Raw genomic sequence first — 54,604 nt, forward strand, 5'->3', positions numbered from 1 at the left:
TCTTTGTGAGCTGGAGGAGCTTTTATCATTGCTCTGTTAGATCCAGGTATGCAAGGATAAAGAAAGGGGGGGGAAGATGAAGAAGGGTGGGAGTCTACATGAAATTGCATTTGGAGGAAGAAAGGTTTTTATATGGAACTTACAATATTTTCTTCAACCTGAGGTGCCAATATCAAAAACTTGCTGAACTCCCAGAGATGAAGACCTCTTAATAAAAGACATCTGTATGCAGATGAGAGGAAGAAAGAACCCAAAGCCCTTCGCTTTGCTGATGGGGCAATCGCTGCGGTTTTATCAAGATAGACTGGTTGGACTTCAGGGGAAACTGAACAGCGTGCAGTTCAGCCCCGCTGAATCTGCGGAACAAAAAGCCAGATTGGCTTTAAAAATCTGATCTGTTGCAGTCAGAAGTGGTACAGCTACAGAAGTGCCAAACCGCTCGTTTTTAAGTACGCATTCAGGCAAATGGTAGTTGTTTCTTTCAAGCTGAAACTACGGGCTTTAAATGGAGAAAAGGTCTTCAAAACTAGAAAATGCCACCTTCTTTGCAAAGGCCCTTTCTTTGCTTAGATAAATTCAGGGAAGAATAGAGCATTTCACTTACCACTCTCCTGTACTAGTTTCAAGACTTGTCAGTAGCACATCACCATTTCAGGATGTGTAGATTATTTAATGTTTGGCAGAAAAATACAGTTAAAATTAGTTTGAATACAGAGGAATCGTCATTGTGCTTTTTAGCAATCAACAGGTATGAACATATGGCAGCATGCAAAAGACTACCTTTAAGGTATTTGTACCCGTTGCAACTGCTAGGTTACCATATTTGAATTCAGGCAGCTCACGCAATAAAGTAAGACACAGCAACTGGAGGAAACTTCTACTGATCTTGCATAGTATTCAAGACCTGTCCAGAAAAATGCAGTGACTGCTGGAGATACCAAGACAGCCTTACAATACAGGCAGGAAATATTATTAAATTGTTCATTTTGCTTTCAAAATGCTGAGCTTTCTATTAGGTCTATTTTTTTTTTTGTTTTGGTTTAATGCTTGGTTGGTTGAAATTGTTATTTTTGTCAAGATTAATGAAACTGGTCCATGGGACAGTGCTCAAGAAAAGATCTTGCTCTGATGCCATTCTTTTAAAATAGTTATAAAGACCTTTCACCACTGATGAACTTGCATTACTTTGAAACTGAAAGGCAAAAAGCAGGAACTTAAAAATACACCGTATTTTCATAAGCTTAAAGAAAACAAAATATAAGCTTGACATTTGATCCATGCTGAATTAAGATGAAGTATTAATTTCCAGAGCGGAAGCAGTTTCCTCTTTAGTTACATATACTTCTATCAACTTCCCAACACAGTTTGTTGCCCAGATTTTATTTTAAGAATCTAGTTTTACTTCATGATAGCCAATGCATGTCTTCAAGATGAACCGACTAAAAGTTTGTATTTCCTTTTCACTTTGCAAGTGAGGTTCATTCCTTTCAGAGTAGGAGCTCAACGTTAAGAAGCAACATAAGAGTTCTCTACTTACCTTTGATTTCATAGTAGCATCTCACATGTGTCTTCAGTAATTACCATTGATCTTGCATGAAAACAGATGCAAAACCACAAAATCTGGGTTTGGTTAGAAAGGTGGTGAAATGCTGTCTAACAGATTGTATCAGGTCTTTCCTCATACAGGTTCTAGCAACAACTTACAAGTATTTAAAAGTGGTAATTTTAGATGCACCCATCTACGTTTGAGGCACACTGCTTATCTGCTTATAAACTAGTGCTGAATTACTCCTGCATTTGAGTGATTTCAGGTATTGGGCAAAGCAAATGCTGTTTCCCCAGCAGTATCTTCACTGGGAACCTTGAGAATTCATATTCCCTACCAGAAGGGCCATTAGCATAAACGAAAGCATCCCTTTGTTAGAGATATTTGAGCCACTGTCAGAATCTAAACTTTTCTGTACCGCCACAGCATACGCTAGTCCTACTTCAGCGATTACTCCAGGTGATTATACAAGGCCCACAAGCCCCCTTCTTCTCTGCCTTGAAAAACACATTCTTGATCTAGCTAGCAGAAATACAAGTGTACTTTCCAAGATAAATTAGTAATGTTAATAGTTACAATTTCACTTGCATTTTGTTACTGCAACTTCGGTGTTTACTTAAATGGGTGTGTTTCTTTTTTGTTTTCTTTTTAACACTAGGAAGCATCACCATTTTATGGACATATTACACGTTGATACAATCCCCAGCCCAAGCCTTCCAGTCTGCCCAGGAAGGAAATTTAAGGATTATTAAGCTGTAACAAATAGAAAAAGGAGTAATATGCACCAAGGAGAACTTGAGACACTCATCTGCATCGTTCTCTGGACAAAGTCCCTAACAATGATCCCCTCTTTGCAACCTTATCACGCAATAGCCTGGAAAGCAAGTCAGGGCCTTAGAGTAAGGTTTACATTCCCTCCTACCCTGCTGATGGTCAAAGGCCTTGGGGCCGTTTCCCCCAAGTGCAGTTTACTTACTGCAGTGTGGATCTCCCCAGTGAAGCTGGTCCACTTAAACTAAAACTTTAAAGCTCAGAATATTGGCTCCACACTCCCCTGCCATATGTTAACTAATATTACTCGCAAATGCTAAAATCCCGTTAAGGAATCAGATCCTAATTGTGGAAGTAGGCTCAGCGTTTTATGTAGCTATAATATTCAGAGACCTGCACGTTGATTCATACCATCTGGCCCAGCAGCGCTGAGGCTTTCGTTACGCTACGTGCAGCGCACCTAGCCCTCCAGCCCCGGCCAGCACAGCCCTCTAGTGGAGATGGAGGATTGAGTTGGGAGGGTATTCATCCACAGCAGCTTGCTTTTGCTCCTCTGCCTTCCAGGCTGTTCTCAACTCAGCAGTGCATTTCAATCGTACTTGGCCACAGATGGTGTCACTTCTTCATCTGTGCCCTCACGAAAGACCTTAGCAGCAAAGAACAGAGACCTACATGGACTTCAGAGCACTTCCAGCCCACCTAGAGATAACCTGCACGCCTGCTCTATCTGCCCTGCCAAGACTGCCAGGGCACAGGCAGTCTAGTCTCTCAAGGAAGAACACTCAAGCATAACCCTAAGTATAAGCTTTGGTATACCATTTATTTCTCCTCTGTTAGTGTCTCCCATTGCAAAGGAGCAGAAGCAGCTGTTTCCATCTTTTTTCTACCTCCTCTAGGGGGTGGAGGAAGTTAAAAAATAAACTTTTAACAACCAGCTAAGTTTAGACACTATCAGCATACTTCAGAAAAAGTAATGTTTAATGTTAAAGCCCATCAGAAATCTGCTAGGATTTGTCTATTGGCTGTATGCCAGCCACACTTTTTTTTTTTTATCATCATCATCAATACTTTAAGTGAAAGCTTTTGCTTTCAGGCTTTTTGGATAGTTGCCCAAGTTCAAGAGCTATTGTGCTATACTTAAACTCAGGTGTGGCCACACACGTATCAAAATACTACTGAAGGAAAGCAAAGTTGATGTCCCAAAGAATATCAATCGTATTCCAGATCTCTAGAGATTACGATGATGATTTCATCACACTTGCAGTTTCTGTTCCCAGAAATGTCAATATCCCCTTCTCAAGGGATCCTCCTACAGCTTCAAGGCTTGTATAGGCAGTGGCAAAATACAAATGATCAGGGAAATGGTTTCATCACTAGGGAGACCATCTTAAACAATAAAGACCATATCAAGATGCTCAACAGAACCCCAATAAAACCCCACTAAGAAAATCCAAAACCGCTTATACACCACAAGTCTGTCAAATCCAAAAATTGACTCTCATGTGTAAAGTCACAAAGACAAGAGTTTAATATTGACAAAAAAAGCTTAAGTTAGTGGTATTTTCTTCCTTGAAATAACGTACTGGTCATACGAAAGTCACTGAAGAGGTCTGCTTTTAGCCTGGAAGACTTTAACAGTTACAGCTGAATTCAAAAACCCTATTTCCAAATGTGTGATGTTAACACAAAAACTGGACACTTAAGACCAGGGATAAAGAACAAATTCAGTTGTTAAGATTCTAGCAGTTAAGTGAGGCGTTTCAGTGCCTTCCCCAAAACATGAAAAGTTCTTCAGTATCTTTCCTACCACCATTATTTCAAGACTCACAAGGTTTTTTTGTTTGTTTTTGCCTCTTTTTTTTTTTTTTAATACTAATGGGGTTAAATTGAAATCAAGCGCCATATGCTTGTGATGTCTTCTGTGAAGGTCTGAAGCCACCCTGTTTCAACTATTTGGTTATTCAGTGCAGAAAGTTAAAGATTCACAGAAGGTATAACAGCTTTTAATACTCCATTAATATTATAGATTAAAAATTATTGCATAGTCTTATGCATTTCCTAAAACAGCGTTCTCTGGAAATTAAACATTTTAATATAAAAGGACCAACTCTAAAACACGAATTGCGTTCACTACCTCGATCTTCTATCCTTTTTTGATTTGTCAGTACATTTGTCCATAGTTTTCTCATTATCTCCTCTGCACTTGGGGCAGTACCATTTCCCCTTTGGTTTATAGGTGAGTCCAACACACGAGAAGTGGAACCACTCGATAGGACACTGTTCGTTATCACACCCTATCATTTCGCCGTAAGACACTTGGTTGCATAAGCAATAAGTTGGTTCATTGGGGTCAATTGCAAATTCTACAGGAGAAACTTCTCTCTCTTGTTTGGCTTTGGAGCGTTTTTTCTTCTTAGAAGATTTAGATCTCTTCTCTTTAGGTGGCTGATCATCGCAGTCATCAATCCCGTTTGCTATATGGCACAGGTCACGGCTTTCGCTGGTTCGCTGGCGACGAGGTCTCCGTGAAGACCTCTCCGGTTGGCAGGACTCCATCTTGGCCTTTTCCAGAGGCTTTTCATTCTCAGACAGATCTTGAAAACACTGAGAGTGTGTTTCCATTTGCCGGGCTCTATTCTCTACCAGTTCTAGCATCTGAGTAACTATTTGAATTTTTTCATCTCCAAGTTCCTGGCTGTTGATTAACGCACGCTGAAGATGCTGCTGCAAGCGTTTCTTCTGAACGGGATCATTTTCCGACTTGTATTTTTCATAGACTTCATCTATTTCTTTTAGCGCTTCTACAAAATGAAGATAATAGAAACAATTACACGAGATTGAACACGCTCAAGAAAATATAAAAACGTATTTCTAACAGAAAAGAAATAGTACAAGTGTTAATTATAGTATACCCTAGTGGGCTAGATCCGATATTTAATTGAAGTTGCACGTGAACGTCAAATCAGTGTTTAAGATTGCCATCTGTTGCAAGAAAAGTTTCTCACGTTCTATAGAAAAGCAAGTTTATTAAAGCCATTGGAAAAAGAAAGGCGACCACTGCTGCTGAAGTGTGGATAGTCCAGATGCTGCCTCAGCACCTGACAAAGCAGGAATTTTTGTTGAGGTTCCTTTCTCCAGTAGTTCCAACGCCTACAAACCAAAGTGATAGCTTATCATATCATATGAAGAAGCTGAGAATTCATTATAATCATGTCATTCATGTAGCCATCATATATCACAGACAGCACTCCAGATATTCAGGCCTTCTTCCTTCCCCTTCTTATTCACCTAAACATCTGGTATTACATTTTCAACCACAGTTATAAAGATGTATGACGCTTCAGGTTACACATTAGCAAACGTACAATTGGGATTTAAGTCAACGTAAACCACCCAAACTGGTGCGTTCACATTACAAAGAAGCTACAGCAAGTTTCATTTTAAATAAAGGCTGAACTTTTCAGAATAGGTGACCTACAGTTTAGTGCATCACAGGATATTTTTAAGCTACTAGTAACGAGTGTTTCGGTTTCACTCCTAGGCTTTTTTCTTTCACAAATCATGCAAAATACCCGCACGGATTGCTGCGAATCTTTCACGACATTTAGTTCCTAGAAACAAGTTTAGTGAACCCAAAAAGGAGATGAACAAATGCTTCATCAGACAGCCTTTGTTCTCTACTTTTCTATTTTGCTGGATTTTAAAATAATATTTTCTAGACCAAAAGTTACACTAGATCTATTCATAAAAGAGAGGAACTGCTGCAGTGGAAGGAACTAGATCAGTAGAACTGACAGCGAGATCTGATGCAGTGTTAGATACAGCACCGGTTCCTTTGGAAACAGCTTGAAGATTTTAACAGGCAAGGGAATTTATGTACGATACTCAACTGTGTACTTCTGTGACCAGAACGCGTGTAGTACAATCCTTCTCTTTCTGCAGACCCGTGTTTTACAAACTGGCTTTCATTTTTAAAGAATATTGCCTGCTTTGTACAGCTGTAAAATAATTCAAGCTCCCACTGAATGGAAGCCACAGATATTATCACAACTTTGTTCACCGTGATTTTTTTCCCTGCTGACATCTTGAAATGGCAGCTTAAGTGCGAACAACCCCTTTTTACTATAAATTCTGCAACTTGCGTGACAGGAGAAGCCAACAGCACTTTGTTCTAACTCGAGACCTTCACAAGGGGAAGATAAAAATCAGTACTCTGCCTGTCTAATAAGTCACGCAGCCTATTTTTCCTCAGTGCTAGTATTCCGGCTATCATTAAAAGCACAAGTTCTGTTTGCCTACAAGCGCAGCCACATCTGTTGCCTTGACAGGGGAAAAGAATTTTACTCTGTTCCTGAAGAGCGCGGAGTACGGTACTCTCCCCACATTATCTCCCACCTCGCCTTCTTTTGCGAGGCAAAAAAAAAAAAAAAAAGGTGGTATAGGTGTAGTTATAGATTTCCCAGATAGGGAATGCCCTGCCTGGGAGAATGCACGAGCAATAACTGTTTGTTTTTCCATAGTGACAGGAAAAAAAAAAAAAAGCTCTGCGTTGCAGACACCTTCTTTTTAAGCCGATCGTTCCCTGGAGCAGCCTGTCCTGACCACCACGGGACCCCTTCTCCAAAGGGTAGCCGAATTTCTCCCAAGGGGAGGAAGGGACTTCAGGAACGGCAGAGATGCGAGTGCACCAAACCATCTCCGTATTCACCCCCAGGACTGGAGGAGGCACCTGTACACCCTGCCACATAGCTCTGAAACCTCTGTTTTTAAAAGAACTGAGCCACGACCCAGTGTTCCTCACAGACAACACGATTAAGCCTGGTGGAGCTAATGAAAAGCTGAAGGGTTTCAGTTTTCCAAGCCCAGGAGCGGCGTTGCTCCTCCCACACGAGCTATCACTGCCTTCCACACTAGCCAAAATCCTACGAGCAGTACTTTCAGATGATCCGCAGGCCTGGGCCTAAGATACAGATATTTTTATCGAGTTCTTAGCCTGTTTTCCTCGCTCTTTTCAAGCGGCCGAGGAGCGTGGCGGAGCACGAGCGGCTGAAGGGATTTATGGCAGCGATGCGCAGGGTAAGTAGAGGCTCGGACCCACCCCGCACAGGTTTAGGGTCACCGCGGACTGCCCAGAAGCGCCGACAGAGACCCCAGAGCACCACGGAGCCTTCACCCTCCGGCCCCGGAGACCCTGACGACTTCCAGCAGCTACCTCCCGGCGCCGTCAGGGGGACGGCCGCGGGGACCCGCCGCTCCCCCCGCCCCCTCCCCACACCCCCGCAGCCCGGGGGGCGCCGCCGCCCCCTCGGGGCACCGGGCTCCCCGCATAAAGCCCCGGCCCGGCCCGGCCTCCCCTCCCTTCCCCTCCCTGCCTCCCTCCGCCCCGCCGGGCGCATGTGCGGCGCTACCGGGCGGTTACCCCCCCCCCCCCCGGCCCGGGTTGCCGTCCCGGCGCCCACCTTGGCAGCGGGTGTCCACCTCGCGCAGCAGCGACACGTTGCGCTGGATGTCGAGCGGCAGCGACTCCACGCACTCCAGGTACTCCTGCACGTACAGCGACAGCAGCCGCGACCGCTCGCCGCCGCCCGCCGCCGGCCCCGCCACCAGCTGCGGCCCCGCCAGCATCATCCCCCCGCGGCCACCCGCTCCCGGCCCCGGCCCCGGCCCCTGTCCCCCGCCGCCGGAGCCGCAGCGAGACCCGCTCGCAGCCCCCGCCCCTCGCCGCCGGGCTGCGCGCATGCGCGACGCCCTGCCCTTATAAGGCGCGGCCGGCGGCGCCGCCAGGGGTTCGCATTCTCCCGCCTTCCCCCGCCGCGCGCTCCCATTGGCGCGGAGGGCGGAGGGGGGCGGGAGGAGAGCGGGGGCGGGGCTTCGCTTAAAGGCCCGCGGGCTCGCCCTGCCGCGCCGCGAGGGGCGGGCTGAGGGGCGGGGGGGGGGCGGGCTGAGGGGCGGGGCGGGGGATGCCCCCACGGCCGCCCCCACGGCCGCCCCCGTCAGAACCGCTTTGATTCCGTGAGGAAATAGTGGGCCGAAACCCGCAGGAATTTGGGATTTGGCGTCGCAACACCCCCCCCCTCCCCCTCCCTGGCACCCTCCGCAGCGTCCTCGCGGGGCGCTCCGGCGCCCCACACACACCCCGTCACAAATCCCCCCCCCGAGCCCCCCTCCCAGGGCTGCGTGCCCGAGCGGAGGGGACGGGTAAGTTTGGCCGCGGTAACGTCCGCGTTATATTACATCCCCTTCAAACAGTTTCGTTGCAGACGGCTCGCGTCAGCCTCCCCCGCGCCGCCCTGGGGTGAGCCTGCTTGCCGTAGCCGTTTACTTCTGAGGAGCTTCTTCATCGTGAGGTAAGGCTTGCACCGACAGCGCAGCCACAGAATACGTTTCACTGTTACAGCGGAGGGTGCCTGAAAGGCAAGCTCTTCCTCACACGTCTACTTAATTCATATCCTCGAACTGTCACAGCGGTAACTTAGGCAGCTTTTCCCGTAAGATAGAGCTGCCTTATTTAGCTCTAAAGGAGAGCAAAATGATTCACGACAAACCATTACTTAGGGAAGCGCAGTGACATTTTATCCCGAGGAATCTTTTCAGAGGATTCTAAATAGGGTGTCAAAGAAGTTTAGTCTCTTAAAACCCACTCGCCTGCCAACAAATCTCCCGATTTTGACAGAGTATCCTGTCTCCCCCAAGGCTGCTGCAGGATTTGTATCAAATGCTGGCCACAACGCCTACAGTAGGCAACAAAAGTGGAAATACATATACTTTTCAGTTATAGTACTACTGGGAGAGTGATACCAAGCACTTAGAATTATTAAAAAATACCAAGAATCGCTTCTCTTTCAGAAGTTTTCCTGTGATCTTTACTACATGAAAAAAATCATAAGCATTAGGGAAAAAAAATACCACAACTTGTGGAGTCTTGGAATATCACCAGGAGACCTGTACATCTTGCAGTATGTTGCATTTATATTTCAGGCACCTGAAAAAAAAAAAGTGGGAAAAAATATGAGATCCTGTAAACTTGGGGGAGGAAAAAAAAAGCATCAGAGATGACTGCATTCAAGAGTGAAGTAGATATTTATTATGTTACGTATTCCTACCTGTAGGTAAATGGCCAGCGCTAAAAGGGTGGCCATACTAATCCTGTAGATAACATCATTTCTGGATGGAACGATCTAGAGTGGTGGATAAGCAGCAGCATGGCTTGTGCAGAGGGGTTGCGTAGTCTCCATCCTTGGATATTTTTGGAGCCTGGCTGGATGAGGCCTGGCACGACCTGATCTGGCTGTGAAGCTGGCTCTGCTCTGAGCAGGGGCCTGAACTAGATGGCCTCCAGAGGATCCCTTACAGCCTGCTTTTTTTCCTGCAATTCGGTGAGTGTGTTGACTGCGCGAGATGGCCCCACGGCTATCCCCATGACAAAAGCAGCGTGTTGAACCTCACTGATTCATCTAACCAGCAGGGAGATCAGTTTCTTACATGATGGCAGTCTCCAAGTATCATTTCCTCAACACCCAGTTCAGGAAGGTCTTTAAACACATTCTAAACTTTCAGCTCATGTAGCTACTAAACTGGTATCCTGTCACGGTGTTTTTCTGAATCTACAGCTAAGGTGTTGAGCAATAGCTGTAGACAGATGTCTTAGCCCAAGTCATCAGTGTGCTGGCAAGTTCATAAAATAAATGAAAACAAAGTTGTAGGCAGTACTTTCAAAACATTGTGTGTTACACTGATGTCACTCTGGCCATAAAAGCAGGAAGTCTGCAGGTCAGTGAGATCCTCAGAGGACGTTGCAACGTTAAAATCCATTCACCAGTAAAACCAGCTCCTTTGTGTGTTGTGACAGCTCAGATTAACGAAGCAAAATCTCAGATCATTTTATGCCCTTTATCTCATTTTTGCACAAATAGATTTAGAAAATGAAAACAATCCAGCTACTTTCACTTCCAGTGACAGCACAGTGCTGAAACTTTATTGCGTGGTGCTCATTGCTGTCAATTCTGAGTAACTGAAATCCAAGCAATTGAATTCTTTCATATAATATTAACAAATAATGCTTACTGCGCAGGCAGAAAGCCCAACTTACACACCAGTGCAAAAGGAACAGGATCAACACCAATGATACGAAATTCTTTAGAAAGATGTCGACTGTTTTGAGGGTTCATGTTTCTGCTTGTAGTAAGCGTGAATAGCTGCATCATTCTGCTACCTCGTAAAGAAATAAAACTGAGAAATAAGAGATTTCCGCTACACAGCAGAAAAATAAAGCAAAAATGGTAATTAAAAATTAATACATTGTTTAAAAATAAATGTTAATTGCAATTAAACGTTAATGAAAAATAACATTTTGACTTCACTTTTGACGTCGGTTTTTCTGACAAATTGTATATGCAGCATCAGTAAGAAGAAAAAAGAACTGAGAAAGTCATTGTAGCGTAATTCATAAGGCATGCTACAGGTGGTTTCCGTGCTAAAAACTTGCTGTTTGTCACTGTGTGGGAGGCAGTATCTAAGGTACAGCAGAGATCAGCTAACATTCCCTGAATTTCAATGTTGTCTGCTGCTTTTGAACACTGAAGGAAATATTTAAATTTTGAGCAGTCTAGGAATGCATCAGTAATGTTAGACCAGATTTCCCTAGGAGAATGAAGCCTTAGCTTGCCACACGCTGGAAGCCCTGGGGGAAAGGAAATCCAGAACAGCAGGCTGAATTCTCCGGCTTGGTAATGCCCCGGAGTGCCGGGGAGCAAGCACTGGAGAATTTCAATGCATTGGACTATTTGCAGCTCGGTAGCTTCCGTGACCCAGCTATGTCTATAGTTTTGATGACTGTGAGAATAATCTGGAGATAAGAGGAGGCATGGTAGAGCAAAACCTTGCTATCTGTAGAGATGGTAGGGATGGACAGGCAGAAAGACCATAAATTTCACTCTAACCCTCTCCACTGAGTGGAGAATTGTCAAAGCGAGCTTGATATTCACAGTGGTATCAGAAGTACATTATTACAAAGCAGTAAATCTTCAGTGCATTTATGTCTATAAACTACCCCACTTCCCATGGAGAAAACAACATTTTTGTTCCTTTGTCATGTCCTAGTATATTTTTAAGAGTCCCAACCAGAGTATTCCTCTTCTTGTGAAAGATTATTTCATCACATTACAGATTTTGCTATGATAAAGTATTTCCAGATATTTAATCTAAATTTGATGTCCTCCATTCGTAGTTTTGCCTGTATTCCATCTTTTGTAATCCTGATTTTACGTCCATGAATCATAGCTGGTTCCTGTCCCGTTTCACCTAATAGTGCACAAGCTGTTTACATCTTTTCAGTTTTTCATTGATAGCCTAGGAAGAATTTCAGCCTGTGGAAAAAAAATAACGAAAAGCAGCATTACTGAGGAGAACAAGTGTAAAAAGGGGCAGTCATTGTGAAAGAGCTACCTCGCATTTAAGAGAAATACTCGAAGGATGATGGCAGGGTGCTTCTTTTAGGCAAATGGAGCAGCATTGATAACAGAATTGATTTTTGACTACGTGTATGTCTTGGCAGGTATGCTTATTTGGTTTCCATGGGATGAAGAAGATGAAGAATTCTACAGGATACGGAGAAAAGAAATGCAAAGAAAAGAACGAATGAGCACAAGCCAGATGGGCTTTTTTAAAAGTCAGCTGCAGAGAGCTGTAGGCTGTAGGTGGCCTCCATGTAACTGGTATTCGGGGAAGAGGATGGCTTTTCCAGGGCTACAGAGGTAGTGTGTTTGTTCAGGTAGGTTATTCTCGAACAACTTCCCTAACGCCAGGTCATCCAAAAAAAGATACTTCCATGTAATGTCAGATTTGTCGCTTTTGATTTTCCTTAAAAAATTAGGCTTGATTTGTCTGGTAGATTACAGATCATACTGAAGCAACCACTACTACTTTTTCTCTTTTGTTTATGCGAGTGTAAGACACCTAAAAATTAGATATTGACTAAACATGAGATTATTTTGATAAGGTGATAAATTAAACCAGTACATTTCTTAAAAATATTAGCATGTGTTTTTTTTTTTTTTTCCCAGCTAGCCTCATTCTCAGCTGTATCAAAGAGCTCTCTAGCACCAAGTAACAAACATCCCACACCGATCAGGAGATGTATGTGCTTCCTCATCTGAATGCAAACATCTGTTTGAAAACTGGAGAAATTCCAAGTTTTCTGCCAATATGCTCTAAAAGAAAATTTCTTCCTCAGCGCAAAGTAGTGATCAGTTGAGTTGTATTAACATGAGGAAGAAGCCAGCTGCAATATGCGGTTCCTCTTTTTGCTTTGGACCAGTGGGTTCTGTTTATTTCATGATGAGCAAAGTTAAAAATGGAGTAAAGAGTGCAACCTAAGTTTATGTCATGCTTTGCTTTGCAGTAACTGTTTGTTTATTTTTACAATTCTTCCCATTCAACTTCCATACCCTGTGGCAGCATCTGATTAAATATAGTTTGTCTCTCAGACTGCAGTTGAAATCTAGAACACCAGAGGATTTGGGAAAACCGACAAACGTGGGTTAGATCTACTTTCCTACCAGTGATAAAGTGTCCTTTGCTCAATGTGAATTCTGACAGCGGACAGTGGCATTTAAAACACGCAGTTCCGCAGCCCACTTGGGCCTAACAATTCGTGTCACTTAACCATCAATGCCAAATCAAACTTTAAAGTTCTTTAGGTGCAGATAATCAGAGGTGTACAAGTCATTTTCAGTTGCAGGAATGTTACTGGTAGAAGAAATAGTGGCAAAGGTGTCTGACTAAATATTTTCTTAAAAACACGTAGCCTCACTGATGGAAGTACCGTTGTTGGGGTTGCGGCAGCTAGTGGAACCATCTAGAAGGTGCACAACCACAAGGCAATTGTTATGTGGACAAAGAGTGCGCCATGTTATACAATATGCAAACCTTGCAGAAATGCACATTTTAGCAAAAAGAAAAGCTTAAAAGATGTATTTTACAGAGCAGCTACTGCTGTTATTTTCCCTGCAGTTTGCAACCTAGTAAATGGGAACAGATCTGTTTAGGGTAAGAGGGAGACAGTATCAAAGAAGAAGACCCACACTGACTGTAATTTACAAGCAACAGAGTAAAACGTGTTCCCACAGAGAAAAACAGCCCAAGTTGATGAGATTCTGTAGTGCGACATTTAGGGTCCAAAAATAAAAAAATAAAAAGTTGGTCACTGCTCAGGGTTCAAACGCAGGTTTGTCTGCTGCCCTTCAGGTGCCACCTCTACGGAGGGGTGCCAGCTCACGAAATGTTAGCTTTATAGCTTTAGATAGATCCTTTTTAGCAACCGAAACCGGGACACTGGGATTCCATTCCAGCCTCTCACAACAGAAACAAAGCTGTGTAGAGCTGCGCCCCAGTTCGGTTCTTTCTTGTCATGTGTGAAAGCAGCGGGTTTGCGGACGGTGCCGTACCTACAAATAGGACACGTGCCTGGGGTTTAAAAATAATGGTAAACTAAGACTCCTTGGTAGTTTAGCGGGCGCGGACCTGCCGCGGAGGACTCACAAGCACGGGCCGAAGCGAGGCGGGAGGGAGCGGCGCGCGGCCGGGCGCCCAAAAGGCTTCGGGCGCCCTGAGAGTGAGCCCCGTGCTGTTGGTGCGCATGCGCGCTGCCTGCGCACTACCTGCGTGCCTGTGGCCGTGACGAGGGCCCGCCCCGCGCCCGCCCGCTCTGCCCGGGGGCGTCTCGGCGGCGCCGCGCGGGCCGCGGGGCGGGGGCTGGCGCCGGCGGCGCCCGGCACTCTCTGCCCGCCGTCCGGGGACTTTCCCCTAGGCGGGCGCGCGGCCCTTGAGGAACGGCGTCCTCCGTGCGTGGCCTAGAGAGCAGGTCTTCAGGGCGCCCTGCCGCACCAGCGCCGCCGCCGCGCCTTTATACGGCTCCACGGCAGCGGCCGCCTCGCGCTTAGGGCGAGTGGCGCTCGCCGCCCGCTCGCCCCCTCACCGGCCCCGGGCGGCCGCGCACGGGCAGCGCAGCCGCCCCGCTGTGCCCCGGGGCCGCCTCACGCCCGCGGGTGGCCGCGGTACCGGCCCCCACCGGGGGGATGCGCCGCGGCCCCGCCCGCCGTGAATAAATTATGCAAATCGCGCCGCGAGGCCCCGCCCCCCCCCGCCTGACAGAGCCGGCCCCCGGCCCCGCGTCAGCACAGCCGGCAGCAGCCGCCCGCGCCGCGTCCCCCCGCCCGCCCACCGGGCGGTAAAAATAACGCGCTTCGACCTCCGGGTTCCGCTAAGAGGAGCTACAGGCTCGTCCTTTAACGGGGCACCACCAAACACCTCGGAGTAACATTCAAACGCTGAAGACAGGCGCCGTCAGGGCTCGTCAGGAAAAGGCATCTCGCACCCCAGCCGCTTACCGCAGCTCTCCTAACACCCCCCGGGTCAGGGAACACTGCCAGCTCCCTTTTACAGATAGCGAACAGGTTTCGGAATCCCAACACCTGCTGCAGTTCCCAACCAGAGGTCCGCAGACGCCCAAAGGAACTAACAGAAAAGCTGCACTTCGGAGAGCAAACTCCTGCCCCTCAGAAGCAGCTGCCCCTGCGTCTCCACCCGAACGGGGACCTGAGGAGACCCCACGCTTCCCGGCACCGGTACGACTCCCAGTTACACAACAAGAGCGTGAAGTTCTCAGCGCTAGAGGCACGCACCAATTCTTACGCTATTGAAGAAGCGATTTTGCGTGTTGCAAACCAAATCTTGGGTCATGCTCAAGCAACACCCGGGGGCTCCTGAGGAAGGACCAGAGTTAAGGACGATCCAAGGGGACAGGGATGAGGTGCAGGGTCTGACCCGGCCGTCCCAAAGCATGAGAAACTCACAGACTTCAGGTGCTACCACCCCGCCAGCCCCTGCTGTTCAAAATCACACCAGGAACAGCGTGCCAATGCCACTGTGGTTTCGTCCCAGAAATCACAGAAGAACTCAAAGTCTTTAAGTGGATGAATATGCTAGTGAGATCCCAGGGATTCCTACTCACTCCCACAGTACTCTATCGATGGATCTGTCAATCAAGTGCCAGGCCTCCATTAAATGATACTAACTACTGTAATTAGACAAGATTAATTCCAAACAACGCTGAAGACATCATGTTTTTACAATTACATGTCATTACCCAATATATCAGAACATGCAATTTGTGCAGGTATTTCCAGAACATCGAAAACAAGGTAATCTTCCCGCTTCCTTCGCTTCAAACCACTGTGAACACCATGTAAAAAAGTAACAAAGGGCTCGACTCGTGTGAACGCTTTACAATACGCTCGCTGTCCCTAGGAGACAACAACAGCCTGATTTTGCTCATCTACCTCTTAGTAAGTGTTAGAAAAGCAGAAATATTGTACAGGTCCACTCAGTATTACAGTATTGCAACTAGGCATCCCAAGAAAACAACTCAGCCTAGTGGGATTCCATCTTGAAACCACTCAAAGTAAAGCTTTCCTTAAGGTGTTGCAAAGTTATTGAAATGGTTGGAATAGTTAATGGCTAAAAACAAGGTACTATAAACACATATCCCAGAGGTTTTATTGTTCTAGTAGCAGTCAAAATATGCTTCGTATAGAAACCCACGTTTATTTGAAAAAACTGTAAAGGATTTTTCACAATATAAATTAGATCCACTTACGGAGTTTTGGTGGCTGAAGTAGCTGTGACTTGACTGCTGAATGGCAATTTGCTAGTCTAATGTTAAATGGGATCTAACCGCTAGTATAACATTCAATGGGATCACGATGTCATTTATATTGCAAGTATTACAAGGTCTCGTAGAAATAGTCAGCCAACTATTTTCTCTCCTAGTAAGAGGAACGGTGAACATTATGAGCAACACGTCTGAAACGGATGATTCAACTTTTTGATCGAAGTTCTTAAACAACTTTCAATCATTCAAGTATTATGGTCCCTATATACATACATCTACGTGGCTAAAAAAAACGGCATGGTAGACAATTGAGCACACCGCCATCAAATCGTAAGAATTACAAAATTGTCAGGTTTTAAACAGCAAATTGTACCTTAATCGTTTAATTAAAAATAGAAGAATTAGGTAGACTATTTTGCAAATAAAACAGCACACTAGTGTGCCATGTATTAAGGCATACCTTTAAATGCACACTTGTCATCTCTAACAAGTTTTATACAATTGCTACCAAGTGAAAGGAAGAGAATCGTCTTGCAAAACCGAGAAAGAAATACAAAATACCTGGAAGCCTACATTTTTAAAGTACAAAATTAACCTTCAGTCCTTGTACTGAAATACTATACGTGGTACAAACAGCGACTCTTGCCTACATGATCTCCCGAGGATTTCTTAAAGCTGGAGGTAAATTTGAGGGTTTTGATTCTTCATCCAGAAGTACCAAATCTTCGATTTCTCTACCTTTGTACTTCCTTTTACATATCTTCACAATAACTTTCTTCTTGAGGAACAATTTCAGAGCTTCTCTTGAAGCAACTGCTTTGGCATTTTCCATACTTTTACCACAGCCAGTACCCAAATAGACAGACTTGCACCTCAGTTCACAAACGATATTTTCTAGAGAGCTCTTGTTTTGAGGTAAGTCTGCAAGCTCCTTCAGGGGAACAAAAGCAACATCTAAGGTAGCTTTTACAGACTGAATAGACGAGTTAAGAAGTTCGGCATGATTTACACTAGGGCTGAAGCCTCCCACGGCAACCAGTTTCCAGGCTACAGCTTTGTAGAGTCTGTTGAAAAAAGGTTGTCTTTCCTTTGCATCTTCACTGGTTAACGGTTTGCACAAAGCCTTAGCAGGACTTTCACTTGCCTGCGAGCTACTCTTGGACGCAAGCTGCTGCGAACCAGCCTGCGTGCCACCCTTGGAGGGTGCCCCAGCCCGCGAGGGACCTTGCTGAGAGCCGCTCCGAGCGGCCAGCAGCGAAGCAGCTACCTGAGCACTGCTCTTGGAGGTGAGCAGCGAAGCACCCTGCTGAGTGCCGCTCCGAGCGGCCAGCAGCGAGGCAGCCACCTCCGCGCTGCTCTTGGAGGCCAGGAGCGAGGATCCCGCCTTAGCGCTGCCCTTGGAGGCCAGCAGCAGCGAGGTGCCGGCCTGGGCGCCGCTCTTGGGCGCCAGCAGCAGCGAGGTGCCCGGCTGAGCGACACTCTTAGGGGCCAGCAGCAGCGAGGCGCCCGCCTGGGCGACGCTCTTGGACACCGATGGCGTGGCACTCGCTTGGTTTTTGGAAGACAGCAAGGTAGCGCTCGTTTGCGTGGCGCTCTTGGCAGTAGTCGCTGGCACCGCTGCCGCCTGCGGGGCGCTCTTGGCAGCCGGTGGCACCGCTCCTGCCTGCGGGGCGCTCTTGGCAGCAGCGGGTGGCACTGCCGCCGCCTGTGGAGCGCTCTTGGCAGCAGCGGGTGGCACTGCTCCTGCCTGCGGGGCGCTCTTGGCAGCAGCCGGTGGGCCCGAACTTAACGTAGTTTTTTCAGGTGACGGCTCATTTTCACACTTGCCTTCCTTAGGTGGATTCTCTCCCGACTCTTTTTCGGATGAAGACGGGGTTGGACTTTGCTCAGTAGTATTTTCAGCATTAACAGGTTTTTCTTCTGCTTCTATGCTCAGTGCTGCGACTGCTGCTTGATTTGAGCTGCAAGCTGACTGGGAACTTTCTGATTCTTTGCTACTATCTTTTTCCTGCTTTTTTGGCAATGTGCTCTCTGTTTCCTCAGGAGATTCTGCCTCGGTTGTTTTCACATCCTTCTCGGTATCCTTAGCGTCTTTGCTTTTCTCAACAGCTCGTTTCTTGGAGGGCTCCTCTACCCCTTCTGCAAAACAAAGTAAGTGCGTTATCCTCTTCAATTTCTGCACCGTTAAATATCCATCTAGAAGCAATTTATCTAAAAACTTCTAACAGACATCCCTCTGAAGTTAAAGGGTATATATTAGGATTACACCTTGAACCATAATTTCAGGAATTAAGTTATTATTTCAGAATATTTTAGTAATTTTTGACAAAAAAACAGAAAGTGCAACCTACCATTTCAGAACATTTTAGTATGTGTTTGACAAAAGAAAAAAAAAAATCTAAAAGTGCCCATATGCTAGACTTCAGGTTTTGGTTTGGGATCTGAAGGCCAAGTATGTACTTGTATTCTTGCAGGCCAGAACAAAAGTGACCAAAGCACACTAAATAGATTGTCTGACCTAAAAAAAAAGAAAAAGTGCATTTTGTCTACTAATATCATAAAAAACATTTAAAATACCAATTTAGGAATTTCTTTACAAAACAAAATTCTAAGTTTCTCACAAAGCAGCAGCGTCTGAATAAAGAGCAAAGCAACAAGAATTCAGTTAAGCTGGAGAACAATCATCTACATTACATTAAAAAGTTCGCTGAAGGTGTGCACAGGCTGTAGATTTACAAACATTGTCTTCAAAACAAGAGCTCTAAATTACCAGCAGAGTAGCTATGCATTGTGTCTACTTTAAAAGCATTAACGAGGGAAAAAATAGCATAAAGAGGGGAGACGGTTAGGGATTGTGGAGAGTAAATTAATTGGATTACTTTAAACCCGAGGTAAAGCTCGAACATTCACAGGCAAGCATTGTCTAACTCCTATGTATTGTCACAGCTATGATCTGCTAACCATTGCTACTTGATATGCCTCTTTTCTTCACCTTGGCAACCAGTTCGTCTCTCGTGGTGCGGACGGGCGCGTCGCTCACTTGGATGCCTTCGGCCATTTCCAGCGCTTTCTCCATGACCTGCGGCGGGTACCTGCAGGGGCGACAGGGGGGGAGGAGGAGGAGGAGGAGGAGGAGGAGGGGGAGGAAGGCCGTCAGACGGCCTCCATCACCCCCCAGCCCGGTGCCCGCCCCGCCCGGCCCGCACTCACCGGCAGCCCAGGAAGACGTGGTTGGCCCACACCATGGAGAGCGACACGAGGCGCTGCAGCTCGGCGCTGCCGGCCGCCGGCGGCTGCCCGACGTTGCGCAGCAGGAACTCCCGCCGGTGCCGCCAGTGCTGCTCGGGCTCGCAGGCCCCGCGCAGCGCCTCCGCCCACGCCACCTCCTCCGCCGTGCGCCCCAGCGGCTCGCCGCGCGCCGCCTTGCCCGCCATGACCCGCCGCACCCCCACCCCCCCCGCCTCAGCCAGGCCCCGCAACGGCCCTAACGGCCCCGCCGCGCCGCTCCCCGCCCCGCCCCGCCCCGCGCCGCGCCGCGCCGCTCCTTCCGGCCGCCGGCGATGACCTCACGGCCGCCGCCACCGCCCGCCCCAGCCTGCCTTGCGGCGCGAGGCGGCGGCAGGCGCGAGGGGGCGCTCGCGCCGCCAACGGCCGCGGGGAGGGGCAGACCCGTGAGGGGAGGGGAATGGGGGGGGGGGTGTCCCGGCTGCTGGAGCGTTTTGGAGGGAGCGTTAATAAAGGAGACCCGCTGAGAGCGGAAAGTGCTGCCTGTGAAGGGTTCACGTATCTGCTTGTGCTCCTCTGCAGGCAGGCTTCGCGTTGGAAAAGTTCGTCCTTGGGCTTTATTCTAAAAGCGGGTGGAGAATTCTGTGTGGAAAAAGCGGTGAGCGCGCTGTGACGGTATCCCCAGCGCCAGCCTGCTGAGGTGCTGCTTGTGGAATTAACACCAGGAAAGCCAACGCTCTTTTTCTCGGTATCCGTTGGTAGAGCGGAAGGGTTTTTCCTTCCCCTATGTAGTTAACCCACCCAGTGTTCTCTCTCGCATTGGTAAGGATAACTGGGGACTGGGAGAGAGGACAGTAACAAGCATGATGGGCTCTGACAAACTCACTGCTCTGTATTTGCAACTAGGGCAAGAAAAGGGGAGAAGGTCTGTGTGCTGCCTGGCGTGGGTGTCTGGGAGCAATGGGTTTGTCCAGAAGTGGTGTCAGAGTGTTCAGAAACAGCACTGTGGTCATCACCAGGGTGGTGTCACCCATTTGTATCCAGATGGTAATCAGTGCTGTGTGTGGTTATCTGGTAATGCAGCCTGAAATATTGGAAAGATGTGATCTGTCACACGAGGTTTTCCAGGTAGAGGTGGGGCGGGCCTGTCTCCCAAACCTCTGACTCCATGATACCAGGATTCTGGACCACAGGGTCGATACAGACACTGAAAGGCAACGGTGAATGGAATCCCTGGCAAACAGGTCTGAGTTTGGGCTGGAGATGAGGTCATACGTGCTGCCAGCCTCTTTGTTCACAGCCCCAAATGAACCAGTTCTCTCCCTAACAAAGACAGCTGAGGCTTGGCCCAGACTTGGCACCTGCCCCTAAGGGCCAGCAGGAATTTGGGCAGGCCTGGATAACTGGCTGAACTGCCAGTAACCTTGTGAAGGTAGCAGAGCACACAGCACAGCCTTGAACACCTTCCTCTGCAACCACCTGAGCTGCCAAGTGAAAGTGCTAAGGACCAGCCCATGCTGAACTGGTAATTTACCAGTTAAGAGTAGGAGCTGGGCGGGGTTGGACTTGAGGGAGTGAGAGTGGCAATGCCGAATGCTCAGAGGGATCCCAGAAGTCGTATGTGCAGTGTTGAGATCTGGGTATCATCTGTGAGACCTGGGCTCCTCTAAAAGCATTGTCTTAGGGAGTGTTGATGGCTCAATACAGCTACAAAGCCTAATGCACGATCTGGAACTAGGGTGGCTCGAGAGCTGATTGCAACTTTTCCTTGCCCAGTTTTATAGGACAAATGAAGTGGGAGTCATTTCACCTCTGTCCACTGACCATATGGGTGAGTGCAAACATAGGTGACAGCTGGAGAAAGGGTCAGAGTCATCACGCTCCTGGCATGCCACACAACAGTTCTTGGCTGCGGTGAGCAACTTCTGTGGTTTGGCACCTTTCTGGCACGTTGTGCTGTTAGCTTGGGGTTATGTAGTGCTTCTTTTGAATCAACATAGCCTTTTTGTTGGGACAAAGGTGACTGTGTGCTCGCACCATACTGGAAACAGGCTCGATGCCAGCCCCAGAGCGTGTGATGTCACGCACGGGCTCGCAGACACACGTAGATGTACGCCCGCAGTGCTTGCTGAGCACTAGGGACATACTGTGTCTCAGGTTGATTAAAAAAGTGCGTTTGGTAGAAAAGAGAGAAAAACACTGCTGTTAATTTTAAAAAAGGAAACAAGTAGTGTTTTCATTCTCACCAGGAGAGGCAATTTTGAAGTTAAACACCTCATTGATGGTGCTAATACTGTGCATTTAATTTTCAAGATTGGAAGAAAAGAGATGTTTTTGTTCCCACTAGGGAAGGAACTTCTAAATACCACATTGATAGTAGTGTTGTTAGAGTCATTTGGGGCTTGATAATAGCTTCTTTTGGCAAGATACAACTAAAATCTCAAGGTGAATCATACCAGCGCCTATAATCACAGTATTGCACCTGCACTCGCTGCATAATAAAGAAAGTTTATTTCTGCCTTCGTAAACTAGTGAATTATTATTTCTCCAGACTCGAGTCCCGCTGAAACACAGAGGGCAGCAGCCCCATTGAGTTCAATTATGTTCTGTGCAGTTAAGGTTAATATATAGTGACACTCTTTATTCAGCTTAATACGAGAAGTGTGCCCTTAACATCACAGCCATGCAAAAGATAAAAGCTCGGAGTTATTGTCGCAGAAGGGTAATAGCAGTGGGATCCGACTGGCCTGGCACAGCGAATCCTCTGAGCACCATCCGTAGGTTGGTGCCTGCAATAAGTAATGAGCAAGCACTCGCGAGCCCTGGGTTGTGTTTGTTAGGAATGCAGCTTGACACTGGAAGGGAAAGAGACCTTTTGCTGTTTCCCAAGGTAATGTTCTGGTTCTGCTGGAGCAGAGCCGTGAATGAAGGTCTCCTAGCCGGGCAAGAGACAGCACTTCAGGGGGACGTGTCTGCGTGGGCCAAGGTAGCCGGTCACTGCTGTTCAGTAAACCAGAGGTGGAAATGTGCGTTTGCCTTCTGACCTCATTACCTGAGGTTGTGGAAGCGTATTAGATGCTATCATTTCTTCGAATGACAGAAAATACTTGCTGAAAGAGCATTAATGACTGCGTAAGCTTGCCAATGGAAGGAAGGTTAAAGTGAATCTGTGTTTTTATTCCACCACAGGTATGCTACTGTTATGCTACTGTAAGCAGCTCTGGATTATAAAGTCACCCACTCTCCTGAGGCTTCTCAGCTGAGGAAAACGTACTGTGTAGTTGCAGTGGATAAAACTAAAGGTAAAAATGAAGAGCTGAGTTGATAATCATTTTCATTTACTCCTGTGCTCTTACTGCTAGCTTGAAGTACGGTTTTGCATTTATTACTACGTTATACTTGAAACAATGCCTACAATAGGGTTGTCAGTTATTTCATGAGTTAAACTAAAGCATCCAACTTGCTAAACATCCGTTGTCTGGCATGAAATTTTCCATGCTACAGGTGGGAGTTTAGGATGACTTTCCTGCTACCAACTGTGATCTAAGAACAAAAGCAGGGGAGAAAAGGGCTTAGTCTAGGGTGAAATATTGTGGAGATCTTATCTTTGAAGTGCCTTTATGCTCTAGAGCTGATTTGGAATTTGCCGTGAAAACCTGAATTTGGGGCAGGTGTTTTCTGATCTTCTGACTGTACTTGGCCAAATTTATAAGCATTTGAAGAAATTAATTTTCCACACTCCTGACTTAGCATGTGTCCCGGTCCTCCCCCCCACCCCTAGCCTCCACTACTGCTGCAGTCGAGCCTACTCTGCTTATGAACTGCAGCTCTGTTTGCCACACTGGACTAGGATGGAACTGGGGACTGGAAGTGAGGTTACAGAGACCATTCCCTGTGCTCCCAAAAAGCTGCTGATTCCTGTTTTTCACTGGTGCTTGAGTATGTTTGACAGGAATAGTAAGGGGACATGTACCTGACTGAGGGGAGGGAAGCAGTAAGAATTGAGGCAGGGGACATGGTGAGACTGAAACTACTAGGCGGGGAAAATAAGTTAACCTGGGATAGGATACTGGAATTAGGTGAGGGAGGAAATTAAATTCTTGAGGAGAAATCAATGAGGTAGAGTTTAAGGCAAAAGGACGAGTACATACAGATGAGGGGGACTGTATGCCGGGAGCCTAGGACTAAGAGGAATGAGAGGATAGATCTGGAAGGCTGTTTATATTGGTACAGCAGAAAAAGTTGCACAGAATCAAGTCTCAGCCCTGAGCCAAGGGACAAGCAGTGATGGAAGGGGGAGCATTGACAGAGGAACCACTGGGATTTGAACAGGGACTTAGAGAAGGGAAAGTGAAAACTCTGTGAGCACAGAGACATTAGCATTTCAATAGATTTTTTCCTTTGCAGTAAACATCTGCTAGGGTAAGTAACACCAAGAAAAGATTCTGCCCTTCTAATTTTGTGTGAGATGTCTTCTTGTTTTTTTTTTTTGTGTGTGCCAGGAAGGAACAAAAGAGGTAGAAATCCATTTGTTTGCAGAAATCCATCTTGCAGAGCCACCTTTAAAGAGTTTTTAGGTAGGAAGCCTTAGGCCTTTGGCAGACAGCACTACCCTAGAGTTGGAGAAAGCAAGGAAACAGCATTAAGAGTCTTAATGCAAATATTGGCTTGAGTTCATTGTAATTCAAGAGGATTCGGGAAAGCACTAAAAGGGCAAGAAGACCTTATCTGAAAAAAAAGAATCTCTAATGAGGCTGTAACACACTGAACTTTTGTGTGTAGATGTGTATGCATGTCCACACACACATATCTAGTACCATATATATATGTGAATACGTTTTAAATATACTTGCATTATTGAGAGTGTAAGAACCTGTAAATCTAGATACCCGAGCTCCTTCAGTCAAACTATTCATGCCTTGGAGAAAGAGAAAAATTACAACTAATATTTTATTGGCTTGGGTTGCGGATAGCTGCATTACGCAAATGGATGCTATTAAATCTTTATATTGTGCTGTACCAGTATGAATTTTGTATGTGCTACATATTTTGCAGACACAAATAACTATTTTAGAAATGATATAAGGAGCTTTCCTGAGACTCCGGGCAACAATGTCAAATCTAATTTGAATTATTGCTATTGAAAATCATGGCTCTGTTTTTCATTATTGTTACACCAATATCCCTGACAACCTGCAATTTACCTGGTATGAACGGCACCTCCTGAAAATACAGAGCTGTTTTGTGTGCTCTGGTGTTTTTGTATATCGTCTGAGATATTTCACATTAACGCCACTGGATGGCACTGAAGGAGACAAGATCGCGTGGAAATATCTCTAGAAGTTCAGTGTAACCTCAAGAAGTGCGAATGGCTTACTTTTTCACTCCATTACTGAAATAGACAAATGCGGACTCATTTTCCATCCCGATGTAATACTTTGTCATCAAAACCAGCTCTTAAACACTCCTAGATGTACTTCTAGTTTTTGACAGTAGCAAAATTACAGTGGAGGCAAAGTCTAGGCTTCTGAATCTAAATACTTCTTCTCCCGTCAAAAAGGTGAAAATTAAAGATGCAGCTTTGGCTCATTCTGGATTCTCATGTGAAGGTTTGCAAAACATCCCAACAATTTTTGGTCTCTGTCCTCCATGGCAATGCTGTCCATATCGGCCATTTCCAATATTACAAACAGGTACACTTTCCAGTATGCTAGCTTTTAAGCTCATTTTAAAAAAATGCATAGGAATTCATTCAGAATTAAGAGCTTCCACCTGTTGAGGAACTGTTGTATAGTGTTTCAGAGATCCTCCCAACTTGAAACTCCATCTGCAGTCCCTACACAAGGAGCCCTGTTTTTTTCTGGGTAGGGACTTTGATCCTGCATGGAAGGCACACAACTGCCCACTGTCAATCAGACCTATAACTTGGGAGTCCTCTTTGACTCCAGTCTGTTTTTTTAAACCTGTTTATCTTGATGGATATGAATTTTGTTTCCTTTTCTTCTCCAAAGTCTTGTTATCTCTGTCCATATCACAGATGGGCTTTTTTAGGCTTTTATTAGCTCTCATCCTGCTTATGACATTTTTTTTTCCTATGCTTGTTGTCACCTGTCAAAGAGGTTCCTTGAAACACTATTGTTACACTTATCTCCCTGGACTCTTTTGTAGTTCCTTTCGTACTTCCCTCTCTAGCGTACCTCCATAGATTTCCCTGTGTCTGCAAGCCCTCTAGCCCTCTGAGGGCGCAGTCTGGCTATTTTTTTTGGCAGCAGTGCTGGCCTAAGACAGTCTCTGCTCACAGCCATTCACTCCTGTCCCTTTGATATCCCTGCTAGTTTGCAGGCACTGTTGTTTTGCTCGGCTGCGTGGTAATCCAGATTAGGAACCTGATTTGGCTGAAAAGCAACAGGGGGGAGGGAGGAGAGGCACCTTTTCCAGCTGCCTGTTTCTGTGGTGTGGTCTATCAAACAGCATTTTGGCTGGTGCCACGGAGGGGTTAGGTCAGGGGCAGATAGAAGCGCTGAGAGATGAGCAGCTGCAGGCTGCAGTGGCTTGTGCTGGTTTAGGTGGTACTGTTGCTAGCTGTTGAGCCGTGACCTGATTTTGACGATAGAGGTAAGCCAGCTAATAGCTAGCTGCTTCCGAAGGAGTAGTGCTGTGCCTCCTTCTTCTCCCCTCCTCCTGGATTCCTGTGACTTTCCCTGTGCCAACACCGATGCTTTCCTAGCTCCCCAGCGAGCCAGATGTGGGAGCCAGCCGACCACAGAAGTATTCGCCGCTTCTTGTAAGGGTTTGCCTGGCTGTTGTGCTGCATGCCCATGGAGCCTGCACTCTCAGCAGCAGCTGGGTGCTCTGTCAGCTCAGCTGCATTCTCAGTTGCACAAAAACACTTCACAAACTTTGTCTTTTCCTGTCATCTGCTGTCCTCTTCTCTCACGGTCTCCTTATCTAGTCCATCTGCTTTTCTTGTAATTGTGTTAATGATGTCCTTTTGGTCACCCTCAACATATGGAATATCCTCCCTGAGGCAATCGCTGCATCCTTCAAATCTCTCAAGATTTGAAGATGCCACAGTAAACTGCTAGCTGATAATGCCCAGTTCAGTTGCTTGTAGGAATTACGGATTTCATTACTGCACTTAATGTGTCCGTGTATTAGCTTGAAATAGGTATGCTCTGCCAGTTTATCTGAGAAACTAAAAGGGTTTAAACTGCTACAGAATCTTTTTTTTTTTGAAAAAAATCAAAAACACCACACAATCTCCCCCCAAAATACTCTCAAAGCTATGCCCCGAAGCAGATGTAATTCCCTAAGGTCACATATAAATAGCAGAGACTGATTTGCCGTTGCTTCGCACCTTGGATCATCATTCATGCTTGTGCAAATGGACACAGCATTGCTACTAAGCAGTTTACAGTAACATCTAACAGAATTGTAAATTGCTGCCCCAGAGACAAGATAGCAGGGAGTCAGCGCTTAAATGAGCAGCTGAGCATAGAGACCTGGGGATTTCTTTTCACCTAGCTGTTCTTAGTGTTTGGGTTCTTTTTAGACACCTGTATAAGCATACCCTAAACATATTTTATTCTAGTATTTTGGCATGGTAAGCATTTTTTTCCCATTCATTTAAACAGAAAAGGTATGGAAAAATAGCAGTGAGTGAAGTTTCACATTGCCTTGGAAACAATAAAATAAAATGACTTGAATTTGTTATTATAAAAACACTTGTCAGGGCACCTCTAAACCGTGCAACAGAGCACAGGAAGCAGCGTCTGTAGACTTGCATACGAGTGTTGCTGCACCCAAAGCACTTAACCCTGTTGGTGGGTGGTGCTAATTAGGCTGGACACAGTGCTAATTAGGTTGGACATAACACGGTGGTCATGCAAATACACCTGTGACTTTCCGGCTCAGACCTGGCTGGAGGATTCCGCACATAGTGCTGCATCAAGCCATATGTGCACGTCCAGCGAGAGAAATCGTTGGCCCATGGCCTTTTATTCATTACCCCTGTAGGGTTTAGCTGCAGCAGCAGATGCATTTTTCATGTACAGGTGTCAGAAGTGGCTTTGTGCCAGCATTTACCTCCCTCTTGATAAAAATAGAAGATGCCCTCTTAAGTGTGTATTTCAGGCTGTGTGTTGTTGCTGTGAAATAACGGACGTCCAACCTAGCTGCTGCTTGAAACAGGTCTGTTTTACCTCTTAATTAGAGCAGTAAGTATTGATGGAGAGCAGGAAAGACACCAGGATGGTAATTTTTTCAGCCACCATAACTTTATAGAAATTGTGAGTCTACTGCAAGGTCACAGTGGCAGACAGCAGTGTGGCAAAGAGCAAAGCACAGTCTCCTCCACTACATTTATCAGGAGACCTACCTTTTCCCTCCAGTGAGACAAAGCAATGTTTCAAGTTAGAGATACAATCACAACTAAAGCATAAATTCCCTGTCTGGGTGGCAACTATGCTCCCAAAGCACTGACGACTGAATTACCGTATTCTGAAATAACTGGTGAATATATCCATAAATATAATGTTCTTTCAAAATAATTTAAAGGTTCAAGTTGATGTTTGTATGAAGGCAGGTGCTTATTTGGCATCCCTGCCCATGGCAGGGGGTTGGAACTAGATGATCTTTAAGGTCCCTTCTAACCCAAGCTGTTCTATGATTCTATGATTGTTAGTAAGAAAAAGTTAAACTGAAGAAGCAAAGCAAAACATTATTCAACCGGCAGGATTCAGAATGGCCTGTGGGATGGAAGCAGTGGAACATCTCTTCTATTTTTTTTTAATGGCCTCAAGTAATCGTTTTGGCAACTTCTCTGTGTTATTTCATTTCCATTTGACAGACAGATGAAATAAAGGTTTTATTAGAATGTAGTGAGCCATCAATAATTAGCCCATGGCAAGTCAGCAAGGAACTATGCAGCATAATATGCTTGGGCATAATGGATTAAGATTTGACACCTGTGAAATTATGAAAATGATGAAAATTAATAGCTTCTTGCTATTGGAATGGTTGTTCCTGGTGTTTTGTAAATTGTTTAATGTCACAGGGAGGGATCCGGTTCCCTGAAGATTTGAGCAATCATTGCCAACTTTAAAAAGTCATCAACTTACCTTTTTTTATCCAAGCTGTGACAGTGATAGTGAACACACAATAGCAGAAACATAGAATTTTAGAAATAATATTGCTAAAAGAAAGGCATACACAGATTAAATAGTCATGGAAACAAAGTTTTTTTCCTTTTTTTATCCTTTTTGTTGCTGTCTTCAATTTTTTTTAATTTTTTTTTTCCACTGTGTCTGCCAGGAAAATTTATGCATGCACAGCTAGATATCTCTGACTTCTAAAGTCATGGCACTTAGCAAAATGCTATTAAAGAGAAACACACAAAAGCCAACATTAACTATGAAAATTTTGTAAATATTTATAGGCAGTGTATGTTTGATTTCTGATTTTTTTTCTATTTTAAAAACCCATCTGCTGCTAGCAGATGATAAATATTTAGATCAAATTGTGCCTGGGATATGAGGGCACATTTTCTTCCAGAAGGGACATTATAAATTTGATACTGTAGGCCCAGCCCCAGTTCCCCAATTCAAACTGCATAGCTGGCACTCTGGTGGGCTGTATTCATGGGATTGTATGAAAAGGTTTCTTGGCTGTAAGCAACCTTAGGGATTTTTTTGCCTAATCTCCTTCAGTTTTCCTAGAGGCTGGACTGAAGTATGTCTCTTGGGAAAATACCTAATTTTGCCTTAAAGATTCCAATCAATGGTGACTCTACCACCTCCCCTGGTAAGTTGTTCCAGTGTTAATTACCCCAGCTGCTAAGAAATTGCATCTTATTTCAATCTTGAATTTGTCTCATTTCATTTTCCAGTCATTAGATCTTGTTATGTTCTTGTCTGCAAAACTGAAAAGCCCCCCACTGTCAGGTATCTTTTAACAGATGTCTTAAACCATATACCATAAAGATTCTTTTTCAACCTCTGGATCGTTTTGCTGCCCTCTGTCTGAATTTTCTCTTGGGTTTATGCATCCTTGAGTCACAGGCACTGACTTTTCTGGTGCAGTGTTCAGAGCAAGGTGACACCCTAGCAGTTATTTCCTTTTTTCATACAGCCAATAAACAATTACTATATATTGCAGCTGTTGTTTGCTGAATATGTTGCACGTATTGATAGATTGGTAAATGTAGACCCTAGAACTACACGTGTGACGCTTGCACTCTGAATGCGTGTTGTAAATTAAAAGAACAACACTGGATCTTCTGACATACTATGTCCCTTTGTGCTACTCAGATTATCCATAAATCCCACTAATACAGCTAAATTGCAATCCCAAATTTTCTAAATAAAGGCTAGGTTGTAAAGAGAGAATTCTGCCCTGTTCATGTGAGAGGTCCTGTATTACGAAGAGAAGCAGAAGAGCTATTCTATTGCTGGGCTCAGAGTAGAAGAAACAAGGGAAGAAAAGGGCAAAAAGGCATTCAGAGAGCACATTAGCTGTCTTCTGAGGAAGCTCTGAGTGACTGCTTTCCTGGGCAGCAAGAGTGGAAATAGCAGCCAGACAGGAGTTTTCCCCAAGAAGAGCTGAAATTTAACAGAGCTGGCTGGCTTAAGTCTGGACATATGAAAACTGCTAAGAAAAACATCGTAATTAATAGCTTGTGCAGGTTTAAAATATACTTATTAGCACAGTTCATTTAGCACGTTGTACTAAAACTGCTGTGAGTACTAGGTTACAGCTTTTTGTTCCTGTAGTAAGAAAATATAAAAACACAGAAATGCAGTTTTGGAAAGGGTGTCTGGAAGTCATCGTGGCCAGCTCTGTGTGTGAAGCAGGCTGTCACCAACGCTCCTCATGGGAAAATTTTGTCAACAGCTTCTTCAGCTCCTTATCTGCTACGCATATCTACTTTTTGTTGATCTGCCAGCATGCAGGCAAATCTTTTTCGGTTCTAACAGGAACCTAACCAGGGAACTTCCCTGGCTGAAAAAAAAATGATTCTTTTTTTTCTCCAGTCTTCTTTAGTTTGATTGGGTCCTTAATCCTGTCCATCACAAGCCTTCATGACCGTGTTTGCTGGCCCACAAATATTATTATATTATTATTATTGTAGTATTATGAGCATTTGAGGGCAGAGCTACACTGCATAAGCAGTTCCAATACAACCACGTGACTCTAGCAGTTTGCCAGTCCAAAGTGAGGTGGTTCTACTTCTCCCCTCCTCCTTGGCCATGAATTTCCATTTCTCTAGTGGCCATGGTGAGCTGAACTAGAAGAAAACAAACTCCAGCTCAAAAGTGAGTAGTTGTTGAATGTTTCACTGAGCAGAACTGCCAGTTGGGGCAGAATTGCATGGAACTGCGCCGTTTGGCAGCAGCTGGTCATTCGGTTGGCGTTGCTGCTAAGAGAAATTTCATGTCCAGAGTGCAGTTCCCTAGCAGTTTATCCTCATCTAAGTCAGAGCTACCGTGGTCCCTCCTGGTATTTGTGCAGCTGAGCAGTGGGTTAGTCCAGGAAGCTTAGCAGCCAAGAGCTAAGCTTGCCAAAAAAAGAAGCTGGTCGTTCTCGACTGGTTTTAGGAAGTTGATGTGGCTGAAAATTAATCACTATTTTGTACAGCGAGTTTTCAGCCAAACCTGCAATCCGCTCTAGTGCAGCGTTCTGCTTCATGTGGTGAAAAGAAGGGAGAAAGGCTGGATCATGAATCCAAGTCCTTGGACCATGGCAGTGTCCATGATTTCACTTGTTTGTTTCCTGACGCTCGCTACCAATGTCACTTTTTGTGTTCACAGTAGGTCTTAAGATTATTGTAAGATGTTGAAAGAGGCCTGTTGTGTATGAAGGCATGTGGAGTCAATATTTTGTGGATCGTTCTGGACTCAATGATTATTGAAGGGCAGCTTGTGTTTGCAGGGACTGACTCAGCGACCCAGCTGGTGTCTTCCAGACAAATGTTTCTAGCGCTATCCTTCCCAAGAGCACCCTACTGTTAAAACTGTTGAAAACTAATTTTTTCTTTACCCTGTATTTTACTTTAGTCAGCTTCTAATTGGTGGCATTTGCTACCATTCAGTTTTATATTTCTTTAACAGCAGAGTGAGAGAGAATGAGATTTTGCTCTTAGCTATGCTAAAGATTTTCCTCAAATGCAGCCATTAGAGACCAGCTGCAGACAAAACAGCACAGGCATTTGATGTTTTCAACAATGTTACATTTTGAGCTCCTGTCTGCAGTAATTAATTAGTATCATTGTTGAGCTGACTCCCTGCGGGACTGCGTGATCATTACTGCCAGTGCAAGGAAGGGAACAGGAACTCCCAAACCCCCGAGTAGGCTACTGAAGCAATGCTGGCATCTATAGTGCATTTCAAGAACATTTCAAGTGACACTGGTGGAAAAGATTCATTTTCTCATCTCTATGAGGGGCTTGCCCAGATTTAGTTAGGCTGCTGGCTAGGATCAGACAAACTCACTTCCTGGGCAAGGTTTTGTCAAAGGCTATCTAAAACCCAAAGGGTTGCTGTCAGCTAGTTCATCTTCAGAGCCATCAGGGTACAAATCGATGATGATATACAGTACTGGGGTTGCAGTGCCAAAAGCTAGCCCAGAACCAAAATTCTGTCAGCTCAAAATCAAACCGGAGTCCAGCAGAGACACAACTGAATCCAAACAGGCCAAAATGAAGGTCTTGGCATGAAATTAAACAACTCCTTCAGGTGCAGAAAAACAGCAGACACTGAGAGTATTTACAAGGCACTTTTATGAAATATTTTTGCAGGCTTGGGCTGCAGTGTAATATAGTTTAATCTCTTCTCTCATCCCCTATGCCTGTTTCAGAAGAGAACAAGAAATTTAATCCAAACAAAGGATTAGGAAATTTCAATAACTGGACTGTTGCCATTATCCGTACAATGGGCCAGCTCTTTAAATGCTTGTTCTTGATTGAATTGAAGTCAATGGCTACATCAGAGGGAGCAGAATTGGAATGCAGGAAAGAGGAAATGAAAAGTCTAGAAGAACTACACAATTATTTCACCTATTACGCCCTCCCAGCAATGTATCCCATAAACAAAGCAGTTCTGAGTAAGGATCTCTCCTCACTGAAGAATAAGACTAGGGGCAACTTCTCAGAGATGGACAGAGGAAAGTGAAATGAGATTTAATATAGATAAATGTAAGGTAATACACCTGGGAAGAAATAATAATCATTATATATACAAAATCAGGCACTGCTGTTTAGAAAACAGTAATAGAGAAGGCCCGAGAGCAATGGTTTATAATTAATTACTGCACACAGGAACTCAAAATATAACACAGGCAAAAATCAAATTATTCTAATTCTGGGCCAGCAATAGAGGGTTTTTTTTGTGTGTTTTTTATTTGTATTTTTTTTTTCCCTACAGTGACTGCACAGAGATCATTTACACAAACAAGAGAACTGGCAACAACACAAGCAAAATACTAAGCTTATGGCTACCATGTTATTTGTTTTATTTGTAATCTAGAGCCTTGACTGCTGATACCATGAGCACAAGCTTGTGGTTTTCCGTTTGCTGAGTACAGGAAAACAGTAAGATAATGATCTCCAAGATGCAAACTTCTGATGAGTTTGTAGAAGGGTACTTTCTCTTTCCTTCTCTTCATATTTAAATGCAGAACAGTGGCTTAAAAGTGATCGGATTTAATCTTGCCAAGATTGAGGGAACAAAACCCCTTTCTTAAAGAAACACGCTGCAGCTGGAAACAGTATGGAGAGAATTAAGGCAATTCCACAGCTGAATATGAGGGAATCTGTCGGTAAGAAGCGAACGCCAAATGTAGTGCTCCGCTTTTATTTAGGTAAGAAGTGTTGCTCAATAAATGCATTTAGCACATAATGCACAAAGATATAAAAACTATCTGTATTCTACCAAATACCAGATGAAACATTACTATGCTAAGAAGACAGTGTCATGTGAAAGTCTGCCAGACAACCCAGACAGTGTGTCATAAATAACTGTCTAATTGCAAGACCTGATGGCTCTGTATTTAGAAGTTCATAGACTTGTAGATCAGAACAAAACACAAATTGGTTCCAACCCTAGAAGCGGGAAGGGGGAGAGCACTAGCAAGGCACAGGATACAGAATATTAAAAATTTACAGGACTATTTCATCTTGCTAATGCTGCGAGCTACCACCTCAGGGTAGTCATGTCTTTGATTCCTTACAGGCCATGCTGTAAAGGTGCACGTTTCTCCACTGTAAGGCAACCTCGGGGAGGTACCGCTTCTTCCCAGGCTGGATACAGCTTGGGCTCAAAACACCAGCCTGTATGCAGGCACAGAAAGAGGAATTGATTATACCAAGGCAACTTTTTCTCCTCCTAGGAAAGGGTGATAGACCATTTCTCAGAGGCATATATTTCAAACAGCATTTGTTTAGATAAGTGCAAAATTGAGTAACTATTTTTCTAAGGCAGGAAAAAGTACAGCGAGAGTGTATAACAGCCTTTGAAACTGAAATTTCTTTCAGGTTCCTCCTCAGAAGTCTCCATCTGAGAAGGCACATAAAGCTACGTAATTAGTCAGGGAAGGGTCACTCCCCTTCTCCCCACAGCCTCCGGAGGATAAACTCCAGATAAGCTTTTCAGAGACTGCAGAGCTTCAACTGCCGAGGGTTTTAGTCTGTGAGAGGAGGTTTGGAGCACATGATAATTAGCAGCTCACAGCTGAAGTTTCCTAGCTGTCAGAGTATTCCTTGCTATTGCTGCATGAAAGTACTTGTTAGACTCTCCTGAGTCTCCCTAAATGTTGTAGTCTGATTTGTCCACATGGAACTTTTTAATATAGGATTGGTCAGTGTACTGCTCTTAAAGGCTTACAACAAATCCCTTTTCCCTGACAGAATGACACCTGGCCAGAATAAGAAAAAAAAAAAGGTTTGTTTCTTGGACAAAGCAGGAATTTCATTACTGTTTATACTACACCCAGACCTTTATCATCCAGGGGAATTTAGTATGCCGGGAGAATCTCCGGGTAGCCTGCTAATCCAAATATACTTCTTTGTATCCCCAGATCAGTTCTCAAGAGCTCTGGCAGGAGACAGGCCTTTTCTTAAGGCTCTCATTTTTGCTTGCTCACAGTTTTTGGGTCTCAGTGGGAAAACTAGAGATACTGGGAGAAAGACAGTAACTGGAATGAAATTGCTTTAAGCTTAATTGAGGTTCACATCTGTTTTAAGAAAGACCAAGAACTGTCCAGCTTCCCTGAAGTTCAGCATGTGCTTACGTGTTTCAGGACTGGTACTGTTTCTGAGTTGCAGTCTTCATTATTGCTGCTTTCCAGACTGCAGTCTCATATTTATGTGAATTTCTTACAAAATACTTCTAACCTTTAATTACAGGACATGTAATGGTAGAATGCACTTGTGCTGCCTCATCTCATCCAAAGCAGCTGTTCAAGTTGTTAATCTGTAGGCTCTAGTCTGTTTTCAACAGTTGATTTCCATCCAGTTACTGCTTTTTATCTTTTTCAGGCATGTCTTGCTTACCTTCTCAGCTCTTGTGGCCTTCTACCCTCTTCTTCCCCAAAATAACCTGATGGGAGTTATGTGTGCTTAACAACACTTTCATTGTCTTTCAGTACATTCGCAAAGGTTATTTTCTTGGCTCTTTGTCCCAGTCCTGTCACTCCTCTGTTTTGCACAATGCCATTGGCTCCCTTTCCTTCACTGAATGAAATACGACCGACTTCTCTTTACTTTTCAAGCCGTCTGTTCTACAATACCAAGAAGTAGTCTGTCTCTGCCATTACATAAATCATGTCAGTCTTTTAAAGCACTGTCGTACATATACTTTCAGGCTTCCACCCATGCTGCTGATTACGCATAGCACAAAATCTCTGTAAATACCCATAAGCCCATCTTCATGTGCTTTGTCAAACATCTCTTCTCTGCCCCTAGGTTTGTCAGAGCCTAAGCGTAGCAGCACAACTGTTTTGCTAGACGCTTTCATATGAACCAGCATCACATTCTCTTACTGCTCATCTTCTCTCTGTGAGCCAGATAATAAATAATAAGCACTTCCAAGACAAAAGAGCCTCTGTAAAGTGCAAGCTACAATGTGGGTAGTTTTTAGGTGCAGGAATTTTAAATTTTAAAAATTAATAATAAAACCAAAGCAAATTAAATTGTCTTGCTTGCAAATCTGTCGATAACTTCCAAAAAGAGCTCCAACATAGGATGTTTAATTTGCCATATTGAAGTCTCTTACATCTGTTGATTCCAGGAACAAATCTGCCATAGGGGCTAAGAGAGAAAAAGGGAGGCTGGGACTGTGCCTTTTGTGGCATATGACCATTACTGACTTAGTAGTATCACCAGACTGCACCCTGAGGGCTCGCAGTCACCCCGTTTGTCTCACTCAGTGAGGATCATGCCGAGGATGGTGGGATAGGAGCACAGTGGTGGTTTTTATAGGTCCCCCAGCAGCATCACAGTTGTATTCATCCACAATGCTGACTGGACAAACAGTGGCCACATCTGCTTTTAATTTTTGTCTTCAGAATGGGGTTGCATGCTGTTCTGCATAATTCTGTTTTATGAAGAGCTAATATGAAGTGGTTGGTTGTTTCTGTTCGTTTTGGAAATGTTTCAATGTTATTATCGCTCGTGTAGGTAAAGTGAATATTGTGTTGTAAGCTATACCTTCTGAAAAGCAACTGGAAGTGATGAGACTGGAGCAGAATATAGGTTAATAACCAGGGTATGCCATTCAAGATTTTTAGAGACTTAAGTCATCACTGAGAGGTGGACAGAGAGCTAGGGAACTGGGAGATCTACGCGTTTTCAATATTTAGGAGCTAGAATATCGCATTTTCATTCATGACCATGAAATGCCTGTTTTATTCAGAAAAAGCAGGTCTTGTCAAACAACTTTCATATTGTTCTTTGGCAAGATTACGAGTACAGTTGATAAAGATGGCTCTATTGATGTAACACACTAGAGTTTATGAAGGACATTTGTTTTGTTCTGTATGGCAGCCTACATAAACGAGATGTTGTGTGGGAAACAAACAAATGAAACCTGATTTCTGTATAGTTGTTTGTTACGTCACAGCTCCCTGCAGTAAGCCTGCCTTCTTTCCATGATTTCTATGACTTTATTCCCTCCTAATGCCTTCAGCTGAAAGATATCTAGTCTTTGCATAGTACCTAACATACTGAGGTATCCATAATACCAAATATTACGAATATTATATTGGGTGCACGAACCAAAGCAGTTGGTCAAGTATCTGTCCTTTTCTAGTTACACTCCAGGATTATGTTAGATGTGCCTTTTTAATAAGTAAGTAGTCAGATTCCTACTTGAATAAAAACACACATGACTCAGTGACGCGACCATAGGATAAAGCTCACGGACTGTTAATTGAGAATGAGCCCAGTGCAGCGCCTAACTCAGTCCAGTTCACAATGAACAGCATCTGCTGGTGCCTGGGGCTGTTCCTCCCCAGGCACAGGTCTCTGCACTTCCCTTTGCTGAACTACATGAGCTTCCTGCCAGCCCACTTCTTCTGTCTGTCCAGGTCCCTCTGGATGGCAGCACGGGCTTCTGGTGTATCAGCCCCTCCTTCCAGTTACATGTTGCCTGCAGACTTACCGAGGATACACCGCCCCAACATCCAGGTCACTAACGAAGATGTTTAACGTGACTGGACCCAGTATTGACCTAGAACACACCGCCAGTTACTGGGCTCCAGCTAGACTTTGCACCACTGACCAACCACTCTGTGGTCCCATCCATTCAGAGAGATTTTGATCCCCTTCAGTGTTTGCTCATCCAGCCCATACGTCATCAGCTTCTCTGTGAGGATGTTATGGGATACGGTGTCAAAAGCCTGATTCTTAGTGATTGCAGTGCAATTCTCAGCACAATTCTCAGTACAATTGTTAATGCACTGCTAAGTGGTATCTCCACACACGTAATGAAAGGCAAAATTGTCTTTAACACCCAGGAACAAAAGTTCTGATAAAAAAAATGTCTCTTTAGTTGTCTACTAAGTTTGGCTAATTATTGTGGTAGGCCATGAAGTTTCAGGATACTTATGCTTTTAAAGGGTGGGTTATACACCCAATAAACACTACTATATATTTAGTCTTCGTTATTCAGGAAGACTTGATTTGCTAGCTGCAAACCTTGTTAATTATCCGGATCTGAAGTATTGATTCTAGTAGGTTCATAATAAAAGGGCTTTGACTTAAACCATTCAAATAATGCATGCTCTATATGAATAAACCATACACAGACAAAACCTCTCTGACTAAAGGTAAGGAAGGCTCCCTCCTTCTTTATGTGCAAAAGTCTCAGAGGCATGAATGTTTAGCAAGCTGGGGCCCTGAACAATTATCTATTGTGTGTAGAAAACAAGGCAGCACAGAAATTATTTTGCATAAAATCAGTTCAATTGTCAGCAATCAAAACATTTTGTATTCTTCAAAATTATATTTCAACCGAGACAGTGCTGTAAGGAGACAGACTGATTCTTTCTTTGGCTTTATTAAACTAAAATTTGTGCAATTTGCTATGAAAGAGAGAAAAATAATCATTTTTGTTGCTTTTAATCATCTGATCTCTCCTAAAGCAACAAGTGCAACTTGTATTGTTCTTAAGACAGTTTCTTGGGATTATAAATATGGTTCTAACAAATGACTGGTGTTATCAACAGAGATTTTGAGTGAAGACTGTGCTGTGATAGACCTGTCTGTCTGGGATAACAAATTCTTTAATATTGCAACCTGCACATCCTGAAGAGAAAGATACTGTTCTCTTAGTTTACTGGCAAACTAAAAGAGAATCTTTGTTTGCAGAGCTCCACAGAGTTAACATGGTACTAGTTAATGATTTCACCATGGTAAGTACATTGTAGGGCCTGTCAATCAAGCAATTTTTATGCATTCAGCATGGGGCACATTAATTTTGTGCAATACAGCTATTTTACCTGGTTTCAAGTCTTGGTCTATCAATTTGTTCATAACAAGTTTTGAATCTATGGACTGTTTTCAGCCAAGCTTAAGAGGAAAATTGTTTTTACATATCAAAGACACTTGAAACCCTACAAGTTTTGTGAATATTGACAGGTGGGGAGAGAAATATTGACGTGAGTGCTCCCATGGCGAAAAGGTTTTAGAACAAGCTTGGCTGTTACCATTTCCGTAAGGTGTGCTAGATGGCCAATTGGTATATGCCTAATTCAGAAGCTGCACGTCATGTGCTACCTCTTGTCAAGCTCACAGGTAGGAGATGAGATGGACTAAGGAGTACTTGCAAATGATAGATGTGTATTTTTACAGGTTCACTTGTCCACTGTGAACTGGATTGAGTCATGTCCTGCACTGGGCTCATTCTCAATTAACAGTTCGTGAGCTTTATCCTATGTTTGCATCATTGAGTTATGCATGTTTTATACAAGCAGGCATCTAATAATACCGTTGTTCTAAAATAGAGAGAGGGCAGTTCTGTTCTTATAGTTTTGGGGTATAACTAGGAAGGGACAGCTCCCTGACAAACTGCTTTGGCTCCCGTGCCTATTATTTTGGTATTCTGATTACCTCAAGGCATTCAAAATTATGCAAAGACTGGACTTTTAAAAATTTGAATTCACTGAGTATGCTTGCCAATGTTTGCAAAGGACTCTGGCACCCAGTTGGAGTGCTGACATTGGTTTCAATTAGTGTGTGATGAGTCCCTTTGTCGTTGAAAGCTTCATGTTTAATAGTATAAATAGACAGAGCAACTGGCTAATAAAATGTAAGGCGAAATAAAATCAGTTTTAATATGTTTGTAGGAGCTGGGTCGTGACTTTTTTCAGCACAACAGTTGGAGTCACAGCTTGGAGAAACTTGAGAACATCTGTTATTTCTGTTGAAAAATACAAGTACATTGAGTAACTCACACCTTTGAAATTCCTTTGTGGGGGAGGAAGACAACTCATCTCAACACAAAGCCGATTTACTCAGGATTTGGAAAACATTTGACTAGTTCATCTTTTAGGTCTGTCATAATTCAGACACAAATGTTCTTTGGAGGGAAGCTTTGAAAAGGCTTTTGTCTTGTGTGACTAATCAGTGAGGTTAGTTGATTCCAGAAGGAAAGGCTAAAAAGTCTTACAAATTTGTGACACATAGCAATTAATTTTGCATATAAGCTTATTTATTCTGTAAAATACATAAAGTTGATGTCTTTAAAGAAGCCAGAAGAACTCTAGTTACAATTGAACTGTGATACAAGATTGAATTGCTTTTGTACTTCTTAAATGCCTGTTATCAAAACTACTATCTTGCTGTATTTTTTGTAATATATTTTTGGAAATATGTTTTCTTCTATAACAAGTCCTAGGGGTAAGGAAAAGATCAGCAAGAACTGAAAACATTTCTTATCATCAGCACACCTATCATATACACACACATATGTGTTAAACCCCTGGGCATACACATCACAACACGTAATTGAAAAATGTTCTCTTTTATATGCTTGAGTCTTTGTTGGTGCTGTCTTTGTGTATGTGTGTGTGACTTATAAATATGTATTTCTTGTGCCAGCACACACCAAGAGCTTCATGTATTACAAGCACACTCACGTCCTCAACTGACCCCTTAACTAGCACTGGCTAAGAAACTTGTTTTCTGGGCTCATGGAAAGCGTCTGAGTGACAGCCACCTGAGAATGAAGATACCTGGACAGGCAGATGTGCCCAAAATAACAAGGGGAGCATATAACCTTTCACAGCAGACATTACTAGTCTTCGTAGCAGGCAGAGTGTCTAGTAAATAAAGATTGGGTGGGAGAGCAAAAGGGGTGATGTGGAAAGAGATGTGGAAGTAATGATAAGAGATAAAGCATGGAGCTTAGAAGTAACTTTGGGTGTGAGAGGAGGTGAGGACTGGAAATTGAAAGACATCATGAGAGTGCAAAAAATGAGTACAAATGGGAAGAGAGAGCTTTATGCAAGAAACACTTCTGTGCCTCCTTCCCATTTTTGTCTTTAGACTAGGTGCCTGTTTAGGCCAAGTGTCCCGTGACATAATGTTTTTCCTGCAAATAGTGTCTATCTAACAGTTTTAGCAGATGGGAGGCTGCAGGATTGCAGCCTCCTGGAAAGTTAGTTCATTGAAAAGAATGTGATAGTTGAACAATAACTTCCCAGAAACCCTACAACAATTCATACAGGAAAAGTTTAGTTACAGATTAACCCATAAGGAGTCTTTTTGATTGGTTAGGCAAACTTAACACCAATTCAGTTTAACTCAGAATAACACATTTTGTTCTGCTTTTCCTAACAGAATAGGAACATTTCAGGAAAAGTGAGTTGGACATTCACTTTCCAGGGAAAGAAAATATTTTGTAGAGCTTTCCTGACTTCCTCTAAGTCAAACAGAAGTGTTATAATTTAAATTAGATTTAATACAAATGAAGAAATAACAAAGAGCCTGATTTTTTTTCTCATGTTTTTGTTTTCCTTTTCTATCTCCTGTTTTGTAGTACAGTCTAGTGATTTTTTCCTGGTAATTTTCATTTCTTCTGCATCTGCAGCATCAGTAATTATCATGGTTTTCCTTCTCACTGAACAATTTGTATTTCTTTCTCACGTCTACCTCATGCTTTTCCCTTGCTCCCTTCCTTTACCTCCCTGTGACATCTGGTCAGTCACCCTCATTTCTATACACCTTTTCTTATCATCATTCTACCACATTCTATTCGTTCATCCTTCTCTTTCCTCCTTACCAAATTTACCGAAAGCACTCTGCTGTGCTTTTCTTACTTTAAACTGCAGTTCTCTTCCACCATTAACTTCTCCTTCTCTCCCTCAGTTGCATACTGGGTTGTTTTCTCTCACGTTATTAAAAGCATGTCCTTAATTTTCCTTCCCTCTTCACTCCACTCAGCAGAACCATGATATAATTTTTCTAGATCAAGACTTCTTTTTTTGTCCTCACTTATTTTAATTCCAACTTCAGCTTTGTCTGTAGAAGAAAGAATAAGATGGTATTTGAATGGCATTCCTCTCAAAATGAGGAAGGTTACTTCTGTTCATGCTGGTGTTTAGTCATTAACAAACAGAGTTTGCTTTGCAAATATTTGTCAGTAGTTTAGTTGATTAGTAACAAAAGGTAAACTGTTTGATTACAAATCCAAAATTCCTTCTTCTGTGGTGGTTCAGGTGTTTTAGGTCATTCTTGAAAGGGAAGATCAGGATATAGGGTAAAATGTATAAAACAAGGCTGGTTAGCATCAATAAGTGTATATGCTGCCAGAACAATTACAAAAATATTCCTATTAAAAAATACATGTAAAGATGAGAAAATAAAAGTGAGAAGTTACCTTATTAATACTTTAAAATATATTAAAACTAACTGAAAGAACACACACATTAAACTTAAGACAACACAAAGCTTATTTTTCCCCAGAGAAACATAAATCATGGCCAGAGTACAAGAGTAGAGATAATTAGAGATTTGTTTCTTCTCTATCTCCCAAGGTGAGGCTTAATCCTACAGTAATCTCTTTATTGACAGCCAAATGTTAGTCAAGGAGCCTGCTGCACAGATTTGAAACTAACATTTAGCCCATATTTTCAGTGTCTGAGAAGCTATGCTATGAATATATAGATTGCATTGTTTTAAAGATGTATCTTGGTATGGTTTTGATTTAACCTGCATTATAATGTAAGGGTATGGCTTCATGACACATTTGCTAGCTTATATTGTGACGTACAGCAAGAATTCTCTTTCGTGACCAGTAAACCTCCGCAGCCCTTCTGTCTTCTAGCACAGAGAAGGGGTTTGTATTGGGCATACAATGAACAGCACACTGTGCATGTGCATAAACCGATTATACCAGAACAGGTTTGCCTTTGAGCATTTCAGCATCTTGTTGCCCTATTGTTGAATGTGCTTTAAAGATAAATGCACAACAAACTTGGGGTTCGTTTGACTAGGGTAGGTGTTAAGCAAATTGACTTTCTGTCTTTTTTATTTCCAGACTGGTTTGTGGCCTTGCTGTGAGCTTATTGTCTCTTTTATTCCCAGGTTAGTTGGGAAAGAGAAAGTAGGTTCTATGGTTAATTTTGTTTTTGAAAGGACTAAAGGTTAGATCCACAAATGGATTTAATCGGTATGTATGTTCGTAAGGTTAAAATTTACACCCTGATGCAATTTTGCATGAAAGGATCTGTAATCACTTCTCTGCTAATGGAGTTCCCTCCAGGCATGTGGTATGCCCAGGGGTGTCTCAGACTTGATGGTGCTGGAGAGCTCAGTTTAAACTGGATACCAGCCCAGGAAGAGAAGTGGGTAGCCCAGCGCCGGGTGTCTCTGGAAGGGACAGTTATTCAGTGGGTGTTGGTGTCCAGGTGACCCTATGTGGCAGTGGCCCATTCCACAGTCCAGCCTGAAGGGTCAGGTAGAGAACGTTTTGCTCCTTGGTGGGTTGACATATTATGGGTATTTTTTGTTTGTGTTTAAAAGGACATTGAGATAGAAAAGTTTTATTTATCTTAGGCTGGTAAGAGGTAAGAGTGGCCCATACCCTCTCCTCGTTTATCCGAGAGCTTAATGATTAGAGCATTCATGCAGGCAATAGGTACACAAAGTCCATTTATTCACTGCTTGCAGGAATTTGAAAGGCAATGCCCTAATTGCCAGCCTATAAAGTGTTCTAGTCTCCTGCTCACTGAATTCCCTTTAGTGAAGTTTTGCATGGAATAATTAAATATGCTTTGGATCAAGAACCATGAGTGTCATTTGCTGGTGAGAGCACTCCCAAAGAAAAGGGAAGATGGGGATTCTAGTTCTTATGAATTATTAGTGTAGGATAGTTGCCAAAAGAGGGACTGAAATCCATGTCTTCCCTTGTGCAGATCTAACAACCAGGCTGTAGAGGTTACTTTCTTTACATGCAAAAATGAAAAATTGGGCTATTCAGTTGAGTTCTTTCATGCTGGGCTGAGGAGCAGCTCCTCACTTTGCTCCTGAGCCTGCTGAAGTGTGGTGTTGAGAATGCTCTGTGTTCACCTTTGCTGCAGTAAAGGCAAGAATCTCTCTTTTTTTTTTTTTTTTTTTGGTGGGGAAGGAAATTGTTTGTCTCACTCTTTCTTTGTAGAAAGTGCTAGTTTGGTAACCCAGCAGTTTCTGCAAGAACATAACCCCTTACTGTAAACTTCTCCCATGTGAATGGAATTCCTAGTCAAGACCAAGTACCCACATGCGAGTGTACCCAGGTGACCAGGACACTCATTTGCAATCTAAGGGACAGAGGTCACAGTCAGTTTAACTTGAATAGTGTCTCTTTGATCTCAGCAAAACAACCTAAATTTTGAACTGTTTGCTCTTCTGGAGCGAGCAAGTCTATCTCAGTTTATCCCTGTAGATTTTTAAAACATATGGATCCATCTCAAAGCAAAGCTAAATGTCTTTCTTAAACTGCCGCAGATATTTGCAGTGGCGAAAAGCAGTCTGTTTCCTGCTTTGTTCAAGTGAAAAAGCAACCCAAAAGCTCCTGAATGTTTTCTGTACATAACAGGGATTTAAATCTGCCCTCTTTTCCCCATAGGGATGGAAAGTTGTGGTGGAATTTCAGACTTAGCAGAAAAGAGCCCAAATACCTAATTAGCCCTCAGCTACACCTGGGGGTGAGGAATGATTGCAGCTGGGTGCTGTGGCAGGAGAGGTAAGGTAGGGGAGCAGGGAGGAGAAAAATCTCAATGTGGTGACAGACAGTTGGTGCTTGGCTTCAGGGAAATAACAAGATCTTTGTGAACAGAGACCTGAAGGAGAAACAAAGCTGGAGGAAGCCAGGTGAGAGCAGAAACTGCTGTTTATAGCCTGTGGTTTGAAAGCTGGAAGGCTGGGGTTAAGGAGGGGTTGTACTGTGAGAAGTTGAGACCTACTTGCTCTGCAGTGGGCTTTAGCAAGGGATGCAAGAGCTGAGGAGGTCGCACTTCAGAGCGAGAAGTGCTGCAGCAAGGCCTTGCTCTGCTCTGTGAAGGAGGCTGTGTTTTTTGTGGTGCTCGTGCTAGCTCCTGACTGGGGCTCCTCTTTGCACAGCCCGGCAGGAGTTGTATGGCAGCACTGGTGTGGAAAGTTGCTGTTTGCAGATAGAGATTAGACTGAACAAAGGCAAGTGTGGAGTGGCTCCTTGGCTGAGGTTTTCGATGGCCTTTCCTGCAAATTAACCCTTTCCCTCCCTGAAGAACGATGTAGCAAGATCTGTGCATGCCTACAGCAGGGCAGTTGGTGCTGCATAACTTTGGTATTTCTGTTTCTGAGACAGTGTTTTTCCAGTTGTTTGCTGGTTTTCATAGTGTCCTGTCTGTCCCTTCATGAGAATGGCTGGTGATAGGCAGGTATATTGAATGAGTGCTGATGGATTTCTTTCTTTCCTATAATGGCTGTGTTGGAGGCTCTTGAAAATGCTTTCCAGAGAGGTTACAGGCAGCACGGTTGCGAAGCTGGCTGTTACTGCTGGGGTGTTTCACTGTAGAACCTGCTTGCTCTGGAGGCCTACCTGAATCTGGAATGGAGGATTTAAAAGGGCTGTTGGTATATACCCCATCGATCAATGTGAGCAAGGAAGCTTGTTTTTTTTTTTTTTCCTGTAGAATTCCAACTAGCTTCACCCCTCAAAAAGAGACCCAAATGGTGCAAGATTTTATTTCTTAATCCAATTAATTGTATTTATACTGAAATTATGAGGAAACCTATACATTACTTGAGGCCTTTTAGTATCAGTATAGTTCTCTGATGGTGACCCAGAACACGTCTTGCAGACTTACATTATACTGTGTGGCGGTAAGAGCTGAATTTTGTTGTGGAACTCTTCCACAGGACAGGGTTAACTTGACGAATGCCCTTAGGTCAGCTCAGGAGCTACCATTTTGAACATGTGCATGATCCAGCAGAGCTCTAGTAGGTTGTCCTGTTTCCACTGTGAAGTTTCTTTGCTTAAAGTGGAAGCATTTAACTCATTTAGAGAATGATTAGGATAGATGTCTATTCTGCAAAACCAGAATAGTCTCTCTGTAGCTATTACATATTTTTGTCTCAATGTAAAAATGTTCTGAGCTGCTGCTCTCCTAATAACTTGTAAGTGTGAGTTTTATCTCTTGTCACCCTCAGCATTTTTAAGTGGCATGTATCAGAAAGTGGTTAGTTTCTGTCGCAAAATGGACTGAAGGAAGAAGCAGTGTCGCTTATCTTCGAAACATTCAGAGCTTTCATCTTCTGCAGTGACAGTGTTCAATGTTAAAACATTAGCTTCTGCTAATTGGAGAAACATATTCTAATAAGAAATCCTGCTAAAACTGTTTCATTACATCTATTCCTGTTAAACGTTAACTTTCAGTTTGAATTACATGCTGGAAACAATTGCATTAGAAGCACTTCTGTGATTAAGAAGTTATTAAAAAAGTCACTAAAATCCTCCTTAAGTATATTGATGTCATCTTACACTTTTATCTGTGTGTCTTAAGGCTCTAATGGCACTAGAAATAATATCTCAAAATGCATCTCCCCATAATTCCCATTGGCGTGCTGAAAGGTACTATTAAGATCATTAAGAGCATAGTCTCCTTATGTTCCCATAAGCTTTCCATTAATTTACAGTTAGAGTTCTAAACTACAGTAAAGTTAATATTTACAGCAAGATAATACATTACTAATAGAAATGTGAGGCACGCTTATTTTTCTTGGCCATGAATATTACTGTCTCAGCGGCACACGTTGTGTGCTCATAGGATTTACTTGCTTGCTAGACACGTGCAGACAACAAGCGCACTCAGAATCCTTGCTGGACATGCTCAAATTCATCAGACTGTGCTGTCCTAAAAACTTGGTTATATACCAAGCACTGAGCCCCCGCTGTGTTTCCAGATGTTCCCTCAGAGAGCTGCTAGGAACAATAGCAAGTAGGCTTTACGGTAGATAAGCATGATATACAGACTGTATAGCAACTGTTTGGGGGGAGCCCACTGTGTCTGTACAGCTGGGGTTTGAGAGGCACGCGAGTTGTGTGTGTCTAGCAATGAGTTGTGAGGTTACAACCCATGCACAGTCAAGAAGTGAATTGTGTTTGCCAGAGCAATTGAATTAGGCTTTCTGCGGATTCAGGCCTGCACTGATGTATTTGATGACGGAAAAGTGGAAGCTCAGATTTGGAAGCAATTCTAGGACTCCAGAAGCTGGTACTTCAGGCATGAATTCGGTCTCCCTGTACTACCAGGCTGCTTCCTTTATTTGTGGGTTGGGAAAGGGACAATGCTATATTCTTTCCAGATGTGACAAAATAAACTTTTTGTTGGACTAAAGCATATTTTCATGCATTTGTTACTGTCTGAGAAGATGTGTTAGCTTCCATCAGATGGGGAGGTAGTAAATTTCATTGACAACTTGTTTCTCACTGTTGGCAGTCTTCTGTGTCTAACTCACAGATCTGTCTTTGCTGGGGCCATTTTTAATGTTCCAAAATTGAAAGCAGTTTCAAACAACTGTCTGTTTAAAAGCTGCCATAAAGCTGAGGAGAATGAATGCATTTTTTTTTATCTAGCCCCAGGCTTCCCATCTGATGGTTGGCTGTGCTCCTGGGAAGGATGGGGACCCTGGTTAAGAGCAGAGGAAGAAAGTTGAGGCAAGTGCTGTTACTTAGTACAGCATCTAGTTTTATTTTGCATTGGTTGGAGTCTCAGTGAACTTCTGCAATAATATTACTTAGATGTGGCCCTTTTCATCAGGCCTGCAGGGTAACTATTACTGAAAGTTTTAATCTTTTTTCTTTTTTTTTTTTTTTTTTTGACTGGAAGTCCTTCAGGACCAGGCACTAGAATTTTGTACGCTGCCATAGCATGTCTCCCAGCACTGCTCCATTTGTGCCTAGGATCAGAGTAGTTGTATAATGAACGGAGAAACAAATGGCGAATGACTCTCAATTGCTTTTGCGTTGTGCTAACTGCACTAAGGTATTTGTTTAAATGAAAGCTTTTAGCATAAATAGCTATGCATACAGAAACCAATTAAGGTTTGGAGAGGTCTACCTAAAATTTCTATTTGCTTCCACAACAGCTGTAAGAATGAAATAAACAGAATAGTCTGTCAGGAACCATATGCTGTTTCTTACGTTAGAGCAATAACAATCAAGTTGTAGTACGTTATTGCAGTAGTGTTAAAATGTTTGTAAGCTGTGTAATAAGGATGTTTTGCAGCACGTCACTTGGAGGCTGAAGAACTCAAGCTGCATTTAATTGAAAACTCAATCTTTGAAAACACTTGTCAGCTCAGGTCATAACACAAGAGAAGTAACATAAGAGTTAAGTATAATGTTAATCAGTAGTCTGTTGTAACTTTCTCTGAGGTATGTAACCAAGTGGTTTGCTTTACGAATACACGTAAACCGTCTGGAAATAACCCCCTTAAATGTCTCACGTTTAAGTGGAGAGGGAATTTATCCATGGGGAAACTGTCTGGAACTGTTGTTCATCCCTTTCTGCAAACCCGTGGTCAGGTAGTAATAAACTTTTATATTTTACTTGTTTCAAAATTGTATTCGTATTAAAAGATATTAGTATAGGGAACAACAGAAAACATTGTATATGTGAATAACTTTTTATGTGATTTGTTTAAAAGAACAAATCTTACTTAAATATAGGTAAATCTAGCAAGTCAGGGCTAGTTTATGTTACAGTAAATGATTCTGGCCTTCTAGAAATTGAATACTTAGACACAATAGCAGCATAAGCATAAAAAAATCCTCTCTTGCACAGATAAAGTAATTTTTAAAATGCCACCACAACCTTGTACAACATGCACCTTTTTAGTGTTGAGCTCCTAACATAATTTTGATGACTGTCAGGTTTGACTTTTAAAAATGTAAATAATATGGCAATGGAAATTAGAATTTGCTATACTTGCCATATGTAAGCCCATGCCTCAGGTTGAAGACTTGCTAGAATCTGAGAATTTTTACATTTGAATACTTATGTGATGTCCTTAAAAGAACAGAGCTCTGCTACAGCTTTCCAAAACTAAGAGAAATAGAATATAGAGGCTTAAGGGGAGAAGGTTTAGTTCTGCTTCACTCACATTTTGTTCCTCAGGTTTAAGTTTCCCATTTTTTCTGTCTTTCCAGTTATGCCTGACATCATAGCATAAGGAAGGTTTATATCAATCTCAGATCTTGTTCCTAAATAATCTCTTAGAGATCATGGATTTTTTTTAATTGATTTTTTTCCCACAATCCTGTTAGTGTAATGAAATGAAGGCTGCTATTCTTCACCTGAAGGCATATCAAACTAGTGGCATTTGCCTTCATATTAGGAATATAAAGCAGCAGGAGACTGCAAGGAAACAAGATCCTGCTTTAATCAAAAATGTTACCACTGTCATGTCCTGCTAAATACTGGCTTGGGTTGATAGTGACTTGGGTCAAGTCACTGATGTTGACTTGGGTGCCTCAGAGATACCTGAGTCAAGAAGAAAGGTGGAAATGTATTTATATTTATATATGTATATATTAAAATCAATTCCTGCTGAGAAGCCTCTTGGGCAAATTGTGGTGTGTTCTGAGGGGGCTATCAGGACCATCTGTAACATAATAGTTATTGGACGAGTTGGGGAGGAGGTAAGGCAGGAATAACAACAGGTGGAAATATTACCTCCTGGGAAGGAAGAAGAGGCAAGGTACTTGGCCTTCCACATCTGGTTGTGATGTTGTCACTGTAATAACAGATCCTGAAGCTGAGGTTTTTTTCCTTCTCTAAACAAGACATCCAGGTAGAAAGTGGCGATAGATGACAGAGTTACAGCTGAAGTTGATAAAAGGTGTCACTCAGTTTAGAATTGCTTATTTTGGCACAAAATAACATAAAAAATAGCTAATGCAATTAACAAAATATATTTTTGGATTCAAAGATTGGGGATAGGTAGCCCTGACTGTGATTATAGGCCTAGAGATTTATAGCTCACTCATTATTCACCCTCTAGGATGCTAATGGGATCCCAGAGCTGTGTATTATTGGAATTTATGGGCAAATGGCGATGTAGCAACATGCTGAGTTGTTGGAAATTTCCATATTTGCTGTGTTTTGATGGAAGACTCTTCATGGAAATGTGTTTCCTAATTTGGTTTGGCCTCCTTGCTGCCAGCAGATGCTTGTGAGGTTATATAAAATAATTTTGTACTACTTGCTAGAAAATACAGAATGGCAAGTTGAGTTGGGGTTGTGGGAACATAAGAAGTTAGTATTTTCATCCTTTTGTATCTGAGACTAATTGAAGGCGGCTTGAAGGGGGAAATAAGGTGTCCCTGAAGCCAAGTCCAACAGAAATTCTGGAAATCTAATCCTGTTGTTCTCCATACTTGGGAGTACTGAGTCCTCCTATCTTTCTCTGAAGAAAAGGTAAATCTTACTCTTGGGTTTAAATTCTTCTGGATTTGTGCATAACAGAGTTTTGATTAAGTAGTAGGCACTGGGGTATCTAACTGACCTGACAGTACTTGTTCTGGGATAAGAGGGAAAGATCTAAGATACAAAACACATACCATCAGTCTTACTTTTCCTTTTTTATGTTTGCCTCACCTGGAAGCATGAAAAAAAAATCTGGTGTCAATGGTTGATCAAAAAGCCAGAGTAGTGCATGTCTGTTAGTAAAAACACTGGAGCTGCTGTGTAATTTTCATCTATTCAATCTCACAGGATGAGAGCGTTACAGTAGGGTCACTTTTCAGATCCAAGACTCCGTGCTGATTTCCACCCCGGGTGACTTAATTCAGTAGGGTTAAATAGTGAGCTATATGCTTCCTAATTTACAGATACTTGCTATCCTTGTGTTTGTTTTTTATTCATTACTGGATTGTACTCATGACACGTTCTTACTCTTTCCTGATTTATAATGGAACTCTATTAAATTATTGAGCACAACTTTTAAATAAAACATCAAAGAATTCTCTTCTACCATCAGTTCTCTTACAGTCATAAGATGCATCAACCCTTAGGACCACTTTCTTCGTCAGAATACTAACACTTCTAGACTTATTCCTAAATGTGCTGTGCACTAAAATCCACTATAGCCTTTTTTTTTCTTTTGAAAGTGAGATGATTTGCCTAATAATTATGCAAAAGTAGATTGCTTTTTGTACAAGTATCTTACATAGGATCTCTTTGCACATCTGAGGTGGCCAATACGAACCCATGGTTTTGTCTGCTCTCAATCCCATTTTACAGGTGTGAGAGAGAACAAAGTACTTACAGAAAGCGTATGTAAATTGCTTCTTAAAAATAAGTCCATAATGAGTTTAGAAAAAGACCAGAGTCTGACTTCCAGCCTATGGTCCTCTTCCTTGTTCTGCGTGTTATTCCTTGCTTTGGGTACTGTTTTGCTTGGGCTACCTAGAGAGCTGCAGTGAATCCAGACTCAGTTATGAAACTGAACTGCGATCACTTGTCTGCCATACGGTTTGTGTGGAAATCAAACTTTGAGTTCAGGTCTTCTCATGGCCGCTTGTGTAAGCTCTACATGTGAATGCTTTATTGGGATTTGTCTGCTTGTTTCAATGCATTAGCGCTGGCTTTATGGTTCTGATCACTGTTGTAGAATAGCTTTATGCTACCTTTGAGGTCCTTGTCACTTCCGTAGAACCAGTAAGTCTGGTTTGTGCCTGGAGGAGATGAGTGTTTAGTGTGCACATAACAAAGACAGGGAGTGAAGCGCTATGCAGTTCTTCCAGAACCCCAAGAAATAGTTTGCACTGTGAGTGTTACGCTTTAAGGATGGATGAGATGAGGCTACTGGGAACAGCATTCATTTTCTGTGAATCAAAGCTTATGCTTTACTTTCAAAAATTGAAACTTGGAACAGCTTGGCACTTTTTTTTTTAATTAAATACCAGAAGGAATACATTACTGGTATATGTTTATATTTAAATGTTTAATTTGTGTGGACACAAATATATATTTTTGCGATCTGGCTATTTTCCTAAAGGCTAGGAAAGGCCTGCTGGGATATCTGAACTGGAAAACCTTTCTATTATATCTTGTCTATTACATCGTACTCCCTCAAAAGGGAATAGGCTATACGAGCAAAACAACTTATTTCAGTACTGATTTTGAAAAAGGGGGGAAGGGAACAAAGCTAACATTGCTTCACTGGCAAGAGTTTTCTGTAGCTTTGGCCCAATGTCATTTTTTTGAAGCTGAGCAAGATTTCGGTAAGTGCTTGGGCAAAATGATGAAAGAACAGTCAGGGAAAAGCTTTGAATACAAAGACACTGCCTCTAGACTTAGGAAGGCCCTGACCTGCCTTTAGGTGGAGGCTGATAAATATGTTGAGGAAGCCGAGCTATCTGCTTGCCCTGATTTTCGACTGTTCCCTAGCTTCTATTGCCGGTCACTGACAGAAATAGCATACAGGCTAAGCAGCACTAAGGTGCCTGCCACGCAGTGGCCATGATCTGTGCTTACTTGTGTGGATTTGGCAAGATTTATGAGTGTCTGGACAACAGAAGATTTTTCTTATTGTTTGGGGCTAATAGTATGCTTTCAGTTGGAGCTCTCTGAGCTCTCCTAAAAGACTGATTCCCCTGCCCCATCATTTAAAAGCAAAGCAAGGTAGTCAAAGATGGTTCACAATGTATTTAGGTATAAAACTGCCTTTTGAATCCTGCTTCCACCCACCTCCTTGACAGCTTCTCATACAAATCCTAACAATGGAGTTTCTTTGCTTTATGATCTGAATTATTTTCCCTTTTGCCTTCAGGGCCCTAGCAATGTCTTTATTAAATTAGTTTTTTATACATATATGAGGTGCTCATGGCAGTGCAGGGTCAAATATTCTGTAATCATTATCTAATACTGAATATACATATATAGCATTTCAAAGATCTGCTTTAGTTTGCAGCATTTCTGTGAGGCACACTATCAAAGAAAGCTTCTTGTCCCAGTTTCCCCAGCTGACTGTAAATTTTTCTTGTCTTTACTGCTCAAACGTTAGTAGGCATCTCTTGTGCAGCTCTCAGCTTTCTATCAACTACTGCTTCTTCCCTGAGCTGTTGGAAACTCCCAAATTATACATCTGTAGCTCATGTTTCATTTGCAAGAATCATTCATTTCTGCCCTTAATTCCTGTTCCAGCTGGCAGTGGGGATTGTGGCAGTCCCAGACTGTGCTGCAGTACTTGACACTGCAGATCCTTCTACTGAAACTTGAGTGTCTTCCTTCCATCACGCTGCAAGGTCTTTTCATCTGTTATTGGCTGTTTAGGTTGCTCGCTAGGCTCCAACAGCATATTTTCACTCCTACTGTGCTCTGATACAAAAAGCTAAATTGCATAAAAGACAAAGGAGCCAGGGTTTTTGTTATCTTTTTGCCAGGAGAGTTCCTAAACTTTTCCCTGACCCACTTCTCCTGCCCTCACACAAATAATGTAGCTCCACAGTCACAAGTGGGTCGGAAGATGCTGTTGTGGTGGGAGCTCAGCATGGTAGTACAGCACTGCTGCTGTGTATGGGACTCCTACTTTGGTCACAGCTGGCTTCCTCGGATCCATGAGGATCACTGGCTTTGCAGTTTGGGCTCCCCCAGGTCTGGAGACCGAGCTGGGCTTTCCTGCACAAGTCTGAGAAGCCAGTTTAATTGGTAGGTTTTGTGGAACATGCTCTGAAGGCAAGAAAGGTAAATGTTCAGTGTAGTACCAGTGAGATGATGTGAGCGTGCTAATGTCTTCTGTGCCCTGGAAAATAATCCAAGAGTTCCATAATTAAGAGGGAGAAAGTGCCAAAGCTGTAAACCGACTTGCATTCTTTTCTGATACACACTACACCCCAGATGGACTTGGTATTTAGGAACTGTGCTTCCGATTTCAAACGAGATGCTCCCAAGCTATATCCTTTCCTTTTCTCAAGCCACCTCGCTTCCAGCCTTTCACAGTTTGGTGGTAGTTTCATTTTTTGACTCCTAGCAGAAATATGAAAGAGGCTGCTTTTGTCTTGCATTTGTGGAGATGTGATAAGAGTCCAGCAGGGAGCTCAGCGATCAGACATTTCTGAAACCAAACTGTGTGCGGAGGTGGGAGACGGGTTTCTGCGTTGGAGTTTCATGGAGGGATACGTGCATGCTCTCCATCATGCCTAGCAGGGAGTAGAGGAAGGGAAATGCTTGTCAGCCCCCATCTTCTTCCATGGCTGTGCTGGGAGCTGGGAAAGGTCCTTGTCTTTGACATTGGTAGAAGACCAAGTGTGTGCGCACTGCAAGGAACACGTACTTCATACCAGAATTAAAAATTGAAGTAAATCATAAATTGAATCAGATTTTTATGATGGTGTCGATAACAAGAAAAAACACTACTGTTTAGGGACTGTGCCATCAGGAATGTTGTATGCAAGATGGCAGACAATGCCAACTTCTGTAACATTGCTTGAGAGAAGAGAACAAAAGGGGAGAACAAGAACAATGGCCTTAAGAGATCTGATCTGTATTCTAATGCTTCAATAGAATAGGTTGCTTAAGAATGCTGGAGTGTTGTTTTCTGTCATTGGAGGCTTTTAAAGAAAATCTAAATAAGTGTCTGTTAGTTTGCTTTACTTTGTTTTGTAAGAAGAAGATGGGCAAAAATGACTTGTAATGATTCTTTCAACTTATATGAAAACTATACGTAACTTTATCCCACCTTTGTGGGGAGACTCCCCAGGTTAAGCAGGTTTCTACACCCTGCTGTCAGCGGTGTTCATGCGAGCTGTGGTTCTTGCAGACGTGGGTCAGGTACAGAACTTGCACTCCTTGAGGGATGTAATGCCCCATTTTTCTCTCTAGCACAACAGCAGCAAATTCTGTGATCATTGTCCTGCAGAGAAGTGATAATTAGGTAAAGAGAAAGCATGATAATATGATGTAGCATAAAGGGTTTTCACATGAATACAGATGCATTACTCCCAACCACTGAACCTACACTTTATGAAAATCATCATGCATTTGGTGCCAGGAGCTCTTTCCTAATCTCATGCCATCTGTGCATCTGGCAGAATATTACAGGAAATTCATTTGTATATCCACTTGGGAGTGTACCCTTCCTATTTAAAAACAAAAACAAAAAAAAACCCCACCATTTTTAGATCATATCTTATGATGAAAGATACTAGTTTTTAAGCAGAATACTGTTGAGAGGATTAATTCTTTTCCATTTTTATTTCTTGGGCTAGAGGAGTTGTTTTCTCAAAATGGCAAAATGGTGTTACCAACTCACAAATATGCCAACACAGTGCTGTTCACAATGTTTCCATCTTCAGGAGACATTTCAACAAGAAATTGGTTTCTGTCCTAAAGTGTATGGTCAACAGAAAAATAACTGACAATTATAATAATAG

The 54,604-nt window shown here is 43.1% G+C and overlaps 2 protein-coding genes and 1 long non-coding RNA gene across 3 annotated transcripts; 1 reads left to right on the plus strand and 2 right to left on the minus strand.

Moving 5' to 3' along the window:
- Positions 1-3,822: 3,822 nt before the first annotated feature.
- Positions 3,823-8,017, minus strand: ING2 (inhibitor of growth family member 2). The gene is made up of 2 exons (XM_035557940.2): positions 7,777-8,017; positions 3,823-5,118 (listed from the first exon to the last, which is right to left on the minus strand). The coding sequence occupies exons 1-2, from the start codon at positions 7,943-7,945 to the stop codon at positions 4,448-4,450; spliced, it is 840 nt and encodes a 279-aa protein (XP_035413833.1). The 5' UTR covers positions 7,946-8,017; the 3' UTR covers positions 3,823-4,447.
- Positions 8,018-8,533: 516 nt separating this feature from the next.
- Positions 8,534-12,628, plus strand: LOC118253514 (uncharacterized). The gene is made up of 3 exons (XR_004780451.2): positions 8,534-8,664; positions 11,871-12,086; positions 12,379-12,628. It is a non-coding gene; the product is annotated as an uncharacterized LOC118253514 (long non-coding RNA).
- Positions 12,629-15,899: 3,271 nt separating this feature from the next.
- Positions 15,900-19,433, minus strand: CDKN2AIP (CDKN2A interacting protein). The gene is made up of 3 exons (XM_035557938.2): positions 19,197-19,433; positions 18,948-19,078; positions 15,900-18,125 (listed from the first exon to the last, which is right to left on the minus strand). The coding sequence occupies exons 1-3, from the start codon at positions 19,418-19,420 to the stop codon at positions 16,633-16,635; spliced, it is 1,848 nt and encodes a 615-aa protein (XP_035413831.1). The 5' UTR covers positions 19,421-19,433; the 3' UTR covers positions 15,900-16,632.
- Positions 19,434-54,604: the final 35,171 nt, after the last annotated feature.

This window comes from Cygnus atratus, chromosome 4 (assembly GCF_013377495.2).
Source record: "Cygnus atratus isolate AKBS03 ecotype Queensland, Australia chromosome 4, CAtr_DNAZoo_HiC_assembly, whole genome shotgun sequence".
Taxonomy (NCBI): domain Eukaryota; kingdom Metazoa; phylum Chordata; class Aves; order Anseriformes; family Anatidae; genus Cygnus; species Cygnus atratus.

Coding starts and splice junctions, on each gene's coding strand:
- CDKN2AIP (XM_035557938.2), bottom strand. CDS start 19,420: ATGGCGGGCAAGGCGGCGCGCGGCGAGCCGCTGGGGCGCACGGCGGAG. Junction 19,079..19,196: donor CACGTCTTCCTGGGCTGCCG/GTGAGTGCGGGC, acceptor TCGCCCCTGCAG/GTACCCGCCGCAGGTCATGG. Junction 18,126..18,947: donor AGGCATATCAAGTAGCAATG/GTTAGCAGATCA, acceptor TTTGTTTTGCAG/AAGGGGTAGAGGAGCCCTCC.
- ING2 (XM_035557940.2), bottom strand. CDS start 7,945: ATGATGCTGGCGGGGCCGCAGCTGGTGGCGGGGCCGGCGGCGGGCGGC. Junction 5,119..7,776: donor GGTGGACACCCGCTGCCAAG/GTGGGCGCCGGG, acceptor TTCATTTTGTAG/AAGCGCTAAAAGAAATAGAT.